The following is a 60,948-nucleotide window of genomic DNA, read 5'->3' as shown; positions in this document are numbered from 1 at the left end:
AAACATGTTGAATTCATGAGTTATACGTTAAACAAAATACTATAAGGATATATATATTAATATAATTTTGAATATATATTGATAAGGATATAAGGAGATGATTATTCCTTGTTTTTATTCCATCACCTCACTCCCCTTTGTCATCTTATTTTATTTTATCGTACTCCCTTTAGTTTATAGTATGTAGATATATACATATATGTGCGTGTGTGTCTGTGCATATCAAATAAAAAATAAAAACAAAATAGTTTTGAGAATGGCATAAAACTGCCTTAGACAGAATGGTTTCTCCATAATTATAGGACGCACGTCTCTAACACATTTGTAGATTTACCACACATACGTGAGATATTGCATGACATGCAAGGGGTTAGTGAATAGAAAATAATAATTGAAGAGATGGTGGCTAATATCATACTTTTGAGATTGAGGTCATGAGAATTATTGTTAAGATATATTATATCTTAATTATGCTTTCAGCATATTTTCTCCAGAAATTAAAGACTACACTATCTTCTTATGTCTGCAAAAAATATTTTCCAAATTGATAAAATACTCAATAAAATATGGGCTTCCTACAACAAATCAGTATCTACTTAATATGTATTAGTTAATAGGTCCAAGAAGCATGGCATCCACGGAAGACATGCTTACTTTTTGACAAATGCCATATAACCAAGTCTATACAATGTTGAGACCTTGTCATTCTGTCTTGAATTTAGCAACTTTTTGCACAATCAACAATTTCGCGATATATAAGATTGCATAAAACAGCTTAAACCAAAGACAACTGATCACGCCTAGTGAGTATGTGTAATACCCCGTGTCTTAACCTTTTGACAAATCTTGATACGAAGAATAATATCAATGTATATGACATATCCAATTAAAATTTCAGATATTTTGCTATGCTGGAGTGCTAAACTTTGGTTATATTTTACGTTTTCCTCATTGGAGTATAAGAACCAAACATGGGCTTGTTCTCATGAACAACATGAGGACAATCCTTTTAAGTCTGATTGTCACTTTCTATTGTTCTTTTTGTTTCTTTGCTTTTGCTATGAGAACCATATCAAGAATTCAAAAATTTAGAATTATTCCAGAGAAACACAGGGGCAAATGAAGGATAGACGACAAAAAATTCAAGAATTAAAAAGTATTACCCAGGAAATGAAAATAAAGCTAAATAGACTCAATTATAAATTCAAGAAACTGGAGAAATTACGGAATATTCACCAGTGGCAGGATAGAAGCGAGACCAGAGCTTGTCCCGAAAGTCGTGATCGGCGGCAAGAATCCGCACCCAGACCCGCTCCTTAATACCGGTCTTGTTATCAAATAGAACCGGCGATGCCAGGCACGAGGAGAACTGGGTTGAGCATGGGGTCAACGTAGGACTGATCAACCAAAATTGCACATTTTCCAAACCAAGGACTGATGGAGAAGGCTGAGGGATGGACGGGAGTCCGATCTCAACGCTGGTGGCCAGCGACGGTGATGGACAGAGGAAGTGAGAAGATGGCTGAAAAAAGGGTTTGTGTTGCAGACAGGAGTGCGGGCGCTTGGGTTATCGGAAAATGATGGGGTTGGGCAGCGAGAGGTCGCCGGAGTATGGGAAGCGGGTCGCCGGTGGTGGTCGCTTGCAACTGTGGCTGGAAGTGAAGATCAACTTCTACGAGACGAGAGAGAGGGGGAAAAATCCCGTGTAGTAGAGAGAAGAAATCTGAACTTTTAATTAACAAGTTTATAAAAAGGCCAATTGTCATTTTGTACCCTTCAATTAAATTTATTTTATATTGTGCACAATTAAATTGTAGTTTGCACCCTCTAATTACTAATTTCTTGTCAAATAACACGCTATATCCAAAATATAATTGGAGTCATTTTTATATTTTTTTTATATTATATATTTAATGAGACAATTAACAAGATGAAAAAAATTGTTGTAGCCATTCGAATATTTGTATAGTAAAGAATTTTTGGGGTCAAATTATAGATTTGTAAAAATGAGGGGGAAACAAATATAATTTTTCTTTTAATATGCATAGACACACACATATATATATATCTACATACTATAAACTAAAGGGAGTACGACAAAATAAAATAAGATGACAAAGGGGAATGAGGTTATATTGTTAGGTTATATTTTATTAATTCTAATTGCCATGTTATTAGAATTTAAATTTATTTTAAAAAAATTATCTTAAGATGATTAGAAGCATTTCACTTGTCTAGCTTATAAAATATTAATTTCCTTCAACTTTATATATGTACTCTATAAATCAAGAGTCTACCATTTTTAAATTTGTTTTAGATTTGATGTTAATTTTAGTTTTATTTGTGTTATGCTTATTAGTAAGAAAACCAAATTCATATGCTACTAAAAAAAAAGATAAAACTAATGATAATGAATTGAATGTTGTGACCAATGCAACTATAAGGATACATTTCCTATTAAAGACGGGAATCAAAATTAAACATCAATTACCTTACTTAATCTTGGTCGTTTTAAAATTTTAGGTAATGTTGATAAAGTCAATATATCAAATTGGGGAAGAGTATTATTTTAGTCCGCTAAGTATGCCTAATTTTAATTTTAGTTCGATAATTATGTTCATTGTTGTTTAGGTCCAGCAACTTACGAAATTGTTTACTTTTAGCCCTCTGGCTAATTTTCGGACAATTTTACTCCTACGCAACTTTTGAAAGGCAGTTTTAGTCCATATGACACTCATAGGGGTAAAATTATCCGAAAATCAGCCAGAGGACTAAAAGTAAGCAATTTTATAAGTTGCTGGACCTAAACAAAAATGGACATAGTTATCCGACTAAAGTTAAAATTAAGCATACTTAGCGGACTAAAATAATACTTTTTCGTATCAAATTGATACAAAACATGATGCAGTATTTTGAGAAAATTATAAAAATATTAAACGATGAATAAGAAAGATGGCATTGAAATTCAAATGTCAAAAAAATAAGAGATAATTCATAATGTTATTGGGAAAACCCAAAAATTTCATGAATCACATAGCCACATATTTTGCCATATTCTTTATTTAGCTTTTGAATTTCATTGAATAGAAAGTTTTTACAACAACTTTTTAAAGTTCAAAATTTCATTTATTAAGCACTTTTTAAATTTCAAAATAATATTTCTTGATTCATGAAATACCTAATAGTTTACTTAATTAAATTTTTAAATAATATAATTATTTTATAGAGATAATAAGCATTACGTGCAAGGCACGTGGTTTCTACTAGTTATTACAAAATAACATAAAAAAAAAAAAAAAATTTACAAAATTTCAAAATCAAGAAAAAAAAAAAAAAGCAAAAAACTAGCTACTATTTATCTATACCTTCTCATCAATCTATCCAAGTTAACACCAAAAGATAGTTACCACATATATCATCAATCTATCTTTTTCTCCGCTCCTCTTTCTTGTGATGCAGATACAGAAACACCTAAAACAAACAAACCTGCAATTTAATGATCACAAGTTAAATGTAATATATATATATATAATGGGAAAAGTATTATTTTAGTCCGCTAAGTATGTCTAATTTTAATTTTAATCCGATAATTATGTTCATCTTTATTTAGGTCCAGTAACCTACGAAAATACTTACTTTTAGTCCTCTGGCAGATTTTCGTACAATTTTCCCCTATGAGTGCATTTGGACTAAAACTGCCTTTCAAAAGTTACATAGGAGTAAAATTGTCCGAAAATCTGCCAAAGGACTAAAAGTAAGCAATTTCGTAAGTTACTGAACCTAAACAAAAATGTACATAGTTATTGGATTAAAATTAAAATTAGGCATACTTAGCGGATCAAAAAAATATTTTTTCCCTATATATAATAATAAATGCAATTAACAGCAATTACATGCATGTGAAGGTGGTAGGTCAAGCATAGTGGCCTTTGTATTTTTGGTATCCTTTGCTCTGGTTGTTTCTGAGGGCACAACAACTGATGGAGTAAATGATGCCAACGACGATAAGAATGCAAGTGTTTGCTAGGGACAATATCTTCCATTCTTTCTTTATTTCCTCAAGAGCTTCGATCTTGCAGGACTGGCAGTTGTAGCACAGCTCTGTCTGCACATTGCTCCATGTTCTGCAGTCTGGGTTGGGATCTGCCGGACCCTTTTTCGGCATGTTCCAAGTCGTTGCGTTCTCGAACACTAGCCCGCACACATTTGGTGGCTTGCAGCACCCTGACTGCATACATACATATATGCATGCACATGTGATTTCCTTTTGGTTACTCTTGATTTTGATAGCATTCAAGTGGTTTCTACTGATCTTTTGTGACCATATATGTATAATAAAATAAGGGGAGAATATAAGGAACGTATTGTGGATATTGCAAATAAGCAAATTATTTTTTGTAAAAAAAAAAATAGCAATTTATCTCTTTTTGTTTTAATTCTCGTTTACAATATCACAAAGGGTTGCTTGCGTAATTCCCCAATAAAATCAAAAGGACCATAATAGAAAAAAGAATAGAAAAGGGTCAATTACCTGCATGGAAGACATATATTTACTGTACTGATTCTGATCCTTTCCAGCCTCAAACGAACATAATTTGGTCTGACCAAAACAGACCCTAATCTTATCCCAGTTTTCTTCATTAACCACATAATTCTGCAGCCAGTGCGAGTAATCCCCCAGCTTCCGCTCCCCCAACCCTTTCCCAGATAGCTCCCGCCCGACGCTTTTATTTGTCACGATGATCGCAAAAATGGTGAAGACGATCAACCACAACATGATCAAAAACAAGGTGATGAGATAGAGCCACATGAAGAAGTTGAGACGGCAGCAGGAGCCCAGAAGCCCCATAATGGAAACACCCAGCAGCGCGCCGCCCATCATCAGAAACGGCATTCTCAAGTTCCTCTCGCATGGGGTTTCGATTTTTATGAACAACCATGCCGACATAAGAACCGCAGCAATTCCAGCCACAAGGCTCAAAATATTGAGCAATGTGATGATCCAATTGCTTATACGAACCATTTTCTTTGATTCTTTTTTTTTTTTTTTTTTTCTGTTAAATCAATGGGATGAAGATTGGTTTGATCAGATCACTAGAGAGAAAAGGGCAAAACTCTAGGATCTGATAGGGGACTCTTTTTTACTTTTATTTTTTTCCTTTTTTTGGGTTCTTGATTCGTTGTTTTCTTGTGAAAAGATTGATGTAAAAGAATAAGCAGGAAGAATGGAGGAGGGTTGGGAAAGAGAGAGCTGAATAGCCAGAAAAAGATGGCAAAGAGAGTGGGGAAAGTTTCTTCTACAAGGTTAAATGCAATTTACTTATATGATATGTGAAGTGAGCAAATACCCTTCGATAAAGAAAATGTTAAAAAAATTGCTCTCTGTATTTCAAAAAATAAAGCAAATTACCCCTATCAATACTTTAGATAGGGAGTAATTTGCTATTTTATTTTTTACAAGATTTTTTTCTCTTATTTCTTATATGTCTGAGCGACAAGATGCATTTTTCCCTTGTATAACGGTGAGAAATTGGTGTTTATTGGTCTACTGTAGTAGCTTATTTTGTAGTATGTAATTGAGTCATTGCCACCATTCGTTTTGTTGAAATTTTGTTATGCGTAGACGATATTGAAATTCAAAGTATCATGACTTTTTTAGACTATAAAAAAATCACGCACCGGCACAAACACATGGATGAAGTGGGGTTTTGACGAATTAACCCCTTGAGCTTATATAAATTTGGAGCAAAAATTGCATGTTGACACTACACTTTAGGCCATGGTACTACGGTTGCAAAATGACCTAAAGTGTGGTATCAAAAATATAATTTGCTTTATAAGTTTGTGAATGAGTGGAAGTTGAATAGGTGTAGACCCGGAATTTTGATGACTATATTGGAATTAGACACGTTGCACTATGCTTAAGTTGAGCATGGGAAAGACTTAAATTAATTAGATTTTATCTATCATATGAAGGTTTAGAAAGAAGATAATTTGTAATGGTTAATTACATTTAGATCCTTTTTATAAATGTGAAATTATACTTTTTTTAACGAAGTTTTGAAATTACACTTACACCTCCATTCGAAAATTCTTCTTTTACACCTAAGATTTTGATAAAAACATAGCAAACGATTAATTAAATTATTTTTTAACGAAAAATGAAACTTGCGTACTTACCGCCACCAATTCCACCCTCGAGCCGCTCCAATTGTCATCCCTTTTAATTATTTTATAGCATTTAGAGAGGCTTGATTAAATTTACTGCCTCGTATATTATGGAGCTGGCAAAACAAGGACCCTAAATATAGGTATCGTCGCCCCAGCAAAGAGGGGCGACGACGTCGCTGACCCCAAGAGAGGGGAGGCGACGCAGCGTCGCCCAGCAAACAATTGGGCGACGAGGGTCGCCCAAATTATAGATCTGGGCAATTGCCGTTGTCCAGGCCCCCTTTCGGGACGGCGGCGTGGAGGCAGGGATTGGGGGTGGGCATGGTGACGGCGGCGTGGAGGCAGGGATTGGGGGTGGGCATGGTGACGGGGTGTGGGGGTGGGTGGGTTTAGGATGTAAGTTTTTCTAATTAAATTTATATTATATAAAATAATAATTTTAATTTTTATGATTCAAAATTATCTATAATATTATAATTTATTTTTTATAATTTTAAGTATTTATATTTTATGTATATATTTTTAATTTCATGATATATTTTAAAGTGAGTAAAATTATTTATACACATTTAGAAACACCGTACCATGACAACTAGTATATAATATAAATACAAATTTTATTTTTATGAAATTTGACATATCTTTTTTCATGTAATCGCTTATCTGGCAAAGGAGAAATAAAAAAAAATCAATTAGTAAAACTCAAATAAAAAGGTGTTTTATTTTTTTTTCTTCGTCATTGCTTATGTGAAAGAGTTTTTTCTTATTTCCAGTTAAATACTTAGGTGGTAGTTGATTTTAAAAAAAAATGCCAATCAGCAAAAGCCCAAAAAAACCCTTAATTTTGGGGATAATTATTTAAAAAATATAAAAAAATAAAAAATAAAAAATGTAAGGTGATTTGAAAAGGTTCAGAAAAGTAAGTGTGAGCACAGTGCCATAATTTACAATTAAAAAAAAAATTAATAAGCCACCGCGGTGGCAATTATATTTAAAAAAAAAAAAATAGAGAATGAGCCACCGCGGTGATTGACCGCGGGTGGCTCATATTACCGTTGCACTGTCACACCACATTGAAGAAGCATGGTGACAGTCAATTTTTCAGTCTCTGACACCGCGCTATCTTAGCGCGGTGACAATCAACTTTTCTGCATTATTGTCTGTGATACCATAATTGCTTATTGCGATTTTTTTAGCTATATAAATCAAACTCTATTCTCACATTCATACACACTGAAAAATCGAACTTAGAAGCAGCTTCAAAAAATTCAACATTCAATTTCTTATCCCTTACACTCTCAAAATCAGCCTTCGAAAAATTCATACACCACCATACCTCGCAATTCTTCTCAAATTTCTTCACTTTTTATTTGAAGATTTACAATTGAAAAGGCGTATAGTAAGTTATTTATTAAATTTTTTTGTGTTATTTGTTCCTTTTAAATATCTTATTATATTATGAAAAAAAATTATATTGATGTGTATTTTATTTTATTTTGAAGATATGGCGGAGTAAAACACCGTTGATATTGTTATATATTTTGGAGGTCAACAAATCAATTTGAATGGTTTTGTAAGTTATGATCATCCTCCACTCGGATTCATGCAAATTTCTCGTAGTACTACATTTGCTTAGTTAGAGTTAATTTTGTATGAAGAAATTGGTATGGATAGGAATAATTTTAAATTGTATATATTCTTTAAATACATAACATTTAATTTTGGCCAAAGGAATGAGATGTTGTAGGCAATTAAGAAGGATCGTGATATGCAATTTTTTTAAATTCGGTGAATGAATATGTGTCAATTGATATTTTTGTCAAAATGGAGAAAGTTCTGCAAATGCTGTACCAGATGACTCAGCTGTTGGTGATTGGGAAAAATATATGTTTATGATAACCCAAGATTTGCCGAGCTTACCTGTAGTAACTCAAAAAATGGGGCAGTTTTGTATCAATGAAGATTATGCAGGTCCATCATCGTATGCAGACCCATCATATGCAGGTCCATCGTTGTATGCAGGCCATCATCATATGCAGGTCCAGTTGCATATTCAGGTTCATCGGATTATGCGGGTTCATCTGAATACAATGATGAAGATGCCGAGTTTGAAGCTGATAGTTTGTTGAACACTGAACAAGCTGACTCAAAACCAGATGAGGTCGAAGTAGAAGACCAGATTGACCAGAATAATGACGATGATAGTTTTCCCTCGTTGTGATGCTATACACAACTCCCGATATAGATAAGCCAACACTGCCAAACCCCAATTTGAGGTATATTACTCGTGGATATTTTTCATATGCCGTAGATACAACAATGACACGGTGGTCCCCGTAGCATCAGGGCACAACACCCCACCGAGAATGCACATGGCACATATACGTGCCTCCTGTAATACAGCCTCAAACGGGCTATCTTCATCACATGTATTTTCTAGTAAATATTCATATAACACTATTAGTTTTATTTTTGACCGTTTGAAAGCATCTTCATTCGACATAAAACCCAACCTTGATAACAATAATTTTGCCACCGCTGAGTATAATACCTTGTATCTACCCCGATAATAAGATTACCTTCCACCGGGAGTGCCCAGATGATGGCGATATCCTGTAGTGTTACAGTTGCTTCGCCAACCGATAAATGAAAAGTATGCATTTCGGAGCGCCATCTCTCTACTAATGCAGTAATTAAGTGGGTGTCAATTTCAATATGCCCACACTGTAAAACACCAAGAAACCCTATATTCTGGAGTACTTGCAAAACACGAGTGTGACGTGGGACTAGTTGAAGGACACGAAAAAAAGCTATGTCACCGCGTCGTACGGATAAAGTTGTATCCGAATTTTTGGACACATCTTCTGACCGATGATTTAACTGACATACAAAACACTTGTATCAATAGGGTCAAAATTAGCCATACTCACTTCAAATATTTTTAAAGAGAAAGGTGTAAATATTGTGGAAGAACAAGAACAAGAAAAATTGGCCGAGGAGAAGAAGAACAGAATGAGAATGCAGAGAGGAAAAATGTTTAAGTTATGTTGTGAGCACTTCCATTGCAGTTCACATTTAAATAGTGTGAGCTACAATATCACGGGCCACACTTGTTAAAGTGTGGCCAAAATAAAAGCTGAGCCACCGCACTGTCTAAACGCGGTGGCTCAGCAGGCTGCAGCTTTGACCGCTTTGACCTAAAAAAAAAAAACTTCAATACTGTAGGAATAAAATAAAATAGATGGATATAGATATAAATATAGTTATTTTAAAAAATTTACACCATAAAATACCAATAAGTTGCAGCTTCTGGAGCCTATCTCTGTGGTTTTGGGAAATTCTGAAATGTCCGAATCTTCTCCCAACTCTTGGTAACATGGGTTCCATGCCAACCTACCGCACAATGCTTGGATATTCAATCCAACGGCGCTTGGACTAAAATCCACAAGGACATAGCCAATATCAAGGGGAACTATAAACCGAAGGGATATCAGCAGATTTAACAAAATTTAATCGATGTCTAGAAATTTACAGATTAACGTAATCAGATTACAATACCAAGAACTACATTAACATTCTGATTGTCATGTCATGTAAAAGACCTATGGACTTTTGTACAACTCAAATACACAAGAACCATAAATTAGTTGCTCAAAGATAGAGATTTTCGGCACACAGTCAAAGTTGATGCATCATTGTGATATTCTTTGCAAAGTCATCCAAATCTATGGATATCTTTCAAATGTTATGGGCGATCATCATTTCTCAATTGCTGGACCAGAATATGTTCCAGGGCGCATATAGAGGTCATCGGGTGTGCCAACCTCTGCAAGCCATGCATAGTCCTCTTCTTTTGTGATACCATTTTCATCTTCTTCTGTTGCTGCAAAATTTGACAAGCCAGTCATGGCTCCTATAACTTCCATGCTAATGCAGGTACCAGCACAAATCCAGAACTTAAAGCAGTTGGAAAAGAGTTTGGGTTTAAGCCACTTACAGAGGGTGGAACAAGGATAATCACGGTAATAAGAACATCTCCTGCCAGCAGGTTCATTATAAGGTGGAGCAAGGATGTCAAGAACTGCACAAGGAGTGATAGCAGTAAAGCAATGCAGGTTCCCTCCACTCCTTGGATATAGAACAGATGTATTACATGGTGCAGTCAAAACTTTATCCACAGCCAATTTAGCCAATCTCACTGAGAAAGGGAGACAAGGAGAGCTGAATCAAGATTCCTGTGACTATTTGTCAAAATTGAGAAATCAAATCACAACATGATGAAGATACAGCTATACGCAGGTAGTCAGAAGACGCCACATCTCACATCTTTATGGTTCCCACACCCACTCACAGACATCCGCTTGATAATGTTGGCTCTAATTTCAGTAGCAGCCAGGACATGGTATCTCATGAGGTATCTTATTCATGTTCTTTCACTTCAAGGTTTGGTGTGTACATGTGGAGGCATGATAGTAGATTGTTTATCATTGGTGGTGGCACGTAAATGCAATAGCAGAAATGGTGTAGAAGGGGAAAATTGGTGTAACAATTTATTTTCTTTTACGTTAGTTATTTGATTGATTAGGTACCTAATCAAATTTCAAAATCACGATATCAACTAATAATTCCTTACTCTTCTCTTAATTATATATTCAATAATATCTGAGTTAACTGGTGAATCATGAGACATAAGTAACTTGGCCACTTCAAATTTTAAATTTTTAAAATATTTTGCAACAAGACCTCTAAGTTTGACATATTACAAAAGATATTTAGTCTTTAACTAGTTAGGTCAAGAGAATTTGGGTGGTGTGAGTAATATTTTGCTTACATCAGTATTTTTGGCCAATAACCCTAATGGAGTGCCAGAGTTGGTTAAATGAAGGAGCCTTAGAGGGATAATTATTTGTGATTCAAAAGAGGAAAGGTGTCAGTGATTACACTATATCCTGAAGTAGGTCCTCATAATTAATCCTGAAACTAATGTGCATTTGGAAATTCCACAGACACTATAGATGTGTCTGAAAAATAAGGTCTTCTTTCAAGATGAAAAGAGGTAGAAAGCTTGTAGTAAAAGTATTGCAGCCTCCAACACCATGTATCAGTTAGACAGCACGAAATCAGGTCAATAATACAGCTTTTCTGCTATCACAAAATGTTATGCATGCTCATTACTGAATTAAAGTTCCATTACTCCTCTCCTAAATTATGATATCTCAATATACAATATAGGCTTTAAGCCCCTTATGAGCATGCCCCCACAGTGCTTGTTAGAGCATATTTAACTTCTGTAAACCAACATGCTATAATCTTGAATTTAAGCACACAATGGGAACCGTGTCTGTGCAGCAAAGATAACAAACGCCATCTCTAACTCCATAACTAGTCTTTCCAGGATGTTTTGTCCCCTAATCTTCATTTGAGAGGTTCCATGCCACTCAAAAAACACACTTCAATGAGAATAATTAGTTCTAAACACATGCATCAATCACAATACCTTACTTTATAACTTGATGACTGATACTACGGCAAGTCTTTTTTTCTTTTTTCATTGGGTAGATTATGAGTATGTTTGTCTATTGCTTTAAGTTCAATTAATTTCAACTACTGCAAATTCTTCAGCTAAAGACAATATAATTATCACCCTACTATCAGTGAAGCACATTTGCATGTACTAATTAAAATCAATTATAGGCAAGGCTGGGATATGTTTACCTGTTACAAATCTTTAGATCACAGTCAATAATCTGTCACTTTTATGTCTTTTCGAGTAAGTAGCACTGCTTTGGTGCACTAATTTAGTTTCCAAATCAGAATCTTCCAACTATTTTTAGGAAGTCCAGGGAATCCATGGGATATAAGATTCCTAATTATATGAAGGATTTGCTACCAAAATTTTCATAGAGATATTTCACTTTTTCTTATCACGCCATCAGAAAGTTTAGCATGTTGTGAGATTGTAGGAATCAGGCATTCAGTGTCTCCTTCTATTTCTTTTTTTTCTTTTTTCTTTTTTTTTAACTTTCAGCAGCTTAAACCAGAACAAACATTGATTTGTTCTTCTCTCTTCTTTTTTTTTTTCAATTTTTTGTTGCAGCTCTGATATCATTATTTCCTTAATAGCACCCAGTCTTGCCAGTCTACGAATTGAACCACCCAAAATCTTACAGGTTTTGTGGAGTGTTCTTAGAACTGTTTAGTTCCATCTCCTTGCTTCCTTAGTACTTAATACCTTTTCATATCCTTCCTCAGCTACTCCTTTTTTTTTGTTTTTTGATGAGTACTTCCTCAGGTACTTATATACAGAGCAAATAGTTACTACCCTTTCTTATTGATCTCAAATCTCGATCCTAAATTATTACACCAAAAATGCCCCTTGCATATTGAAGGAAGTGGTGCCACAAGAAGATAAACTGACAATCCTACATCACGATAATAAATAAATTTAGAAGTTAAATCAGCATTCGGAAGTAATACGATAAATAGGATGCAAACCAAAACCCTCACATTTTCCAAAACAAATGTTGAGATGAATGACCAATTTCACACTGAATAGGTGCTCCACTTTAGAGAAGCACCCATCGTTTGCTTGATTGAGGATATTCACAAGAAGATAGGAAATGTAGCAGGAAGTAGAAAAAGGATACAATTGAATATAAAAGCAGACCTTCAGAATGATCAGTTCCATCAATTTTTTGGATGCGAGCTGGCTCTACCCAATCGTAAGCTTTGACATGCAAGGAACCATATAAGACTTTGCTCAAAACAGTCATGCCAGGATGATCATGAAGTGGAATAACAGAGGATGTAGGGAAGCAAAACATGCACATCTGCAATGAATCCATAAAAGTATTCAAACAGCCTGAAACAATGTTGATTGACATACTCAACATGTTACCTTTATACTTTAAATGTTCCTTGATGGATATAATTCCTTCAATATGACAGGCAAATACAATGCAAAATTGAAGTACTTTGAAGATCACAGAAATAGATATAGCAAGTCAAGTTTGGCAGGGGAAAGAAATGCATGCAAAGAAGCTCCCTGTAATGCTCATGATGGAACTGTGTTTCGTAGCAAATAAATGACGGGGGGCCTTGGGGAGAGGAAGGTGCAGGTCATGCATGATAGCATGAAGAATATGGATTTATATCCAATCATTTTGTCCAATTTTTTGTGGATTAATGCTTATTATCAAGGGCTTGTAATGTGATTTTTTATGTTTTTGTGAAATAAGAGGAGATTTGAAGAGAAGGGAATTTGGGGGACGGGAAGGGGAATTGAGGGAAAAAATCATATTTTGGCGATTTTTGAAAGCACAAGTGGACGAAAATTGCAATACGCTACCTGATGGCCTACAAAATGAGCACTCCTGCCATCCCCCACAGAAGTTGTCTCGCAATAAGGTGTGCCCACGGATTATATGAAGAGCAAAACCTGTGTTATACTTCTAATTAATTTTGACTTGGTTAATTTGATCTGGGCCCTAAAGTTTTTCTTTACTTCTCTTCCATATTAATTAGGAGATTGAATTAGAGGAGTTAGGATGACCATTGGCTAGAGGAGATAGATTTTCATTATCCATTGATTTTATTTCCTATTCTAGAGAAAGGGAAAACCTAATTGGAAGTACATAAAAGGCTGGAAAAGGCTGAGAAGGGACGTATTTGGAGAGGAGAAAAAGAAAACCATGCCCGGAAAGAGACAAGAAGAAGACAACCTGAAGGAGGAGAGAATTCTGACAATACTTGAGTGCTTTCATCAGATTTAACTGTCCCTACAATGAGTTTTCTTTCTGTTTTCTTTTATAGTTTTGTTGCTTTAGAGAAACTTATTTTCTTTATTCCTAAAGCTATCGAAAGCCTAACTGTGACAGTGGATTGAGTTTCTGTCTCTAATTGATCTACAACTTCTATTTTTCATACATTCATGAATTTATGCATGATACAACTGAAGAACTTGGCCACCTCTTGATTGGTTTAAATTGTTTTAATGAACTAAAACGGAATTCTGCATGATGGATAGGGTAATTCATGGTATGATCAAATGGTATGTAAAGATACTTATACATGATTCATCTAGTTCCATAAGCTTTTCATAGAATTAATACATTATTATCTCTAGAACTTTGAAATATCTACTGATTCCTTAGCTCATTAACACCCACTAAGTTTTAGTTATCCAAATCATTAGAGATTAGCTATTGTGTTGATAAATATTTTATTAGATCCCAGTGGAAACATTACTTCCATACTAATTGACAGCTAATGCAAGAGCCACAAATTAATATTTCCACATCAATTAAAACCATCTAGTCTTCCATGGTTTTTGGTGAACTATACACTAACGTACATTAATGACCAAGAGAAAGGAAAAGAACCCAACCATTCTCCTAACTTTCAGGTAGAACACATGAACTTTGCAGGGAACTAGTGCACAACCAACTTGGTAGAAGACACTTCCATTCGTCTCTCAAGCATAATCTAGAAGCTAATATTATTATAATGAAACTCTGGAGAGAGGACTCAGTTCGTGATTATCTATAATGTCCACATGATGTAGAGGTCAGATAATATCACTTTACAAGGGGCAAACTGCTAGCTATAGCTCAAATTAGGGATTTTGGTAATGAAAGCCCCAACCATCTCCAAATGTTAAAATTTGAAGATGAGGATAACGTTGGATAATCCTAAGACAAATAAATGGAAAATGTTCCGAGAAACATTTTAATACTAAGTTCTAAAGAGAAGAATAGCCAAAAGAAGCATACCGTGAAACTTTCTCCCTCATGTATATCCACATAAGTTATTGGTTGAGCCCACCCATCCACTCTATTAAATGAAAAAATACCAAGAGGACCATGCCCTCTGTCATCCTCTTTGCTACCATCACTTAGACCAACATCAGAAGGGCCAATTGAGTCTGCAAAATATTCATGCTTTACATTCTAATAGATACACTTTTCCCCACACCCAAGCAATGGTTGCAGGATCTAATTTAGAAAGTCAATCAGATGCCTACGAATGATCTGAATAGAAAAACATTGATCACCAAAAACACCAAAAGAGCCCAAGCAAGGCGAGTAAATAGTACCTCAAAATCTCAATAAATACCAGAATTCAGATCAATGAGCTAATTCCATGCAAAACGATCGACCTTGTAAGAATATGTCAAAATGATTATGCAAATAATAAAGAGAATTATAACTGGAAACAATTGAAAACCATCAATGTTACTTATGCCATTAAATGAAGGAGCAAGAAATATTGTTCCACAAATTCTTGAAGCACAATAACCCTCCAGCCATGAGAAGGACCAATAAACACTAGAAATATTCAAACACTTGAATGAAGGAGAGAATTGTTGAAAGTACCACCATTCCTTCTGCTGCAAATATTTGGGATTATGCCTATTGATTTCATTTTCTTGTATCACTGTTAGCTATTTTCTGCAGCTGTGTTATGTATTGTGAAATCTAAGAGATCGATTATACAAATAGAATGTCATCCCAATTTCGAATCAAAAGTTATCTTCTTCCCCATCCTTTTCTTCTGATATTTATTTCCTGTCTCAAAAATTAATACGCATATTAAGAACAACTGAGGAGGCATATGAATGGAAGAGCGCATCCGAACTGGGTGAAAAATAGTTGCTGTCGATGCTACAAGAAGCAAATTAATTCCTCAATTTTACAAATCTGATTTCAAATCAAACCCACAATCCATGCAATTGTACAAGGAAAAAGCCCACGTAAAGATTCGGGAGAAAACACTCAAATAAGCTCAAGAACGAATGATATCATCGAATTTTGAAAGCTCAAACGAGGATAAAACTTAAGTACCCAATAAAGAGGAGAGCTTATGAATGGCGTGAGGAGGAGGTGGGGAAGTTGCGGCGGGCGTAAAAGTTTCCTTGCAGAGGTCGTAGATAGCTTGAATGGAGGAGCTGTTCTTCTTCTTGGTCATTGTGAAGAGCCTCCGATGCACACACATCTGGGCACGAAGCAAAGATAATATGCAACCAGCCCAGACAGTAAAAGGAGATGGGCACTTTTATAAGTCATGTCCGCCTCTAGTAGTAGAACAGCTACAAACAATAAAATCGCGTTGGGCGGTTGGAAGGGGGAAACACGCTTGACGGGGAATAAATACGCTTGTGTAATGCGGGCATTATGATGTTGTACTTTTTTCCCTTTCCTCTATTTTCTGTTTCTGCTGTAGAGTGGTGAATATGTTGCAAGAAATTACACCAAGATTAATTCTAATCTGACGTGGGTAAAACCCTAATTTATTAGGAAAAGACAATTTTGCTCCAAAGGGCACAAAATCACAAGTTTACTAGTAGGAACCGCGCACTTTTGATTGGGTCGAGTCGGGTCTCGAGACACATGGAAGACGCAGAACGGACCCCCAGCTTCTCTCTATAAATACTCCATAGTCAGTGTATTAATGATACGTTGACTTCATCACTTTTTACTTTCTGGTTGCCTCAACTATCCAGTTCGCTAAACAACCTACTTTTACGACTTCAGAACCAAACACTAACTTAAGCACTGGAGGTTCTTAGCTAGAGGCTACCCCAACATGCTTAATAATCTACTTCTTTTCTCAGGGCCCAATCACTAGTTTAAGAGAGGTAGCAATCTCGAACCACTTGAAGGACAGCTTGCCCGACCAAGGAGGCCGCGTGGATTTCGACTGGATCATAATCCTTAGTCCTCTATTTCCTTAGGGTGTTTCCATCTAATTGTTTCAGCTGGTACCATCTTGGTATGAAAGCCAGGTTAATCCTCAAAGGGACTCAACTTGGTTAGTTTGGCGATGGCGGAAGGTACGTTAGTAGTAGAACTGCGGAAGGATGTCGAAGGTATGAAGGAATAGGTGCGGTTGAGTGCAGAACGTTCAGAGAAGTCGATTGCTAAATTGATAGGGATGATTGTAGCAATCATTGCTGTTATGACTACCAATCATCATAACAACCACAGCCGTGGTCAGTCAGGGGAAGCTAGGGTGAATCACAAGTTAATCGAGGTCAAATTGTTGGAGCAAGTGGTTATCATATACCTACTAAGTGTTCGCAAATCGAGTTCCCGAGATTCAGTGGAGAAAACTTGCGAGGGTGGATGTACAGGTGCGAACAATTTTTTGAGGTCGATGATACACCATTTGATGCTAAGGTGAAACTGGCGGCTGTGCATTTGGAAGGTAAGGCTCTCCAATGGCACCAAGTTTACATGAAATTGCGATTAACCAGAGAAGCACCACATTCGGAGGAGTATGTGCGTGCTTTGAACGATCGATTTGGAACTTTTCTCTACGAGGATCCAATGTCTGAGTTAATCAAATTGAAGCAGACAAGGATGATACAGGAATACATGTATAGATTTGATGAACTGATGAACTGTCTGGAGCTAGTAGGAATGTACGCAATCAGTTGTTTCCTTGAGGGGGGGTGTCAAAGGATGAGATTGCACTTCAGGTCCAAATGTTTGAACCAAAAACGATGTAGGAAACAATAAGTTCAGCGAGGTTGCAGGAGCAAGCACTAAGGTTGAGTAGTAGCAAAAATTTCTCAAGCCTTAACAACTTTAAAACACCTTCTCACTTTACCAGAGCCCCTACATATACTCCACCTTTGAAATCAGCCATACCTGAGCTTTCCAACTCATATACATCCAATCCCCCCGCACAAACACCTGTTCAGAAGATTGGTAACCAAACTCATAAATTTATACTGCAATCGCGGAGGATGAGCCCCCAAGAGATGGATGACAAAAAGGCTAAGGGTCTATGTTATTGGTTTGATGAGAGGTATACTCCTGGCCATCAATGTAACAAGAGGAAACAAAAATATATAATGGAGATAGTAGACAAGACAGAAAATGTGATACGTGAGGAAGTAGAAGAAGAGGAGTGTTCACCATAGGAAAAGCCTAGAGGAAGATGATTGCTCAAACTTTCATATCTCAGTTAATGCTATGACCGCGGTACACAATTTCAATACAATGAGAGTAACTGGTTGTTGCAAGGGAAAAGCTATCAACATTTTAATTGACACGGTAAGTACTTGCAATTTTATAGATCTTCAGGGTGCGAAGAGGCTTGTTTGCAAGTTGGAAGCCACTAATCCCTTTCCAGTGGCTGCTGCTAACAAAAGCAAAGTGTATAGTACGTACACATGTAAAAGCTTTAGTTGGAGATTGTAGGGAGTAGACTTTACGACAGAAATGATGAAGTTACCATTAGGTGGTTGTGACGTAGTTTTGGGGGTAAAATGGCTGGTGAGACTCGGAAATACTAGAATTTTAGCGAACTCAAGGTGGAGTTTAATATGAGTAGAAGAAAGATATCATTAAGAGGTAAGCAACTATCATCAACTAAATTAATAGATGCCAAAGGTCTATGAAAAAATCTACATTTGTCAAGGCAAACATCTATCTTGAGCGTGGGGTTATTACATAAGGAAGAAGCGGTTGAATCCTTGTTGTTCTCGCTAGAACGGCAGCCAAAAGAAAAGCAAGAGATGCTCAATGCGTTATAAATTGAGTATGACGAAATTTTTTAAAACTTAAAATGTTGCTACCTAGGAGACGATATGATCATGGAATTGACTTACGAGATGATGCAACTGCAATCAATATCAGACCTTACAGATACCCAGCGACACAGAAAAATGAGATTGAAACTTGTCCAGGAAATGCTTGAATTGGGAATTATAACAGAAAGCAACAGCTCACACTCGTCTCTAGTGGTTCTGGTAAAGAAAAAGAATGGATCATAGTGGATGTGCATTGTATTATCGAGAACTAAATAAACACACTATCAAGGACAAGTTTCCTATTCCAGTTATAGAGGAACTTTTGGATAACTTCAACGTGCTAAGTACTTCTCAAAGCTCGACTTGAGGTCCGGGTATCATCAAATTCGTATGAAGGGGGAGGATATAGTCAAAACAGTATTTAGAACTCATCATGGACATTAAGAATTCTTGGTTATGCCCTTCGGTCTCACTAATGCACCTTCAAATTTTCAAGCACCAATGAATAAGGTTTTCCAATTTTACTTGATGAAGTTTATACTAGTGTTCTCCCATGACATTCTGGTCTACAGTAGTAGTTGGAATGATCACTTAGTGCAACTGAGACACACATTTGAGTTGTTGTGAAGGAATCAACTTCTCGTCAAAAAGAGCAAGTGTCAATTTGGAAAACATCAAGTGAATACTTGGGTGATATCATCACTGAAGATGGAGTTTCAACTAATCCGTTGAAAATGCAAGCCATGCTAGATTGGCCACAACTGCGGATGATAAAAGAGTTGAGGTGCTTCTTGGGCCTTATAGGATACTATCGAAGGTTCAGCAAGGGATATGGGCAGATGGCATGATTTCTAGCTGACCTCTTATGGAAGGATAAATTCTTTTGGTGTGAAGTAGTTTCTACTGTCTTGCATAGCTAGAAACAACAATAAGTCAAGACCCCATCCTCATTCTACCAGACTTTTCTGAGGAGTTCACAATTGAGATATATATGCAATGAGGTCAGGAATAGGAGCTTTCTTGTTGCAACAGAGGCGACCTATGGCTATATGAGTAAATCATTGAGTGAGAGACAGCTCAGCATATTGGTCAATGACAAGTAGATGCTCGTTGTGGTGACTACAATCATGAAATGGAGGCCCTACCTCATTGGAAGACATTTTTGTATAAAAACGGATCATCAAAGTCTTAAATAATTAATGGAGCAGAAAGTGTCAACTCCAAGCCAATAGAGATGGATTTCTAAGTTGATAGGTTATGACTATACCATTTGCCTTAAAAAGGGGCAAGAAAATGTTATTGTTGATGCTTTTTCTCGAGTCCAACATTCCCTCTTAGGCTTCATGTACTTAGGGACCTTTTGCTTATCCTCCATGTAAATTGGGCTTTTGCTTGAGCCAAATGCATTTTTTGGCATCATTCAGCCTCCCCCCTCCTCGAGGAAGAGGGAACTAGATCAATACTCCTTAGAGTAATGAGTTTCTAGAAAGAGCATTTAGTCCGAGGCATCTATAGCTCTTTCTCCCAGAGACTATTATTACACGATCGCCTTTTCTCCAAGAAAAAAGGTGGGACAACCTTTTTGGAACCATGCGTCCCTTGTTAGAATGATTTGATGGCTAGTCCCTAGCCCGCCTTGGTATTCAGGAACATGTGTGTGGCCCTTCACGCATAATGGGCGGTTAAACGTAACTGCCCCTAATGGTAACAATTTCTGTAGAAACACCCCAATGGGGGCTGTCATTTGGCAAAGATGTGGGTAACCTCTTATCCTAATTCTTTCTCCTTCCTAATGTGGTTTCCTATCCTAATTCTTCCTCCTTCACAATGTGGTTTCCTATCCTAATTTTTTCTCCTTCACAATGTGGTTTTCTAGTCATACCTGTCATACTCCCCACGATCTTTGAAGAAAAGGAAAAACTCTTAAGCTTTTAGACTTTCCCTTTCTCGTATATTATTCTCATGGGTTTTTTAAATGATCTCCTTGTTTGTACTTTTGTTCCTTCTCTCTACTTGGGTTTTTCTTGCTTTTTCATTGTCCATTAAAGGCATCTTCTGATTAGTCAGTAAGGTTTGTAGGAGAGTGATCAGTCAGCGATGATCCCATTGAAGCCACTTCTCGACAGATGACCCCCATCTTGTCTTCTTTTGGAGGGGTTGAAGAGTCTGAGGAAAGTGGCTAAAGAGCAGCACCGCCTAGTTGATGTACCTTCGATGAAAATAAGGAGTAGCTCTCCTCACCAAGGGAGGAAGAGAAAGAAGACCCTATGATCGTTGGTGGAGAGGGAGAGAGGGCAATTAGTTCTATTTTAATGGATAGGGTTCCCTCCTTCTTTAGGGACGTTGATGCTTGTTATTTAGCAGAGAATTATGGAATTTTCAAGAGTTTTACCATACTTCTTCCCCATCCAAAAAGCTAGCCTGATGCCCTTCTCCCTAACTGCTTGTGTTTTTCTAATGCCTAGTTCAAGACAGGTCTTTGTCACCCCATTCCTTCCTTTTATTGCAGAGGTTAATTGTATTTTCTAGGTTCTTTGAACTAGTTGGCATCTAACTCTTTTCGTCATCTGTCAAATTTTGCCATTATTTTTAATTTCCAACATTCCCCTTTAGAAAAAAGTTTTTCGCTTGTTTTCAGTTAAAAAAGTTTAAGCCCGATATCTTTCAATTATCCCCCCGCCATAGGGCTCCTTTCCTCCCTGCTCCCCATACCCCCAAGCATTAGTGGGGGACTTTCTTTTATGTCGTCCACCTACTTGTTGAGTGTTTCCCCATAAATGGATTTACGATCTTCCTCCCACACATCTTTTTTGGTTAAGAAAAGGAGTGCAAAGCTTTCTAAGTTTCTCGAAGATCTAAACACTGACCCTCACAACTATTAAGAGTTGGTGGATGAGAAACTTCTCTCCCATTTTGGCTTAATCCCCAAGATGGGCCCCTTTGGAGGAGTCCCTGAGTACTGTCATTCCTAATATTCTTTATTTTATGCTTTTATTTCCATAGTCTAATTATCTGATTTTGTGTAGTTTTTATTTGTGCAAAATGTATAATGTTCAATGAACTACTCAAAGAGGGATTCCAGGGAAGCCTTGGAGGACGACAAGCAACTCCCTTTTACGAGAGCTCCTAGGGAACGCCGGTGTCCAGTGATTCCCGAGAGAAACTCCAGGCATCCACCCCCCAAAGGTCTTCTAATCGGCCTAAGCGAAACTCTTCCAGCCAACTTCCAGCGACAATTCCTCTCCATCTCCTCCTTCGTGAGATGTAGGTGGCTCCTACCCCATGCATCAGTGCTTTTCCCCTGACTAGGACCTCTATGCACACTAGTCCCTCATGTAGGAGGGAGAAGGGGAGTCTGTAATACTTTTTGAATTTCTATTGCGGGAGGGTTGTTAACCCTAGGGGATAAACGGACACAATCTCCTATCTTCAGGAAGAATCTAACTGGCTTACTATGCTGCTATGCTCTAAGGTATTTGATTTACTGCTTCTTTGTTTTTTATTTGGTTGTTTTGTTTTTATGTGAAACATTTTTCGCATTTCTTAAGTAGCAATTGTGCGGGGGAGATGTTGATTGGTCCTCAAGCTACACCTCCTCCTCTTCTGGTAGACGGACAGAGAAAGAGGTTAGATGAGCGAATGGAACACCTAGGGGCTGAGGTGGCACAACTGAATGAGGCTTTGGGCAAATGCTATCTTTCTAAAAAGGAGAATAGACAACTGCAGCAACAACTCTTGGATTTGATGAAGAGTCAATGCAAAACTCTGGTGAAGACAGCTGAGGATACTTGTCTAGCTTTTCCTAATTCTAATGAGGGCAAAGGTTTCTGAAGTCATACTGATAAATTTGCCTTGCTGACTACTCAAAAGTTGAGGAGTTTCACAGGTTAGGATAGCATTGCCCTTCCTTAGGTATGGCTTTGAGGCCTATCAAAGGCAGTTTCCTAGGTATGGGTATCCTTATCTAGGAACAGAGTTCACATTTCTAAATTTCGAGGCAATCCTAGATAGTGCTCCAAATCCTTTCGCAATAGCCCCTTATCCACCTATTTTCAAGTCATCTCCTATAGATTCAAGTAACAGAGTTGCCCGTCTCTTATCTCTTCTCACTGAAACTTTTAAGTTATTGTATGATATAGCCAGTAAGTAATTTTTAGATGAAAATTTGGACACATTCTAAGGGCCGTCATGTAGGAGGTGCAAACCCCCTAGCCTGCCAATGTGCCCGTAGTTATGGATGCAGATGCACCTAACGAGCCTTCCTCAAAGCCATATTTTGAGCAGGCCTTAGCCCCTGTTAGAATATTTTTACCAGAAAGTCAATTAGATGGGCGATTTTGAGAATTTTTTGTCAATCTTTATCAAAATAATATTATCATTATGAATAAAGTAAATATTCATCAACGGTTTAAGTGTTTGTTGTGCTTACTACTTAGCATTGAATGGCATTTGGACACATTCTAAGGGCCGTCATGTAGGAGGTGCAAACCCCCTAGCCTGCCAATGTGCCCGTAGTTATGGATGCAGATGCACCTAACGAGCCTTCCTCAAAGCCATATTTTGAGCAGGCCTTAGCCCCTGTTAGAATATTTTTACCAGAAAGTCAATTAGATGGGCGATTTTGAGAATTTTTTGTCAATCTTTATCAAAATAATATTATCATTATGAATAAAGTAAATATTCATCAACGGTTTAAGTGTTTGTTGTGCTTACTACTTAGCATTGAATGGCATTTCAGTATCACAAAAAATGCCCACAGATCAAATGGTTAAACCCATTGAGTTGGGTTGAGTATAGGTTAGCAGCTATGAGACCAACTTTTGAGGGATCATCTGAAACGTTCCAAGTCGAGGACCTCAAGAGTACAATAGGGACTTGCAATAAGTATTGTTGTGTCGTGTTTCATCAACGAGAGACACGGGTCGTCTATGAAATTTTAGTGGGTTGGTTGGCAAGATAGCCGATTCACTGAACTAGCTCAAGAGAATTGTTGTATGAAAGCCTTGAAACTTTGTCGATATGACTGGAATTCTCAATTTTGGTAGTATGGAATTAGTTCTCAATCTTAAGGAATTATGGCAATCTCATACATATGAAGATTGTACATGGATTTGGTGAGAGGTGACTGCATCATGAGGTATGGTTATTATAATTCTTGTCCAGTGCAATTGGAGCACGTAGCGAGAATGGTGATTTCAAGAAAGAATCTGTCCCCTGTCAGTAGTGCTTGATTGAGTGGGAAGCGATTTCTTACGTCGATCAGTTGAGTAAACGTATCTCGAATATGAAGCATAGATATCTAGTCAAGGATGGGAACCGATGCCCAATTCTATGCCCTAAACTAAAGTCAGGAGATGATTAACAGGAGGACCGTACCTATATAGAACTTGGAGCCTAAATGTTCACGCCAACATCACCTTGTCTCTAATACCATGAACTGTTGCTAGACGCCCACCCATGGTAGCTAGCATTTTTTATCATGGAATAATTAAAAATAATTAATTAAATTATATTTAATTAATTGCATTGGTCAAATGTCCAAAAGTCTAGTTGAGAGTAAACTTAAAAAGTTGCACACAAATCATAAAAAATAATAGAATTAATTTAAAATTAATTATGAAAGAGGTGGATTAATTTAATTAAATTAAATTAATTCCTGAAAACATAAACGAACGGATCATTTATGAGGAATCATCCATTGAATGGATCGTTCAAAATTTAATAATTAGATTAATTGAATTTTGGGACTTAGCCCTTTAAAGCAATTAGATTCATTAGCTTTCAAGTTGAACCGCTTTCTTAGGTTTAGGAGAGGGGGTCATGAGGGTCACATGGCTATTAAGTTAGATATAAGTAAAGCATATGACAGAATTGAGTGAAAAGTTTCTTAAGGGTATGTTATCTAGGTTAGGGTTTTATTGTCAAGTCGTCTCTTTGATTATGCATTGTGTTGAAAACATTCCTTCATGCTCAATGGTTCACAGTTCGGTTTCCTTTGCCCGAAGAGGGGAATCCATCAAGGGAACCCTCTCTCTCCATATCCTTTTATTCAGTTTGCAGAAGCGCTTAGCTATCTTTTGCAAAATAGAGAAACCTGGGGAGATATTTGTGGTGTGGTAGTGGCTCGGAATGCACCGAGGCTATTGCATCTCTTGTTCGTAAATAATATCCTTATTTTTTGAGAAGTGTCAAAGGAGGCCAGGAGATCATATACGAGAGGTCATCGGGCCAGTTGATCAATCTTGATAAATCTTCGGTCTTCTTCAGCCAAAACTCTCTAGTTGAGGTTCGAGAGTCACTTGCAGACATCTTGGGGCTTTGAATTGAAGTTAGCCCTTCTTGGTGGGCCAAAATAAAAGAGATGTTTTCAGTAGAGTCCCAGACGTGTATGGAAACAAGTTGGAGATTGAAAAGAGAAGCTTTTGTCACAGAGAGGTAAGGATATATTAATCGAATCCAATATCCAAGATATTCCCTCCAACTGTATGAGTGTTTTCAAGCTACCCACTAGTCTTCTAAAGAAAACTGAGAGTATTTCATCTAACTTTTTCTAGAATGTCTCCCCAAAAAATAAGATTTATTGTGTTGCTTGGGACAAATTGTGCAACGGCAAGAAAGAAGGGAGAATGAATTTCCGAAATCTCCAAGCTTTTAAACTAACAATGTTGGCCAAAGAAGGGGGTGGCGGATCCTTAAACAAGCAAACATTTTGCTTAGCCGTATTTTCCGAATAAGGTATTTTTTGTTAGGGGACTTCTTGCAAGCTAAAAGGATTTTTAATATGTTGTTCATATGGAGAAGCATCCTTGATGCCATGGTGTTATTGAGGCAAGTTTGCACTGGAAAATGAGATACAGGAAATAGCTACATCTGTGGTCCGATCCTTGGCTCCCAAGATCACATACATACTTTCCTATCCTTGGCTCCGAAGGCCATATACATACTTTCCTATCACTTCAAGAAATATTTTCCACGATGTTCACATCTCAAACATGGACTCGGCACATGAAGGCTGAAATTCTAACTTGTTGGATTATCTCTTTTATCCTTAAGATGCTAAACTTATTAAATCATCCCAACTGGACAATCACACCTAGGTAACCCACAAATCTGGCACTTTAACAAGCAAAGCATTTTTTCCATGAAGCCAACTTATCTGCCCTGCTCTCAGATTGGTCTCAAACCCCTCTCAGAACATGCCAGAACGTAGCAGCATATTCTTAGGGAGTTGGTCGTTTATCTGGAAATCGAAGATACCACACAAGGTGAAAATCTTCATGTTGCATATTTGCAAACAAGTCCTCCCTACAATATGGAATCTTTGTTGTTGTTGCTGTAATATCGAACCACATTGCCTATTGTGCGGAGGGCTAATCAAAGACATCCCACACATATTTCTCAAATGTCTGTTTGCTCAACAAACATAGGTTCTTTCTCACATTCAATGGGGTGTGATTGCAACATGGCGGGAGGAAGCTAAGGAATGGGTATAGAATGCAAGGAATGATCGAGATCATGATCAATGCAATATGTTCATTAGACTCTGCTGGAGCTTGTGGAGGTGGAATAGGTTGGTTATTGAGAATTCAAATGGTCGATCTAATGATTATGTGGCGTGGTGGTAAACTTCTATTCGACTTTCATAATATTGTTACAGTTAAACCCTCTGCTCCTCTATGCTCTCAGTGGCTTGCACCCTGTCGTGGGGAGATCAAGGAGAATTTTGACGCATCAGTCTCAAAATAGAAAAACGGCGTTAACGTGGGGCTATTGCACGAGATCTTTGGAGTTGGTATGTTGCATGGAGTAAGGCATTTTTTGCATGTATAATATACCTAGAACATAAAGAAGTGCTAGCGGCCTGCCTCACGATCTTGTTGTGTGCCGACATTTTGGGTAGGACACCTGCATTTTCGAGGGAGACTGTCTCCAAATTGTGCAAAAGTTATGGTCTCCAATGGTTGATTTCTCTACTGTTAGACACATTATTCATGACATATGCTCCCTCATACCTTCTACGAGGAGTTTATCTTTCTGTTTTGTGCGTAGGTCAACTGATATGGCTGCTCTCACCTAGCACGTCGTGATTATCCTAATTGGGTTTGAAAACTATTATGAGTTATGATTTGTTTAAGTTACTATGAACAATCTTATTTATACTAGAATTTTATTTTTATTTGAATATTTGAGTTAGGTGATAGAATAATTTTATTTGTAATTGATATGTTAAATTTTCTTTCTTTTTATATTTGTGAACAATTGATTTTTTAAAAAATAAAAATAAAAAAGGAATTTGGGTCTACCGAATCAAACGTCCCCAACGGGTTTTGTAGCGGGACTAGGCATAAAAAAATACCAAGCCAGGTCCCGTGTCCACTGTATTCACATTCCCTTGCCATCTCTAAAAATCCTTCACTCCACCCAAAAACTTTCAACCAAAATTACTCAAATTTTTCTATCAAAATTGAATGCATATTGAAGAGGAAAAAAATTATGTTTCCGCAGTGCCACTACAAGACCCTGAATGTAACGACTTTCCCTCCTAACTACAATAAGATTTCACGCTCTTAAAATGATTGTGTATGTTGCTGGCATTAAAGAAAAATAAAGAGTTTGTTTTGCATTCCAATTAAGATTCTAAGTTTTAATGGTGCGTATTACTCGATTCATTTACTACCATTTTTTATTGAAATGGTAATAAAAAATGGTTTCGAAATATGTAATTCTATTGTCTAAACTCTTTTTTTTTCAACTTCTGACTTGGATTTGCAAAACAATGTTCCACCAAATGGGTTAAAATCCAATTGCTCCGAAATGCACATTAATTTTCACCAGAGAATTGAAATTGCCCAAAAATAATTGCCAAGGAATTAGCTATAGGACCGCGGTCGCCGCCACCCCCCTAACTTACAAATGAAAATTGAAATTTTTCCCTCCATTTCTTTTTCATGTCAACATCTTAGATGACACTTACCCCAATTTAAAAACCCTGAAATTGGCTACATCAACTGACTCCAGCCAAATTTGACCACTCCCATGGCGAAGTCCTTGAATTGCATAAAACTAAATAACTGTTGTCATTAAATTGCCACCCCATAAATGGTGTTTTCAGAATATCACCCCTCCTAACATGCTGGATTAAAAATGCAATTTAGCCTTCATGTCACATAAGCACTATGGATATAAATTTATTTTTAACTATATAATTAAAATTAACATTTTATACATATAACGCACATATATGAGTTGAAATACAAATAAAATATCAATCCAAAAGACATGATTCGGGCAGAAATCAAGAACATAGACACAAATGAAGTTGAAAACAGTAATGCTAAATCCTCAGGTAAACTCCTATGTAACAAACCACAATAACGATGAATTCTTACATAACTACGACGTATAATGCTATTATCTCATTATCTCATCCAGAAACTCCTGAAGTTCTTCCAACTTTGCACCAAACGGACCTACAAAATCAGAAGCCATCATTTGACAAAGGAAATTAGTTAATCTCCCTCAGAATCATCTGACATAAGTTCTGCAGTCTGCCGTTAGCGTTACCATTGCCATGAGGCATATTGAGCAGGTCACCATGTCTGACACGTAGCCTATCTGTTCTATCACACTGAATTTCCTCTATCTTCTTCCTTTTCAGGTTCTCCAACTTTACACGAAATTCTGAAGCCACAGTTGTCAGCTCTGTTGGAATAAAGAATCTACTTAAAAATCAATCGGTCTATAACAATACAATTATCAACTGAGGATGTGCAGCAACGAGAAACCAGAACTGGTAAATCAGTAAGTATAACTTTTCTCAGGAATTCTCAAAAAGTACAACATGTGATGAGACAAGTTAAAAGGAAAAAATGACTTAGAATGATAAAGAAAACACAACGTCATAGAAGCCACTTCCAGATAGGAACAACTGTACCTTACTTAATGTTCTGCAAATGGAGTTGCATTAGATTTAGATTGCAGTGGAAAGGCTGAAGCGAGAAGATCCCCCCACCACATAACACATAATTTTGCTCTCATTGTGTTTATAGGCGGAAATAAATCAAATTATATGTGAAATTTAAAAGAATTAAAAGTTTTCCTGGCTAGAAAATACTAGAGTGACAGTTTGCTATGGCATGCAAAACATCCAAACAATCAAAGCATGTCCTGTCTATTACTACTGGTCAGCAAACCAAACTCTATTTTTGCCCAAAAAAAATAGATACCAAGGAATTTTAATAAAGACATATAAAGTGGAGGCAAAAGTTTGGCAGAAAAAATCTCAATAAAGATCCATTAATTATAGAAGTTGAGAGAAGAGAGAGATTTAAACAAAAGGAAAATGTAACTGAAATAAAAAAAGAAAAAAATAGTGGAGAAAGAAGAAGGAAAATGCATGCAAGACAGGAGAGAAAGGATATAGAAGGATATACATGTTGAACTCGAGTTGAACTTTTCTGAAATGTAAAATTTGTAGCGTTCAAGCTCAAGATTGAGTTGAGAATGTGCAGCTCGAGTTCATCGAGTTTGAAATTTTAAGCTCAAGTCTCGAGCTCGAACTCATTTAGAAATATCAAGCTCAGGCTCAGTCATTTGTAGTTGAGCATATTTGAGCTTGAACACATGCATAAAAATATTAATATACTACTTGAAACGGAACCAACTTGAGTTGCATTGTTCTAATTATTTATGTATAATATTCATACTGTCACTGACATGAGTATTTTTTGTTATAAATGTTGTTATGACCAAAAAAAAGCATAATCATATTTATGTATTATATAATTATTAAATTAAAATATAATCCTATTACTGTTATTATTATTATCGTCAGTAAGAATGATAATATCATTAATAGTTATTATATACCACTATTGATATTATCAAAGATTAAAGTAATATTAGTAGTACAAACAAACTCAAAATTTAAGAAAAGCCTGCAATCCGCCTCCTGAGCTTCTGAATTTTTTTATTTTTTTTTTGGAAAAACCACCTAGAGGTTGACTCCAGCTCAGTTTGTCAAGGAATTGAGCTTGTGAGCCATCTCGACTCACCTTACACCCCTAGATGAGAATGCCGACAGGGAGTTGATAGGGTAAAGACCACCGTGGGCTCTTCATTAATCTTGTCTTTCAGGAGTAACATGAGAGAAATCTCATCCCAGAAGTAAAGGTATTCATAATTTCTTAATATACCTAAAAAAAGAATTTCATCACTATTACTAGTCAAAATCTAATTAGGTACCTTGGAACATTTGATGGACATCATTTTCCTTGTATAACTGCAATGCTTCGTCAATAGACCCCGCAGACTGATTACTTAATGAAGACTGCCTCTCCAGTGCACGAAGTTCTCTGTCAAGCTCAGCAGATTCTTTTCCTATCTTTTTAAGAAATTTAAAAGTTTTATGAGGAGAAAATATAAGAAATGACCACGCAAAGTTATTGCAAACAACTGAGGAAATTTATGTCTGAAGGAAAGCAAATTACCGCAGTAAGTTTGTCACGCAGAGAGTTCAACTCCGTGTCGAGCTCTGTGTCAGTGAGAGCATCAATATCTGGTAAATCATCTCCAGACATCTCGTTCTACAATGTAATATTTAAGAAGGAACTCAATATACAATTCCTTGGCAAAAAAGATAAGCAAATAAAAACTCGCTATAATTTCATTTTTCAGTTGAAAAATATGAATTATGAGTAATGAATGATGCTATTTGCTTTAGCATTGATAAAAGCTAAGAGATAATTGAAAAACTGAACTACCCCAAATAAAATGAAAATTATATTCATATATTATGCAAGAGCTTTTGGGTACCTTATTTTTCATTTAAGTCACATAGTTAAGTAATTCACAGGTCTAAAGAAAAGCAAATTGTTCCTTGATATGCAGTAAAAGAACACTCATAATTGGGAATGCAGATCTTTTATGGCCTCGACTAGTTGTAGACTTGGGATAATAATATTTAGCATCAGGAGGTACGCTGAATAGTTAACAGCACCGGATCAAAACGCAACCGTTTTTCACCTTGAATTCCAAGATATCAACGCCTGTCTGTCTCAACGTACTCCTATTATACTATTGCGTAGCCTAGCCTTTTGTGCTCCCAAATGATAAAAACTTCCATTCCTACTATCTCCTCAGACTTATATTGGCACTACACTTGATTAATCTAAAATTTCTGCAGAAGTTTTCTGCAAAGAAATGCTGTCTGGGTGACAGGACCAGGGATAATGCAGTAATGCATCAAGTGTTCTTTATCTTGCAGCAGCAAAACATGAGTTTATGAGATCATTGTTGTTTAAATGGCAAGGTGCAACGGTATATTGTGGGCATAGGAGCAATGCAAGTTGCACATGTTATGAAAGTGAGGTGCTAAAATGCATGTTTTCTAGTAAGTATCTATCATAGCAATACGTTAATAAATTTAAAATGCTCATAACAATTTTGAACTTATAGGCACTTAATAAAAATGTTCCTTAACCATCTCAAATAAAAATATATATATAAAAAATAAAAACGTTCCTTAACCCATCAAATTTACATAACCTGAAATGTTTTCAGCAACTAACTTTAGAATGTATTCAAAGAAACCATGTATTTCTTCACTTAGTTTAAAACAATATTCATAAATTTCAGTAGATTTATTGCATATCTGGATTGTTCGGCAAACAAACAAGAAAGAAAAACAAATAATCCCTATGGTAGGTAACTGGATCATTCCGTAAATGATCTTGACTAAAACAGAGCGACAAAGATGAATAGATAATAATATCTTTGGCATAAGAGAAAAGAAAACTCAGGTGCAAAAAGTGGGAGTGGAATTTGGGATACATTCCAAGTTATCAGTGAAAATGAATCCTTTAATTTCATTCCAAAAATATTATCATTTCCCAATGACATAAATCTAGAAGAGGTGGCAAAAGTGATCCATTATCTATTGAATATGTGGTACCAAATAGCAAATATTGGTTCTCAAACATAGCCACTTATGTATTTTTGGTAATCAAACAATTTGATGTTGCAGTATTGGTCCTCAAAATGTTAATTTTTTTCGATTTTTTTAGTCATTTTGTTAATAAAACGGTTAAAGTTAATGGAAGTTTAAAAATCATTTTTCCCCTCATTTTGTGGTATTTTTCAAACTTTGGCCTAATGCACATAAATTCATACATTTTAGCTAATAAAGACAACATAACCAAAAGAGTTAACCCACAAGCAGCAGCAGCAGCAGCAGCAGAAGAAGAAGAAGAGAGAGAGAGAGAGTTTAAGCGCGCATTAGTAAACATACTGCTTTCGGCAGTGCAAATCCTTCCGGTACACGAAAACAAAATCGAAGACAATATTCTTCCCACTTCTGCATTCGCTGGTCCAGGGCCAGTTGAACCAGATTCCGTATATAAGCCACACCCTATTGATTGAAAACAAGAATCTCCAAGAAATTAATGGTAACAGGTAAACCTACAAAACCTAATCTGAAAAGCCAATCAAAAATGCAAATTCATCACGAGTAACAAAAATCAATCATAAATAGAGAGCAAAAAACCTTGCTCAGGTCGGCAGATCGATCTGTCCCCTCAACTTTCAGTAACGTAGAACCCTCCCTGTGACAAATTAAACAGAACAGCAAGAAAAAGGAGGGAAGTTTAGTAAAGTAGATAAATTTCCGAGTAGCATACCGGAAAAAAATTTTACTGGAGAGGGTTTTACTGGAGAAAGAAATTGAAAGCCTCGTCGAGCAGATCGTCGACGATGTTGAGTACTTCATTGATGAAGAGCTGTGGGCTCAGATTCAACGACTCGAATATCGCCTCACTATTGCTTCCTTCCATCTCTTATTTTCCAGCTTCTATTTGAAATTGAAAATGAAATTGTCGAGGGTTCAGGCAGGTGGGCGCCCGCTGGGGGTTGAGGAGGGGTTCAGGCAGGCGGGAAGCCTATGGGGAAGGGCAATGACGGAGCTCTGTGAGGGCGGAGAGTGGCGAATGAGAGGGAAGGGTGCGGGCGACCAATGACGGATGAAGGGGAGGGGGCGCGGGCGGTTGGAGAATGGGGGGAAAGGCGTTGGCGAACGGCAATGCGGGGTGGCGGGCGGGCGGGTAAGTCTGGACTAGACATTCAATTCAAATATAATGAAATCTTGCCATTCATTTTTATTTAGACCACAACCATTCATATGTTAAACATAGATAATTTAGAAATTGTTGATATTTGTCCTAAAAAATTCGTCCATCTATATCATATAAAATTGAATGATTAATAAATTAAGGTTTAAAATAATTTTAATATAAAAAATCAGAAAAAAATTTCATATAGGTCGCGTGTATCTCATCACAAGGGCCGATGGGATATATTGCTATATTTTTAAAATCATTGGGGAGGGTTTAGTATTTTATTTTTTATAAGAGGTATATGAAATATGGTTAAATACACATTTTTTTATATGTATAAGTGGTTAAATACACGTTATTTCTCAAATCATTTTTTATGTAACATTTTTCGATAAACTAATGAATGTAACATTTACCCCCATAGATGGAAAAATTACCCCTCATACAGTGAATGTTTATATTATTTTCAATATATTTTAGTATTTTACAAATTAAATTATCACCAAATTATTTTCTAACTAAAAAGATCTTTTAGTAAGTAGAGAATTTAAATTAGGACAAGACGCATAAAACCCCATGTGTTTTAAAAAGTAGGCTAAAAACACCTTTCTATTTTAAAATAGGCTAAAATCCCCCTGTATTTTGTAAAACTCAGTTCAATCACCCCCTCTTCGTTAAATCCAACTAATGGTGTTAAGTTTTATAAAATAACTGTTATACCCTTATTTAATATATATTATTTCTTATTTTAATGACCGTTGGATCTTTTTTATCTAATATTGCTCGTTAGATCTAATTAATTAATTTTAACCGTTAGATTTTAAAAAAATGAAAGGTTTAGATTCAGCAAATTTTTTTACTTATAAACACATACACATTCGAGGTTCGAGGAGGACGGTTCTTGGGATTCACAGTAACTGAGAAAAGGATCGAGGCAAATCCGCTCAAGATTAAAGCTATTCTAGACATGAAGGCTCCAACCAACGTCAACGAAGTACACCGATTGATGGGAAAGATATTTTAATAAAATCATGTAAAATAATATTTTAGTGTTTGTCGAAATTAGCTAATATTTATTTTAGTAAAATCAGATTTAATATTAACTCATTATCAAAAAAATATATATTTTTTATTCACTTGAAAAAACACACTAATACTGAGGAATATTGGAAGTTGCTCTAGTTAGCACGGATAGACGGAACGAGTTGTTCCTCCTATTGGAACATTGTTGTCGACTGGTGTATGCCAATGCGATTAAGCTCGAACAAATCATGCTACAGCAGCAACCAAAGATGTAGTGGATGAAAAGGGGGGGGATCAATATTCACGAATCTTCTTTTACAAGATTGTGTAACGTCGGCCTGTTCGAATGATATTGCAAATCAATGATGAACATGGGACTACCTACACAGAGCCAAGAGCGATTATTCATGAGTCTGTCTCCTTTTACCAGGCTCTATTAGGTGGAGACAGTTGGATGCAAGTGATAGATATCTGATACCTAAGGTCATGGGCGAGGCATGTGCTCAATGAGGAGGAGACCCTCATAATCCTCCAACCGGTGACCGCAGCTGAGGTGAAACAGCTTGTGTTCGATATTGTTGAGGACAAAGCACCAGGACCTAATGGGTTTTACTCGGGCTTTTATAAAGCCACTTGGCCAATTCTGGGTCCTCAAGTAACGGAAGCGATATTGGATTTCTTTGCTACAGGGAAGATGCTTAAGCAAATCAACACCACGCTGCTGGCACTTATACGCAAGGTACAGTCCCTTAAATTGATCACGGATTTTCGTCCTATATCATGTTGTAACGTACTGTATAAAGTGATTGCTAAAATTATTGTCAAAAGTTGAGTAGGGTGTTGGATAAATTAATCAGCCTTTGTCAGGCTGCTTTTGTTCCTGATCATAGTATAGGCGATTCCGAAAGCCTGTGACACAGTGGAATGGGACTTTCTACTAGCAGTTTTGCACATGTTTGGATTTCCAGCACAATTTATTTGGTGGATAGAAGAATGTGTATCAACACCCATGTTCTCGGTGGGTTTGAATGGAAAACTCCATGGATTTTTTGCGGGCTCACGAGGGTTGAGGCAAGGTGATCCCATGTCGCCTTGCCTATTTATTCTTGTGATGGAGGTGTTACATCTTTTATTCCTACAGTTGATTGAACAGGATGGGCGTTTTTCGTTCCATTGGAAATGTGCTCCTACTCGACTTTTTCAGCTTGGTTTTACAGATGATCTGCTACTATTTTGTAAAGCTTATATGGATTGTAGGGGTCTTCGAGTAGGGCCTAGTTATGTTCGCATTTTGGTCGGGTCTACGGCTTAATGCACATAAAAGCCACCTTATTATCTCTCGCTCGGCACACGGGATTCGAGAAGAGTTGTTGGCGATGCTGGGATTATAGGAAGGGTAGTTACCGATGAGATACTTGGGACTTTCGCTCCTCTCATCTCGATTACTGATACCAAATTGTCAGCCATTTTTATTAAAAATTGACCAACGCATTAAAAGATGGGAAGGTTTGGCGTTGTCCTTGCTGGGAGGATTCAGGTCATCAAATTTGTCCTTATGGTATTAAACATTTACTAGGCCTTAGCATTTCTATTGCCTAAAGGTGTTATAAGGGAGATTGAGAAGCGACTTCGAGCGTTCTTGTGGAAAGGGGGACGACTAGGGGCTATGCCAAGGTAGCATGGCAAGAAGTATGTAAGCCATTTTTCGGAAGGTGGGCAGCGCTACGAGACATTGCTACCTTAAATCGGGCTTTAATGTGTAAGAAGCTCTGTTACGTTATAAGGTGTGATAGGACGTCTATATGGGTGGAGTGGCTCTATCATGGGCGGGTGCGAAATACATCTATTTGGGCGGTTCTAGACCGTGGGGGTTCGTGGGGTTGGCAGAAACTACTTCGTCTACGATCCTTTATTCGGCCGATGGTGGACTTTCGGTTTGGTAATGGGGCTGCGTTCTATCTTTGGCAGGATCCTTGGCACCATCTTGGGCCCTTCATTGCTAGATTTTCCCATGGATCACCACTCCCTGAGCTTGGGATTTTTACCAAGCTCAATAACATTATCATAGAGGGGCAATGGCAATGGCCCTTCATTAATTACATTGAGTGGTTGGAGATTCTAGAGTCACTGCCTCGGATTCATGGCGATGTTGATCGCATTATTTGGCGGTATGAAAATGGTAGTCCTACATCCACATCTCTATACCGGTCACTAGTCCCTCCAGGACCCAAGGTAGGTTGGTCTTTACTACTCTTGGGTTCCCTCAAGATCCCCAAGCATAATTTTATTTTGTGGTTTGCTATACTGGGGAAGCTTTCGACAGCTGATAAACCATGGTTCTCTTACCTATGAGCCTGTGTTCTATGTGATGAAGGCGTGAATGAGATGCATAGGCACTTATTCTTCCAATGCCGCTACACCCGATGGTGCCTTATAGCTATTCGACGATCTGTTCGCTTCAATTAGCCAAATCGAGACTGGCCAATGGACATAGATTTGGCTACAAAGAAAATGGGGAGGGCAACACATTATTAATCTGGTTTATCGTGCGCTACTGCCTTCATGTGTATATCATATTTGGAAGGAACGGAACTTGAGACGTTTTGAGCAATCTAAGCAAGAACTGACCGCACTTGCTGGACTCATTGTGGAAGAGGTTAGACAGAGGATTCTTAGTGCTTTTTTAGCTTGCCCTGTTAGTTCTTGTGCCTTATATAGACTTTGGCGTATCCTTGGCCTATCGAGGGAGACGTCAGTCATTGAGCACTGTTGTACTGTATGATTGTACTATATATTTAATGATATTATATTTACCTAAAAAAAATAATATTGGAAGTTGTTGCCATTGGTAAAGACTCTACGATCAACCATTTGGAGGAATTTTGACGAAGAATAAATACTTTGTAATAAGAGATAAATATATGGTAAATAATAAAATAAAAAATAAAAACAAATAAATCTTAATTCACAACACAAAAAAATCAATTTAAAATACATTAAAAAAACGGAGTAAATGTCAACTGCCTTGGGTGGGCAAAGGTAGCAGATAAATGGTATGGAGCTCAATTCTGCACCATGTAATTCATATCCTTTGGGCTCTGCCATAATATCTTGTGCCAGCGGTTACCAATTGAATTCTGGTTTTTGGGCGTCTTTCTCTCTTTTTTCTTTTCGGGAATGGCTCAGTTACTTCCTACGTCTCGCTTCACCTTAATCCACCAACACTTAACTCGTTCGATTAAATGCCCACCCCTTTTGTTAGTTCACTACTCGCTTATACTACTCCACTTGAAGCCACATTCTTTCCTCCACAAGAACCGAAATTTTCCCAAGTTTTTTTACTCGGGCTTTTGATACAGAGAGCGATGAGAAATTATCATATGATTATCAGAAGATTGAAAGGGGAGGTGGGAGGGAGGGGGAGATGGTGGGTGATAATGGGAGCTCTTTTTCTGGAGTTGATGATGACAAGTACCCCAGCGGGAGTTTTTGTATAGGGAATATTATCTTTGGGAGACTTTGGTTGTGAAGTTCAGGAAGTTAGTTGCATTGCTTTGGGAGCGTGTCAAGAAGGGCATCGTGCTTGTGATGAAAATTCACGGAGAGGTGAATTATGCTTTCCATCTTTTATTTTTCTAATGACGGTGGATTATTGTTGGATATTTGGTTATTGTGTTGGGTGATAAGATTGTTTGATACTCGTAATTCTTCTACAATTCATTGCTATTAGATATCATTATATATATGAGATTTAATTTTCAAGCATGTATTGTTATGATGATCTGGTTGTTCATATCATGCAATAATTTTGTGATGATCCATTAATTGTTGCAACATTTGAAGAAAGTTTAATGAGGGAAAAAAATTAAAATATATATATATATATATACAGGGAGTTAGTATATGTGGATTTTAAGAAGTATGACACTGATGGTGGGTGGGTACACCTGTTATGATCACATAGATTTGTCTTGTCAATATGTGGCATGTGATAAGCATAAGTGAAATAATGAATAAGAATGATATATGTGAATATATCTTATGAATATAACTAATGCACATATGTAAGACATATACCTTATAATGCAAAAGTTACATCTTTGAATTTCGAAATTAAATTATTACTCTTACCCTTTACTCTTATTCTCTTAGCTAGGGGAGGTTTAGATTGTGTTGATTAGGTGTTTGACTTCAATACAATTTTCTAACATAATGAATTTGTGAGTTTCTTGTTGGAATTGTTGGGTGCTCAAGGCGAGTGTCTTCATGATATCCTCCAGGGGCATACCATTATTGGGATTAGTTTAAAGTAGTGGTAGTGGTTGTTGGTGTGGAACCCTTTGAAAGTTTTGAGGTTGACTGTCATACCTCAAATTTGGGTGATCTCTCCATCCAGGGTTATAGGCATTGGAAAATGGGTCATATCTCCTTTGTTGTTGCCCAAAAAATCCACCGACGGCGTCAGCATGTTCAGTTGATTCTTCGTGAAGTGTAGGACAAGCGTCGGTGCAATGTCCCGAAGATGTACATATCCCACAAGTCTTGACTTGTTGAATGCTTCCCCCTATAAGCTTTTCAACAAGAGAAGTAAGTTTATCTAAACGTTCATCAATAGAAGTACTTACCTCGTTTACCCTTCGTGGGGGGTTGTCATTTCTACTACTGAATTGTTGATTATTATCCGCCATGGTTGCAATTAGTTTGCTTGCTTCGGTAAGAGTTTTGTCATACAAAGCACCTCCACTTGCTGCATCTACCAAGCTTCTATTTTCCTCAAACAACCCTTCATAAAAATATTGAATTAGAAGATGGTCGGAAATTTGGTGATGAGGGAAACTCTCCACCAATTGCTTGAATCTCCCCCAATACTCATAGAAACTTTCACCGAAAAATTGACGTATTCCACTTATTTCCTTATGAATGCTTGTAGTCCTTGAAGTGGGGAAGTAGTTCTCAAGAAATTATTTCTTGTGCTCGTTCCAACTAATAATAGATCCCGAAGGTAAGGAGTAGAGCCAAACTTTTGCTTTATCACCCAATGAGAATGGAAAGGCTCGTAGCTTGACTTTTTCTCCGGTGACTCCTTGAGGTCTCATGCCGTAACACACCACATGAAATTCCTTTAGGTGTTTGTGTGGGTCTTCACCTGCAAGGCCAAGAAAAGTGGGAAGTAAGTGGATGAGACCGGATTTAAGTTCAAAATTAATATTTAAATTAGGATATTCAATGCAAAGTAGTTGTTGATTTATGTCGAGGGAAGTCATCTCTTTGATCGTCCGTTCCAGATTTTGGGCCTTGACTTCGTCCTTAGAGTCGCTAGACGTGGGCACGTCTAATTTAGAATCTGCTGTTGGTTTGGAAGAAGTAGAAACCTCTTCCTTGTGTTGCTTAGTTTCTTTTCAGAGTCTACAAGCGGTCTTCTCGATCTCTAGGTCAAATTCAAGTTCACCTATATGAGAAGAACGTGGCATAAAATCAAGTAACTAAAATAAAATAATTTAAAAACACCAATTCCCGGCAATGGCGCCAAAATTTGATGAGTGTCGAGTCCACCAAACTAATTCCTATGAACACTTTTGTAGAAGTGTGAGTAGGGTTGAATCCACAGGGATTGATTTTAAATTATTTCCTTCAAAAATAAAAATAATTAAGGGATTTTTGATTGTGAAGAAGAATAAAAATAAATAATTAAACTAAAGAGCAAATAAAATTAGAAGAGATAAATATAATAGAAGAGTATTCCAGTTAAAGATAGGATCATGCTTAATTCCATGGTCGATCATAGATGCAAAGATAACAATTATTCATGATAGATAAATTGGTTATGTAAATTGGTACGACCTAACGACCTCACGTTTTCTTACCTTGTAGATAGTCAAGGAACGTCCATTCACTAAATCCCTAATCAGTAAACAACCTTGGGAATATTATCAAGATTTAATTTACCGACAGCATTAAGAACTAGAAAAGCCCAATTCTAACCAATAAATTCCTACGAGGATTTATTTAAGTTAGATTGTGCATTCCCCACAACATAATCGAAAACTTCTACATAATCAATTATGCTATGTTACCACTAGTTATTGAACTAAATAAACAATTACGATTTTTTTTGGGGTAAATGTAAGTTTTATTAATAAAATAAAATCGTAGAGTACAACAGTGCTCAACTGGTGGTTTCTCCCTCGACAGGCCAAGGGATACACCATAATCTATATAACGCACACGAACTAACAGAACGAGATAAATTAACACTGATAATACTTTGTCTAATATCTTCTATAATGATGGTGGCTATGATACTCGGTGGTCGCTCCGTATGCTCAAAGCATCTCAAATTTCGTTCCCTCCAAATGTGGTAAATGCAAGCAGCAAGGAGTACACGATAAGCCAAGTTAATGATATGTTTTCTCTCCATGTCCTTCAACCCACTCATGTCCCGTGGTCACTCTCTATTAGGCCATTCAAACCGAAATAATTCGCCGAATCGCTGTCAGGCATCTTCTGACATAACGACATCGAAAGAATAGATGAGTATGTGTCTCCATTGCACCCTCATCACATAATATACATGCGCCTAAGTATGATAGCCATGGTTTATTAGTTGTGGATAGTTTCCCCAAAATCACAAGCCATAGGATGAAATTATGCCTGGGGATCTTCAAAGAACCCGAAAGTAGTGAATACCAACCTACCTTGGAACCCGGTGGGTCCAATAGCCTGTAAAGAGATGCAACTATGGGTTGTCCCGTCTTATATCGCCAAATAATGCAGTCTGTCTCATCATGAATTATTGGCAATGCATGCAAAATCGCCAAGCACTCAATGTCCATAATGAGTGTCCATACTGAGAGGCCAACGCCATTGCCCCTCCATAATAACACTGTTGAGCTTGTCCGCCATCCGAAGCCCAAGCAGACATGGACTCTGTGGGAATCTCTCAATAAGGGGACCAAGGTGATGCCATGGATTGTGCCACAGATAAAATAAATTCCCATCACCAATCTGATAGTCCACCATCGATCGAAGCAAGGGGCGTGACGAAGGAGTTTTCTCCAACCCCACGAACCCCCATTGTCTGTTACTGTCCATACAGATTTATCACGTAGCACCCGTTATATAACCATTCTACCCAGATTGATATTCTATCACATTGAATAACATCACACAGCTTCTTGCTCATCAAGGCACGGTTTAAAGTAGCAATGTCTCGTAGGCCCTGACCCCCTCCGACGCCAGCCTACAGACATCCCTCCATGCTACTTTAGCATATCCACTGGTCGTTGTGCCCTTCCATATAAAAGCTCTCAAACGTTTCTCAATCTCCCTTATAACACCTTTAGGTAGGATGAACGCAGAAACCTAATATATACTTAACTCCATAAGGACAGATTTAATAATCTATACCCTCCCAGCATACGATAATCTCATTCCTTCCCAACCTTTTATGCGGTGATCAATTTTCAATAATAAAGGCTGGCAGTCTGTTAACGATAACCTAGAGGAAGTCCCAAGTACCTCATCAGAAGGTGCCCTTCCTGGAAGCCGAGCATCACTAACAGCTGCTCCCGTATCCCCTGTGCAGATCGAGAGATGATAAGATGACTTTTATGCACATTAATCCGGAGACTTGACTAGGAGGTGAATAGGTCCAACCCCTGCTTAAAACCCCCTATAGAATCCATATTAGCTTTGCAGAGCAGCAACATATCATCTGCAAATCCAAGCTGAAATAATTGAGAAGGCTCACATTTCCAATAAAAAGAAAAACGCATATCCTGATCAATCATCTGTAGAAGAATCAAATGCAGAACCTCCATTACGAGAACGAATAGATATGGCGATAAAGGGTTCCCCTGCCGTAACCCTCTCGATCCCGTAAAGAAATTATGGGGTTTCCCATTCAGCCCAAACAATTACGGATTTGCAAGTTCAATTGGCTAGGCAAATATTTTTGACAATGAATAATGGTACATATCCTTCATAAATCAGATTATTTGTAATAAAAACATAGAAAACAACACAAATACCAATATGAATAAAAGTAGAAAGCATAAATTAGATCTCACAACTTGTTAGATTTAAGCATTCATCAAGTTTTCAACCGAAATGAGAGAACTAGCTAGACATGCTCATATAAGAATGCATGAAAAGCAAAATAGAAAAATATGATAAAAATGTAGAGAAATAGAGAGACGAGAATTCAAGGTCTGAATTATCAAGAGTTCAAAAGTTGTCTCTTAAAGTGAATTACATCACATATATATAGTAAGTAGATACCTAATTCTACTAGGATTAAAAGTTAGAATCCTAATTGAACTAAAAGACTAATTGAAATAAAATTATAATCATAGTTAAACTCCTCATTCATAAAAAAAGGTAGTCCAAGTAGCTTCAATTTCTTGTCAAAAATCGAGTTTGAGTCTTGTCCGAATTTCTATTTTGGTTATTTTCTTCATTTTTCATTTGTTTGTCCTAATGCCGCAAAATAATATTTAATTAGGAGCATTTTGATCACAAAATAGGTCAAAATATCACATGAAATAAGCACAAAATGAGATCCTATCACATGGACTCAATACCCATGTTGTCAAAATTGCGAACCGAGAATGTTCTTGCGGCAAGTGGACTCAATTTGGTATTCCTTGCAGTCACGCTCAAAAGATATGCGCTGCATACATGATTAATGCTGTATCAATAGTGAAGAATTATTATGATGTAATGACTTAGAGGAATATATATTCTACGTCATTTGAACCTATGGATTTCGAAAATTATTGGGATGTCCCAAAATTTGAGTTGGTCGACGACACTACTATTCGTATCTCTACACGCCCTAGTCAAAACCAAACATCACGTATTCACAATGAGATGGATTGAGCGCAAACGCATGAAAGGGAATAAGCCTAACAAAGAGATTCTTCTACATAGTCAAATGTACCGGTGCTGGGTAATTAATAATAATTGTATAGTTTATTGTATTTTTTATAATTATATAAAAAAGTATACACTATTACATCTATATACTTAATTGTATTTTTAAATTAATACAATTTTAATATATATTGTTAAAAATTAATTTTATATAATTAATTTATATAAAATCTAATTAAATAAAAATTAAAAAAAATAAAAAAGAGTCGTGGATTGGAACCACTGCTTGTGCAAATTTTTTTTAAAAAATATTTTTATATTCGACATCCGCGACGCGTTATAATTATATTATACAATTTCTTTATTTTTTTAATAATAAGAAAATAATTAACCCGCACAAAAAACCTCTCCCCTCACCAGAATTTCTCAGGCACACACAGACACAGAGAGTGGTCTAGAGACTTCATTTTTACTAACAATAAATTGAGGACCACTGTCTTTCTGGATGTGGCAGTAGCTGAAGAACGTATTGCCACATTAATGAAATCTTTATGCTGGAGATCTTTTTCATCATTTCTTTCTGCCATATAGTGTAGAAAGAAAAATTATGAACACACTGCTACTGCGCAGAAATTTCTGATATGTATTATTTGTTGTTAGTTTTTGAATTTGGTACAGCAGTTTAAGTTTTGACATTTTACCAGCGGTACTTCTGAAATGTCAATTAGGTTAAAAGATAAATGGTATGGAGCTCAATTCTGCACCATGTAATTCATATCCTTTGAGCTCTGCCATAATATCTTGCGCCAGCATTTAACAACTGAATTCTGGTTTCTGGGCCTCTCTCTCTCTCTTCTCTCCGGGAATGGCTCAGTTACTTCCTACGTCGCGCTTCACCTCAATCCACCAACACGCAACCCGTTCGACTAAATGCCCACCCCCTTTGTCAGTTTACTACTCGCTTATACCACTCCACTTGAAGAAGCCACATTCTTTCCTCCACAAGAACCGGAATTTTCCCAGGTTTTTGACCCGGGCTTTTGATACAGAGAGCGATGAAAAATTATCGGATGATTATCAGAAGATTGAAGGCGGAGGTGGGAGGGAGGGGGAGATGGTGGGTGATAATGGGAGCTCTTTTTCTGGATTTGATGATGACAAGTACCCGAGCGGGGAGTTTTTGTACAGGGAATATAATCTTTGGGAGAGTTTGGTTGTGAAGTTCAGGATGTTAGTTGCATGGCCTTGGGAGCGTGTCAAGAAGGGCAGCGTGCTTGTGATGAAAATTCGCGGAGAGGTGAATTATGCTTTCAATCTTTTGTTTTTCTGATGACGGTGGATTATTGTTGGATATTTGGTTATTATGTTGGGTGCTAAGATTGTTTGATACTCGTAATTCTTCTACAATTCATTGCTATTAGATATTCAATCTTTTGTTTTTCTGATGACGGTGGATTATTGTTGGATATTTGGTTATTGTGTTGGGTGATAAGATTGTTTGATACTCGTAATTCTTATACAATTCATTGCTATTAGATATCATTATATATATGAGATTTAATTTTCAAAGCATGTGCTGTTATGATGATCTGGCTTTTCATATCGTGCAATAATTTTGTGATGATCCATCAATTGTTGCAACATTTCAAGAAACTTTAATGAGGAGAAAAATTAAAAAATGCCCGTCAATTTTCTTGTTCTCGTTCAACTTTTTGATGCAGGTGGATTTGCTTAGTCTTAAAAGATTACAAGGCAGCCAATGGGTTGGGGATATGAAAATGCATTTTGTGTTATATTACAAACCTCAATATGTTGTTTCATATTTTTGTATAATATTATGTTATAAAACTGAAAATGTCTTCCTCGTGTTCTTTTGTCAGATATCTGATCAGCTGAAGAGCCGTTTCTCCTCAGGATTATCTTTACCTCAAATTTGTGAGAATTTTATAAAAGCAGCTTATGATCCTCGCATTTCGGGTATTTATCTCCACATAGAACCATTGAGTTGTGGATGGGGTAAAACTGAAGAAATTCGAAGGCACATTTTGGACTTCAAGAAATCAGGTATCGCCATATAATAATGAGGGCTTGTGCTCTGCTTGCATTGTGTTCTTTTGTTGTGTCCCTCAGAAATAAAGAAAACAGATTCAGATCCCTGATAGGGTTTGGCTAGAGAAACTCAGTGATGGGCGGGCTTGAAAATCTAAAATTGGCTCTATATTTCAAGTACTGCATGCATAAATCGATAGATGCTTGTATGCATGTGGCATTAGTTCATTAAAATGCACCTTCATTTACTTGTCCCTTCTTCCTTTGTCTCCTGCCATGTGTAATCACCAAAAGGTAACTATAAGGCTCATCGCAGAAGTGGCTGGTTACATATAAATTATCCATTAAATAAAACTAAAATTTTGTACCTAAAGTTGGTTAGCTATTGGTGAAAGTGGAAAAATGTTATTGTTTGACATTTATATTGTATTGCATCGAAGTTGTAAGATGGAGAAATGTCTACATCCTATTCTATATTTTTAATGGTGTTAGTAACTTGACAAATTAACAACTAATGGATGCGGAGAGGGGAATGCCATTGTTTCTTGGTCATCGTTACGATGTCCGTATCACTGTAAATTAATGATAAGTAATAACAGATGATTGCCAGCTTTTCTACATTGTTTTTGATATCTTCAAGTCTAATCAACTAGTTTTTTTGAGCACTCATGTGAGTTATTGCTCAAGGAATAATTAGGTAACGCAATAGTGTTTTTGCTTGAGTTTCTGTGAGGCAACAACAACCAAGTAAGTTAATTATTAAGATAAAAGAATATAGAGATCTACAATTTATGTGCATTACTTTCAATCATAAAGTACTGCTTCACATGGATGAACCCTCAGAGAAGCTATTTTTCGTTTATAGTTCAATTGATAACCTTACTTGGGTTGATATTTCTTTTTGTTTGCATGTGGGTTCAAATGTATTCTTGTTGGATGGAATTTGACTTTTGGAGCTCAAAATGTGTTAAATGTAGTTCCTCCTTTCTTTTTAACGTTTTTTTATATGTTGCATAAACGTCTTTCTGTGTGCTTAATTGCAAACTTAATTTTAAATGTTCCGTTCTTGTTTGTTTCTTTTGTTGTGGAAAATCATTATCTGGTTTTAGCGCCAAACTTGACACATTTGTTGCACTTACTATAGTGAATAATTCTATACCTAATGCTTAAACCACTAACCAGTCCAAGACTTATTCTGTGAAATCTGAGGTTCGGGAAAGACCATAACAACTTAGAGCAGATAGAATTGTGTACCAGAAGTAAGTTGGTGAGCTTTGGTTGATCTAATACATGCCAATTTATTGCAATTGGTTCTGCGGTGGGATGGCAAATCAATTCATTGGCTTCTGCATGAACATCATATGGAGGTTGTTTGTAGCATTTTATGGTACTTACACGTTGCCTTTTGGAAAGGAGTATAATTTTCAAAATTTTGTATGCACAAGCTCCAAAAACTGTAGACAGGCTGATCAAGAACTCAGCTAATGACCACAAAGTTCAAGTATTTTGGAATGTGTTGTAGCTATTTTACTTTTTAAGTACTTTTTGGTCTGTAATTTAAGAAGAGGAGAAATTTGTTGGACTGGAGAGCCAATAAAAAAATTGTTATAGCATGATTGAGTACAGAGGCAGAGGTTTGAGCTGTTTCTCATATTGTTTCTGAACTGTCTCTAAAATGTCTTGGAGGTCGTCTGGACCCAATTTGACGAGTCTTTAACATTGTATCGTGATAATAAAGAAATATCCAATGTTTCCCATGATCTAGAACATGATAGGTAGATTGCGGATTGAGGTGGATGGACTCTTGTCTAGCAGAAATTGGACCATAAGTTGATCTTCAGCCATTTTGATTTGACAAAAACTGCTTGCTGTAATTTAACCAGTAGAGTCTTATTTTCTGTAAATTCATTATGGATCCACTTCTATTGGAGAGGTAAATGAACATGGCGCAATAGCTGCAAGTTTAGGAATAACAATAGCAATAGCTGGTACAATCTGAATACAAGAAACAATATGGGAAAATCGAAATAATGGGATTTGTCTCGTACATCAAAGTCAAGTTCGAATTCCATGATTATTTTTCGGCTTAAGATTATTTTACAGCAAGTGGGTAATTGCGGGTTAATATGCTGGTCCGTAAAGTGCTAATTTCTGTGTAGGACTTTGTCCAATATAATTCTACCCAAGCTTATTTGATAAATAGAATTCAATCCAATATGCTTGCAAGTGGGTTATCTGATTCTTTTTGCTTAGTCCTTATATTATCTGAACTAATTATAAAGAGCTTGTCGGGGTTTAGATCTTTTTATTCTGAGTACTTCTACAATCGAGGATACTAACTTGTGGGATTAACTCTTATTTCTCTGTGTGACTTTGCTACATTATCAAGACGAGGAAATTAATTAAAAATAGTTTAAAAAAAGAGAAAATTGACTAAACACTGCATTTTGAAGAAGTTTCAAGATTTAGGCAGAACGGCGTCTGTGTTACATAACTTCTGCCTTTAAAATTATATTTGAAAAAAGAAAGAGTTCCTGGAAAACCAAAGAAAAAAGAAAACATAGAATTTTACAACAGCGCAGAACCACACTTTCAAAGCGCAGTCCTGCTCTGGGGGGTTTTTTATTTTATTTCGTCGGCAGCCAAGCGGCAGCATTGAAGCTTTGTTACTGCCATCGATGCAGCTTTGCAGCGCCAAAGCAGGGGAGGGCCCACCCACCCTCCTCCCCTCAATAATGATCATCCCCTAAATAATAGCCCTCCCCTCTCTTTCACATAACCACACCAATGCACAAAAGCCCTTTCCCCTCACCAAAATTTCTCAGGCATACACACAGGCACACAGAGTGGTCTAGAGACTTCATTTACTAACAATAAATTGAGGACCACTGTCTTTCTGGATGTGGCAGTAGCTGAAGAATGTATTGCCACATTAATGAAATCTTTATGCTGGAGATCTTTTTCATCATTTCTTTCTGCTGTATAGTGTAGAAAGAAAAATTATGAACACACTGCTACTGTGCAGAAATTTCTGATATGTATTATTTGTTGTTAGTTTTTGAATTTGGTACAGCAGTTTAAGTTTTGACATTTTACCAGTGTACTTCTGAAATATTGTGTCAAAACTCTGAAATTCTCTAATTTTGTAATTATATATAGTTCCTTAACTGGATAAAGCTGTTAAGAAGGCATTATGTTTTTAATCACATTTGCCATCTGAGGCTCCTATGATGGATCATGAAATTCCTTATATAGAAGTTGTTTCATCTACCCTTGTGGAATCTTTTCTGTCATAAAAGTTCATGCATGTATCTTTCTTCCAATATGCAGGCAAGTTCATTGTGGGCTATGTGCCAGCATGTGGAGAGAAAGAGTACTACATTGGTAGTGCTTGTGAAGAGCTTTATGCCCCAGCAAGTGCTTACTTTCAATTGTATGGACTCACTGTTCAGGCATCATTCCTTGGAGGTGAGTTGTTTCTGGTGGCTGCAGAAGGCTTATTCTTTAGTTAAACAAAGGACCCAGTACAGTATAGCCCTAACTTAATGCTGATGTAAGATGGTAAAAATGATGTGGATGCTACAAATATGCTCATTTCAACCAAATTTTCACTTTTGAAATTCGACTCTTTTTTTCTATTTAGATTTCAGTTTGTATATACTATAGGCACAGCTATGTTGGCTCATCAGAGACCATACAAGATGTTTCATAACCAGTAAAGAACTTTTAAATAGCCCAGTAATAAGCCCCTGCCCCCTGAACTAAGTGACTGAGGGTAAAAAAGTTACCTTTAGACTTACGAAAAAATTAAAAGATATAAATATGTAATTTACCAACTCCAAAATGAAAACCAGTTGCTTAGTTAATAAAAGAATGAGACAACCTCAAGTTAGCCATTTGATTTATGTGGAGGGCCAACCAAGTAAAATACTTTGTCATGCAACGGAACCCAAGTCACATACCAAGACTTAACCTGGTAGGTCATTGTCTTGCTTTGCTCACCACATCAATTGCGACGTTTATCTTATTCATGTTTGGTTGATGTTATGTCCCTTAGTTGGGCTTGGAGAAGTAGTTCCTACTTTCCAACTGTATGTTGTTCATTTCAGGCTCAAGTCGTAGGAACTTCTTTATCACTTCCTTTATTCCAAGCTGTTGCTTTCCTTATTATATCTGTACATGGCATAAAGTCAAATATATCCGGTTATGAATATGCATGAAGTTGTCAGTGCCTTGTTATTTAATCCATTATTAAGTTCTTCTTTTCTGCATCGTATGTGGCTCTGTACCGACATTCAGATATTTAAAAGACTGTTTTCAAAATTTTGGTAGCCCTCAGGTTGTAAGATTCAGCTAATAAACAACAGCTTTTGTCACTATTCAATGTAATGGTTTGGTTTTTTAATTTAATGAAATTATCCCTACCTCAAAACAGGAAAATGTACTTTCTCATTGTTTCTATACATAAAGCAGCTTACCAAATTGGTAAGAATTCAAATAGATAGAAAGACTGGTAACTTATAAGCATCTTAGGCTGCACTTATGCATATCCTTATAATCTCCTTTTAACTGCAGTGGAGTGGCGTCAACAATTGTTTTGTAGGTGTCCTGGAGAAAATTGGGGTTGAGCCACAGGTTCAACGGATTGGTAAATATAAGAGTGCTGGGGATCAACTTACGCGTAAAAACATATCTGACGAGAACCGGGAGATGCTAACAGCTTTGCTTGACAACATTTACGCAAACTGGGTAGAGAAAATTTCGCTTGAGAAAGGTAATTCTTGCAGTTAGTGGCTTGGTTTACGATTTACATTCAATAGATATCTGGTCATCTGATCTCTTATTTACATATGCAGGAAAGAAAAAAGAAGATATTGAAAATTTTATTGATGAAGGAGTTTATGAAGTTGAGAGATTGAAGGAAGATGGCTGGATAACTGATATAAAATATGATGATGAGGTGCGTGAGTTATATGTTTCTTACTTAAATTTTGCGACCTTTGTGGTGTGCGGGATGGTTCCTGGGTTTGGTACTCCTAACACAGAAACACTTAATTCAAAGGGGACATGGTGAAGCAGTGATTCTAAGTGATATCTCCTTTTATTGTATGGAAGACATGCAAAAGAATTTTGATTTCTGTTCTCTCAGATGCAGCATCTAACAGGATGCATTTAATTAGGCATCTAGTACTACCTGGGAAAAAACACTCTGACAACTTGTTGCTTAGCTAATTTGTGTAATTTGATATTTACATGCTTTATGATCAAACAATAATCTGAAAGCTTCACTAAATGGATACAGAGGACGTATGATATATGAAAAAGAGTGTTAGACTATAACAGTAGTCAGTGAAGGCAATAACTCAATAACATTAGGATTTGGCAGTTGAACACACATGGAAAATACGTAGTTCTTTTGCTGATCCTGCTGACATGACATAGTTATTGGTGCTAGGCTAGGCCTTAAAACTGGAACCAATTCTGTGAATTGGTCAATATGCTGTGTCCTGCATTTTCTTAGAAATAAACATACGAGACATTGTTGACATTTTTTTATAGATGGATACATGTCATATGCAATGTTGAAGAAAAAGTAAGCATATTTTGGTGAAGTTAGTAAACTTTTCTGTGTGTTTCAATAAGCATTATTTCTGAACTTGCAATAGACATTCAATTTTCTTGTGAGATGAATACCGAATCAATAATTTGGAAAAACAAGAGCCAAACCTATCCCTTTCTGACCGGCTCTTGTTCTACATAGGAGAAATACAATAGATCAATCCATTCCTCACTGAGTCACTCTCATACCTGATATTGTTCTAGAAAGGAATATAAGCAATCAATCTTTGCTGAGTCCCTCTCTCGTCTGGTCTTGTTCTTGAAAGGAAGTAAAATCAATCTATTTTCACTGAGTGTTGATTTGAAGAGTTGCCAGCTTCATAAAATTAGCTAGTTTTATGACTAAGGTAACTTAGATTACCGTTTGTTGTGTAATTTTTCATTACATGTGAATCATTTTGATTTCTGGGGGATTAGATTTGGGATCAGCAATGTCAACTTTTCATATCCTGAATCTCAGTTTCTCTTTGTTACTGATCATTCACATCTTTTTAGTAAGTTTCCATATTTCAGGTTATGTCACTGCTAAAAGAGCGTTTGGCAATTCCTAGTAGTAAAAATCTTCCAACAGTTGACTATAGGTATTTCTTTGTTGAATTTTATATTCATATCAGAATGCGACATGTATTTTTCAATTTTTTTTATGGTTTACCTATGGGTTTGGTATACTCTTCAGGCTGCCGTTGCAAAAGACAATGAGACTTTGCATCAATTGCATAATCGTGATGGTTAAAATATTTGTACCTTAATTTTCTGAAGTCCTTAACTCAGTTTCCCATAAACTATACTTAGAAGTTCTATACATAGTTAATAAAGTTGACCTTGATGATTAATCAGGAACTTTCTGTTTTGACCAACAGTCAGTGGTAAAATCTGTTTTTATTGGGAAGATAATATCTTTGCTACTCACCTAAGTTCAGATGCATTAGCAGTACAAGTGTTTGAAAAACTGTTCTTATCCCAGGAACAGGTCTTGGAATTGTTATAATATATGTAGGATGCAACTTCCCTTGTGTTTAAACGGATAATATTCTATGCTTATACTATATTCTTTCCTGACACATGTAGGAAATACAGCCGCGTTAAGAAATGGACTTTAGGCTTGACTGGATTTAGAGATCAAATAGCCATAATTAGAGCCTCTGGAAGCATCAGCCGTGTACGAGGTCCACTAAGTGCATCCAGCTCTGGGATCGTAGCTGAGCAATTCATTGAAAAGATTCGCAGTGTAAGAGGTACATGTATTTCCTATATATGTGAGAAAAAATGTTAATCTTATATTTGGTGTAAAGAGCATGCAAGCAGAAAGCTGACTCACCCTTGTACATCCTGCATGAGCACTACATAATACTCTATGTTATCTATGTTTTAAGTAAGGCTGCTCGAAACTTTAACATATAAAATTTGGTATCAGCAATTGCTTTTTTTTTTGGCAATCTAAGCATGTGTGTATATATATATTTTATCTTATAATTATAAGTTCTTATGTGTAAGAGTATGAATATTAATGATGTGGGGGGTTATTAAGAGAGTAAAATTTGGAAAAGAATTGAAATAAATAGGACAATTGCAGACTCGTTGGGACAAGTCTGAGCTCAGAGTTATTGAATGCTTACAATCTCTAAACAGAGAGAAAAACACTAGTACCCATTCCTTCTCTCATCAAATGGAAATTTGAACACGACTAATATACAAAAGTTTATATTTATTCATGCTTAATGATTGAAGTCTTTGAAAATAAATGTCCTTGTTCTTTGATTTTTATAGTGTGTGGATTTAAAATTTGCGAATGACTTTCCATTGATTTCTATTGTGAAGCCTCAATCAAGCTAGCAGATCTTTGTCTTCCAATAGAGTTTCTCAAGAAATATGAATATGAGGACAAATGAATATATCCAGAAATTGCATGGCTCTATTACCATTTAGTACCAGGAAATGATAACTAAGTGAAGATCAAATATAAGAAACATTGTTGGAACAAACATGAAATTGTTTGTGAGATAAAAGGCTTATTCCAAATTCTAGACAAAAAGGGTCAAGGGAGAATAACAATTGAAAGATATTAAACTAAGAATAAGAATATAAGAACTAAAATTGAGACTTACTCATTGAATTACTGGACTTGAAAAATTACAGAAGTTTTATAGAAATAAACAACGTATAGAGATGTCAACAATCAAAGACATTCTTGTTTTTGTTTACTAGAATATTGCAAACTTGCTAGATAGAGGGAAGTAATGAATTGGAAAAAGTTCATTTTTAATCTTGTGGCTAGAGGGGAGTTGCATTTTTACCCTTTTCTTTTGAAAGAATACATTTAATCCTATAATTTTAAAAATGTGATGGAGAAAAGCGTGTGTTCTTCATGCGTGAACGAGGCTGGTAAGTTGTGGATAAAATGTTTAACACATGCATTCTTATTTCATAATCCCAAATTTTCTATTTCCCATTTTTCTCACAAGCACTAATTTTTCACCCCAATCCATTGGAAGACCCAATATCTCTTCCTAATTCATCAATTGAGACCTAATTTGTCTCATTCATTCCTACCCAACCTCTAACCCATCCTGAAGATTTCCTTTTTGCAAAAATTAAGCAGTCTGAGATTACCCCATTAAGCGAAATACCAAATGTCTGAAAAATCTTGAAGTGCCTTTTTCAATTGTAACTGCAACATACTTGCTGAGCTGAGGAACTCTTGGAATTGCATCATTTTTATGTATTTATTTGAGGAGATTTAGGATTGATTCGAGAGAATAAGGCATTTTTGGAGTTGGATTGAAGAAATTAGGGATTGAGGGAACGGAGGCTTTTTGGGAATTAGGAGTTTTGTCTTCTATTCAAATGAGGAAGTATGTTTAAAGGTTTAATCCTCTTTCTTAGATAAAAAAAAGTATCCTTCTTGTTTTTTTCCCCCTCCGGCCACAATTCTTAGTCACCGACAAGTTTAGGAGTAAAAGTGAGTAAATGTGCTTTACATATCTAACGGCAGGGCTGAATTTGTTCACTAAGTAATTACGGACAAAGGTGTCAACATTATTAAACTTACCAATTAAATGTGATTTTTCAAAAGAAAAGATGACTAAAAGTGCAACATCTCTATAGTAACAAGATTAAAAATGAAATTTTGCGTAATGAATTGCTTAAAGTGGTGAAGTGTGTGTGAGAGTTGCTGAATGCAATCTCTCCCTCTTCCTCTTCTTTCAATTGCCTTTTATTTCTAGAAATTGAATGCATGGTGGGTGAAATTCCTTGTACGAGGTGATGGCAATAATGGGTTTAAATATGGACACAATAACCCACTAAGATGGGTGTGCAATTATAATTTTTGCCATTTTTCATTTTTTGTTGTTTTTCTGTGTCAGAAAATTACAAGAACAATTGTGAGTACTTCTAACAATCCATTTGCTGAAATTTAGTGTGGTAACTGCTTTTTTCCCTAATTTTTTCTTATTTCTGGACGCTTAGATTGAATATTCTCTTGTTTTTCACTTTGGTGGTCTTTCAAAAATTTTCCATTTTTTCCCAAGACTTTGGCCAATTTTTTGTAGCCAAATTTTGTTTTTCAATTTGAAATTTTTGCTGCTGAAAATTTGTTTCTTCTCCCAAGATGGTAGAGCATTGGCAGTATTCGGGATTTTGCTGGAGCTACTTTGGTATCATTTTGTCCTACCACTTGATGGGACATTCTTAACCATGGAGAAAATTTGAATATTTTCATTTTTAAGGCTTTGACTCGTGGTTTGACTTCTAGTATCCACGTGATATTGAATTGAATGTAAAATTTTGAGACATTGGGATTTTGGAGGATGTTGTCTTGGAGAAGAAGTGGTTTGCACATTTTTAAAGAACTGTTTTAAAGGATTCTTGTATTGCTTTTGTGGTTCACAGCCAAAATAAGGTCATAAACCAATTAGGAAACTTGATAAGTGAGATTTTAGTTCCAATTAAAAAATAGAAGGATTTGATATTTTTCTTATTTTGTTTACAAAGGAAGTGTTGCAATGTTTGATGTAATCATAATAAGAGACTAAATGGGAATATTTTTAAGAAGGACATGTTGGGATGCTTTGGATGGAGCTAATGGAATTGGTTTTCCCATGGGAGTGAACCTATTAGGTGTGTGCAATTTTTGGTTATGTGACCGAACTGAAAGTTCAATTTTTACTGAATATCAAACCAAAAATTTAGTTCGGTATTCGGATATTCTTTTAAAAAGTTTTGGTATTCGGTTCAGTTTCGATTTTTTTGTGCTGGTTAATCGAACCGATATGAATACCAAATTTTGAAATATATATTATATTATAACAGATATATATAATAAAAAAAATAATAGATAAATATTAAATACCTTAATATCTGTATTTATAAGAAAAAATAGTTATTTTATAGTTAATATATACTTAGTTGTTATAATTATTGCTTAATTTTTAAAAAAAAATTCTGTTAATTTGGTACAAAAACCGAACCGAAAAGCATTTCGGTTCGGTATTAATGGCGAACCGAAATTTTAATTAACCGAATTTTCGGTTCAATTTGGTTTGGTTATCCGAATTGAACACCCTTAAATCTATCACTTGTTTGGACAACTATTTGTGGTCGGATGAGACTTTTTGTGGCCTGGATAGAGACCGATAATATTCTCAAAGGTTTGGGGTTTTAGGAGTTTGAGGGCATAAAAGTGGAAGTTTTCTAGTGCATGTGGATGTTGAGTGGAGGGTATTCTAATTTGGGAACTTTAGTTGGTGGTTTTGCCAAAGGACTTACCTTTAGCTTTTGCCCTTCTAGTTCTTTGGACATCACGATAAAATCTCGAAGTAGAAAATTAGGATTATGGTTATGAGATTCCTATATATATTCTATATCAAAATTGACACATATAATACGGCATTAAGGCATGCATGCCATCTGGCAAAAGTTTGTTTTGAAATTAAATTTTTAATATTTTTGGTTAAAGCATCTTTTGCACCTCGACAATCACCTATTAAAAGAGGTTTCTTATTAAGTTAAAATTGAAATTTAGAAATGCATAGGGCAATAAATTATATTTCTTCTTTGTGAATAGGATGACTTTGTTTGGCTATGGTTTTTCACACTCCACACTAATAAAAAACTATAATTTGTTTTTCATCAATGATTTGACTATGAATGCTTGTGTATCCTATTTCACATGCACGTGTTTGAATTGTTTTAGATGTAGTGGATGACACATACTTATGCGAGGAATTGCTTTAATTTTCATCTTTAATTTTTTTCACTATTTTTGTACGGAGCTTGATCTAGGGAGTTGGAGGAGATTTTGATCTATATGTGGTCTATATTGTTTTGCCTTAAATTGGGATAAAAATCTGTAAATAATTTGGGCTGCCTGAGAGTCTTTTGAATTGTGTTTTGTCAATAATTTGGTCTGGAAAATTTTCTCCCAAGGTTAGTGACTTTTGTATTGGAATAATAGTTCCATGGTGAATTTGGTGTCCTAAGAACCTATTCCATCTTTTTTATTGATAAATTTGCTTTATCAGAAAAGAGCAAAAGGTTCCCTTCTTTGGTTCCTTAATCCTTTGTATTTGATTGCATACTTGTCTATTTATGTGATTTATATGCTATATGGTCCTTTTCAGAATCAAAAAGGTACAAAGCTGTTGTCCTCCGCATTGACAGTCCTGGAGGGGATGCCCTTGCTTCTGATTTGTAAGTCTTTTTTCTGTATTTGTGTTTTTCTTCTTGTAGTTATATACTTGTTTTGCCTAGTAGACTGAAATATGTAATAAAAGATATCGGTGTTCTAAAATATGTGAAATAGTACATAAAATAGTTTAATTTTAACTTAAGGTTACTCTAATTGGGCCTAACTTTGTTCCCTGCTGCTAGGAAGAACTCTGTTGCTACAACCACATTATGACTTACCCTTTTATTCAAAATTTTATATCACATATTCCATTGGTCTGATGGAATTCATAACCTCAAGCTGTGGTGAGGAGGATAAATATAAATACTAAGCATATACTTTGAGAAAGGAGCCATTGGAGAAAATTTTCTTACTTCTGTTACCTTGAGTATAAGATGGGCAATCATGCTCGGAAACTTCACAAGAATCACACCGTAATTACTTCTATTACATTGCTTAGAGAAGCAGGGACAAGTTCCTCTAGTAAATTTGGAACGGTTGTCCTATATGCATGTGTAACTACATCAAATATGAAAAAGGAAAAAGAGGGAATCAAAGTTTTCTTCAGGACTAGATTGTGCTCAACAGTAAGTAGACTTCTTAGATAAGGATGAACCAACGTCTAGTTAGTAAGTCCCTCCTCCCCCATGCTCTGGCTCTATGTGTCGTTCTCTCTGTTAGAAAATTATTAATGCTGCTATACATAAGAGAGGTTTTAAAATTGAAAAGCATCATAATGATTTCCAAAACATTTAGTTTAGAGGCCATCAGTGTGTTCACACAAGTATGAAAGCAAGGGTGCAGCTTGTAAAAGAAGAGCCAATAAATGCCAGACTTGTTTTCCAGAAAAAAGAAATGGCGGTGGAACCATACTCATGGTTACAACAACAAAGAGGATTTTGTGGTGGGTATTGAATCGATAAGCAATAAACCATTATCTCTGAGGTGCATTAGTCATTTAAATTATGTCCAAGTTGTCTTTTCTCGCTTGACGGAAAAGATATCCCAGATCATGAAGGGAGAAAATTTTTTGGACTTTGTGTAATTTACTTCAGTGAGGCACTTACCAAGCCTTCAAATGAGTTCCATGTTGTTTATAAGAATCTAGTTTCTTGATTATTTCTGGCAGCGCTATCCAGTTTGGTAGTTAGCATGATAGAATCCCTGATGAATACAGTAAACTAAAGTGAGCTTGTGAAATACATGGGAGTGAAATGTCTATTTATCACTGCTATGATGTGCAGTAGTAATTATTGGTTTTCATGGGGGGAAGGGATCAGGATATAAGTTGGGCCACAAAGTTTTGTCAATTACCAGTGTTCTTTTTTTATTCTTTTTGTTCCTAAATGAATTTTAGCTTGTAATTTCTCTTGGATGCTGTACTATAGTATCATTAGACCACACAAAGTAGAATAATCCTCTCTGACTGCTTAGGCAAGATGGAGAAGAGATGCTTCTTGAATCATTTTATCATTAGAAAAGATGATCTGTTAAAGAACTGAATATTGACTCTTCATATCAGAGATAAGTTCTGGTACTAGCAATAATTATCTTTACATGTGCTAGAACATAATGAAATGCACAAGCTTCTGAAACCTAGTATTCGCTATTGCTGTACTATAAAGGTTTGATTAGTGTGTATGAATGTTGACCACTGAGCATGAGAATGCCATTATTTTAAAATAAATAGTCTTTTTAGATATTGGCTATGAAATTTTTTGCAGAAGACTTTCTAAACTTGTCCCATATGGTTACATCACAGAAACCTTGGTGGTATTAATATAATTATCTCATATGTTTACTGAGTTCTAATGGAAATGAGAGGATTTGGTGTTCCTGTAGTACTAAATCACGCGATTCTAAAACGATGAATCCAGTTCTAGCAAATTGAATCGTTCTCTCATCAATTCACAAACCTAATGCTAAATATCTATTACAATTTTAAAACAATTTGAAGTGTATTGAGGAAAAATAGCAACCTATGTTCAACAGAATATGCTCGTTATCATTTCATTTACTATTGATGTTCTTGGGATTCAACAGAATGTGGAGAGAAATCAAACTTTTGGCTGCCTCAAAACCTGTTGTTGCATCAATGGCTGATGTTGCTGCTAGTGGAGGATATTACATGGCAATGGCTGCACAGACTATAGTTGCGGAAAACCTTACCCTTACTGGTTCGATTGGAGTTGTGACAGGTCATTCTTCCAACTCTTATCTATCAGTGGCAAGAAATAAGAAATTTTTTACTAAAGTTGTCCAGTAGTTGCATTCTTCAATGGGCTTCAGATATTCACGTTACATGTTTTGATTTTAGTTAAAGTAAGTGACAAGAAGTTGTTAATTGAGACACTCAAATTTGTAGAAGTCAAAAGAAACTGTGGGTATTTTTACAGTTGTAAGGCAACTTCGTCCATATAAATCAGAATTTGGATGAATAATATCTGTTTTAAGTTTCCTCGAAGAAACCACATCTCAAAAGATTAGGCACATCCATAAAAGTTTGCAGGTTTATCTTGACCTGCAATTTGCTTTTGCTTTATGAGATGGTCTTTATATTCAGACAGGGGCTAATACATTCATGCTCCTTGGGACCTTATCCTATAGTGCAATTACACTTTATGTCATTGAAGCGATTACACTTAGATTTCCTCTTAAAATTCTTTGTTTGCAATAGGACTCTTTTACCCTTAGGATTTATGACGGAAAATGTTGACGTTCACAAAAAGTTTTAAATGGACTTTCAATTTTGTTCATCACCCAACGATCCTTATATTTTGTTGACCAGAATACCCTCGTTAATGTTTTGAAACTTGGAGGTGTAAGTGTAATGCTTATATAGTTAAAACGGGGAGTAAATATAATAAAATACTAGTATGGAATATAACAGCTGGAGATGGAAAAAATTATCTATTTTTTTGTTTTTCATCTTTCTGTATAGAGAGTGACATTACAACCATTCTTGCATTTGTTACAAAAAGCTGTCTTGTTCAAACACTTCTGGTATAGTTGGATTGAAATATAAAAAAAGAAATATTTACATTTATATGAAAAGAAAAACAAACGCGATGATGCTAAAATGATAATAAATCCCAAAAGGTGGTTGTTGTGCTGCCATACAAGTTATTGATACGAAATCTAATGAAATTAGTGAAAACTATGCTACGGTGACTCAAAAGTAAGTATTTAATATAGTAATCGTTGTAGGAACAAATCCATTGGTTGTCTCAGTCATTGTTTTAAATGGCGCGTCATGGCGCATGCGGCAAAAGGCAAGAGCCCATTGCCATTTTTTGAAATGGCGCTTGGCTTTTGCTTGACGCGGCTATAGTGTGCTCTAAGGCGCCTGCTGAAGTTAAGGCTAGGCTGGGCTTTTTATAAAATGAAAAAAAAAAACTGACAAAAAACCCCTAATCTGCGACATTTTTCTTCCCCCTCTTCATTTAATGTCGTCTTCTTTCTTTCTGATACTATGGCCTTTTTTTCTATCCTCTTCTTCTTGTCCTTTCTTCTTTCTTTTCTATCAAAGCTTTCTTCTTTCTTTTCTATCAAAGGCTACGGTTCCACCTCTTATTTGGCATTCAATTAATTTCTATGTCCAAAACACAATATATGTTATTGTTATTTAATGAATACACAATTTCATAATTAATAACAATATACTACATCCATCATCACTTCAAAATATGATGAGACACCCCTATTTGTAAGAACATTAAGAAAACACCTCCTTAGCACATTAGAAATATTATAAAAGACACCCCGTATTACTATACTGCCAAATCACATCATATTTAATTGAACGTATATATTAATTGTGTACATACTGGATAAGTATGAGGATATTAATAAAGCTTAGAAGGCATACATTCTACCTATTCATTTTAAAAGTTTGAAGATTTCCTAATCAATTTTTTTAAGCATTTTCTCAAAACATTGAGAAAAGAAACCTATAAAGATATTGCTTGAACTATAAAACATGATGAATTCATTCATCAGAAAACATAGACATTACAAATACAGCCATTAACAAATTTATTCCATTATCTTCTGTAAGTCAAGAGTAAAATGAAAATTTCACCACTTTAGGGTTTACAATGGAGCATTTCCGGGGGGACTCTAGGTGCACTTTCAAAGTTTTCATACAATAGATATCTGATTGTGTTGTGAAAGTAAAGTTAGGTGTATTGATATTTATGCTACTTTGCTACTGGGGAAGTTTGATTTGGATAGATTTTATGAAAACATTGATGATAAAGTTTATTGATATTTTTGCTATTTTGCCCCTAGGAAAGTTCAATTTGGAAAAACTTTATGAAAGGATTGGCTTCAATAAGGAGATTATATCAAGGGGACGATATGCAGAACTTACTGCAGCTGAACAACGACCTTTCAGGTATGTTAAATTTTGTGTTGCAAAGGAGATATGAACTTGCATTTGATATATAGAAGGGTTCAATTTTGCAACTGGGCGTCAAGTTGGTGAAGTTATGGACTGGCTTCTACCATAATTATTGTCATCTTATTCCCCTCTTCTTGTCAGCACATTGCGACCTTTATACATCGCTGTTGCAGTTAAAATTACTCTACACAAGGGCATAAATCTTTTGATATTTCTAGGCTTTTACATACATAAAGTGAGGTAAAATGTTGTACGTTATGAGCGTTTTTGGGGTTTTGCATACGTAAAGTGAGGTGTGTTGTATGTTATGAGTGTTCTGACAGGAAGTAATGCATTGGGAAACTCTGTAACATAATAACATGGCTTAAAGTATCGGTCAAGATGATATCCTTTGATACATACTCAAATTGGTCCTTGTCTATTGTGGGATACCAGGTGATACCTATTATTTTTTGAGTTTATATGTATTATCAATGATGTCCTAATATTAGATTAT

General features: G+C 36.1%; 4 protein-coding genes across 4 annotated transcripts in view; 1 reads left to right on the top strand and 3 right to left on the bottom strand.

The window, feature by feature from the left end:
• Positions 3,322-5,355, bottom strand: LOC105175987 (tetraspanin-8). The gene is made up of 3 exons (XM_011098639.2): positions 4,532-5,355; positions 3,894-4,228; positions 3,322-3,486 (listed from the first exon to the last, which is right to left on the bottom strand). Exons 1-2 carry the CDS (start codon positions 5,021-5,023, stop codon positions 3,914-3,916), a joined length of 807 nt encoding a protein of 268 aa, XP_011096941.1. The 5' UTR covers positions 5,024-5,355; the 3' UTR covers positions 3,322-3,486; positions 3,894-3,913.
• On the bottom strand, positions 9,503-16,267 carry LOC105175986 (plant cysteine oxidase 3). The gene is made up of 5 exons (XM_011098638.2): positions 16,014-16,267; positions 14,943-15,094; positions 12,839-13,001; positions 10,169-10,369; positions 9,503-10,054 (listed from the first exon to the last, which is right to left on the bottom strand). The coding sequence occupies exons 1-5, from the start codon at positions 16,162-16,164 to the stop codon at positions 9,930-9,932; spliced, it is 792 nt and encodes a 263-aa protein (XP_011096940.1). The 5' UTR covers positions 16,165-16,267; the 3' UTR covers positions 9,503-9,929.
• Positions 27,937-32,798, bottom strand: LOC105175985 (protein MIS12 homolog). Its single transcript, XM_011098636.2, has 7 exons — positions 32,417-32,798; positions 32,253-32,310; positions 31,998-32,117; positions 30,199-30,294; positions 29,954-30,092; positions 28,274-28,411; positions 27,937-28,179 (listed from the first exon to the last, which is right to left on the bottom strand). The coding sequence occupies exons 1-7, from the start codon at positions 32,536-32,538 to the stop codon at positions 28,121-28,123; spliced, it is 732 nt and encodes a 243-aa protein (XP_011096938.1). The 5' UTR covers positions 32,539-32,798; the 3' UTR covers positions 27,937-28,120.
• The window catches only part of LOC105175984 (serine protease SPPA, chloroplastic-like), a 20,803-nt gene continuing 2,993 nt past the window's right edge, over positions 43,139-60,948 (top strand). The window contains exons 1-10 of the mRNA XM_011098635.2: positions 43,139-44,011; positions 44,595-44,778; positions 48,094-48,231; positions 49,367-49,537; positions 49,620-49,723; positions 50,896-50,963; positions 51,451-51,617; positions 56,004-56,073; positions 58,094-58,248; positions 60,341-60,446. Coding sequence (XP_011096937.1) covers positions 43,580-44,011; positions 44,595-44,778; positions 48,094-48,231; positions 49,367-49,537; positions 49,620-49,723; positions 50,896-50,963; positions 51,451-51,617; positions 56,004-56,073; positions 58,094-58,248; positions 60,341-60,446 — 1,595 coding nt within the window. The 5' untranslated portion in view covers positions 43,139-43,579. The remainder of the gene's footprint in view (positions 44,012-44,594; positions 44,779-48,093; positions 48,232-49,366; positions 49,538-49,619; positions 49,724-50,895; positions 50,964-51,450; positions 51,618-56,003; positions 56,074-58,093; positions 58,249-60,340; positions 60,447-60,948) is intronic.

The sequence above is a fragment of the Sesamum indicum genome, linkage group LG13, assembly GCF_000512975.1.
Source record: "Sesamum indicum cultivar Zhongzhi No. 13 linkage group LG13, S_indicum_v1.0, whole genome shotgun sequence".
Lineage (NCBI taxonomy): Eukaryota > Viridiplantae > Streptophyta > Magnoliopsida > Lamiales > Pedaliaceae > Sesamum > Sesamum indicum.
This window is presented reverse-complemented; position numbering and strand designations above follow the sequence as displayed.

Coding starts and splice junctions, on each gene's coding strand:
- LOC105175987 (XM_011098639.2), bottom strand. CDS start 5,023: ATGGTTCGTATAAGCAATTGGATCATCACATTGCTCAATATTTTGAGC. Junction 4,229..4,531: donor AATATATGTCTTCCATGCAG/GTAATTGACCCT, acceptor GTATGTATGCAG/TCAGGGTGCTGCAAGCCACC.
- LOC105175986 (XM_011098638.2), bottom strand. CDS start 16,164: ATGTGTGTGCATCGGAGGCTCTTCACAATGACCAAGAAGAAGAACAGC. Junction 10,370..12,838: donor TGGAACTGATCATTCTGAAG/GTCTGCTTTTAT, acceptor TCCCTTTCTCAG/TGAGATTGGCTAAATTGGCT. Junction 10,055..10,168: donor TTATCCTTGTTCCACCCTCT/GTAAGTGGCTTA, acceptor CAAATTTTGCAG/CAACAGAAGAAGATGAAAAT.
- LOC105175985 (XM_011098636.2), bottom strand. CDS start 32,538: ATGGAAGGAAGCAATAGTGAGGCGATATTCGAGTCGTTGAATCTGAGC. Junction 32,118..32,252: donor GATCTGCCGACCTGAGCAAG/GTTTTTTGCTCT, acceptor TTCAATCAATAG/GGTGTGGCTTATATACGGAA. Junction 28,412..29,953: donor TGTCCATCAAATGTTCCAAG/GTACCTAATTAG, acceptor TTATTCCAACAG/AGCTGACAACTGTGGCTTCA.